The sequence below is a fragment of the Ursus americanus genome, chromosome 16, assembly GCF_024610735.1.
Source record: "Ursus americanus isolate L20-20 chromosome 16, mUrsAme1.1.p, whole genome shotgun sequence".
NCBI classification, from domain to species: Eukaryota; Metazoa; Chordata; class Mammalia; order Carnivora; family Ursidae; genus Ursus; species Ursus americanus.
In genome coordinates, this window is record NC_142142.1 from 44,306,902 (window position 1) to 44,374,486 (window position 67,585).

Consider the following 67,585-nt stretch of genomic DNA (forward strand, 5'->3'; position numbering starts at 1 on the left):
TAGGAAATACTAGACCCCAAGGTAAACCTTAGAGCCGGAGCTGGAGTCGGGTTGTGGAGCTGGAGTCGGGTTGTGGCTACAGGGTCAAGGGCAGAGAGTTTCTCTCTGCTGGTCTCCTCCCAGTTCTCCAAGGCTCGGAGGGCCAGGCAGGAAGCATGGGTTTCCTCAAAGCTGCTTCCCTCCTGGGGCAGAGTCTCGGTCACAAACAACCACCACCACCCCTCCCCGCCCCTCCTTCCCTCCGCTGTGAGCTCAGAGCAGTAGGACAAAGTGCTCGCGACAAGGACAGAGGCCCGAGAGCAGCCATGGGCTCTGGAGGAGCAGGCCTCCTTGGGGCCCCCGGGCCCCTGCCTCTCCTGCTTCTGCTCGTCACGGGTGAGTGCAGCCCTCCCCTCTCCTAGCGCCTGCTCCCTTGATCCAAGGCCTGGCCAAGGGGAGAAGAGGCCCCCCGGCTCCTTTGCTTCCCTTTTGTGGAAGGGGTACCAGGGATGATGGTGGTGATGATGACGGGATGATGATGATGACGATGTATGCGTGAGACAGAGGCAGACGGAGGGACAGATTAAGGGCTCTGCCTGGACGCCCTGTGTGCCAGCCCTCTCCTCTCCCAGCTATGTTGTTATGGGAAGTTATCTTCAGACAAGAGAAGGCAGAGAGATCTTCAGGGACTTGGGGGGTCCTGTTGGTAGTCAGACTGGGCTCTGCCCCCCTTTCCTTCCAGGAGGCATGGCCCAGGACTCCCCACCCCAGATCCTAGTCCATCCCCAGGACCAGCTGCTCCAGGGCCCAGGCCCGGCCAAAATGAGCTGCCGAGCCTCGGGCCAGCCACCTCCCACCATCCGCTGGCTGCTGAACGGGCAGCCCCTGAGCATGGTGCCCCCAGACAACCACCACCTCCTACCTGATGGAACGCTCCTGCTGATGCGGCCCCCTGCCCAGGGACGTGCCCATGACGACCAGGCCCTACCCGCAGACCTGGCTGTCTACACCTGTGAGGCCAGCAACCGGCTGGGCACAGCCGTCAGCCGAGGCGCTCGGCTATCTGTGGCTGGTAAGGCCTGGGAGGGGAGGCCCGGGGCGGGGCACGCCTGGGGCCTGATGCCCGAGGTGAGGATATTTGGGGGGCCGTCTGGGAGGGGAGGCCTGGGCTCGGAGAACAGAGGGGTGGGGCTGTGAAGAGTGAACTCAGGGCAGTGAAAAAGCAGGTAAAGCCGAAGGGGGAGAATGTAGTAGGAGGCACCGAGGCAGGGCCTCTGTGGAGGGGAGCACGGGACGCTCGCCCCTGCTGACCCTCCATCATCCCTGCAGTCCTTCGGGAGGATTTCCAGACCCAGCCTCAGGATACAGTGGCCACAGTGGGCGAGCAGGTGGTTCTGGGGTGTGGGCCGCCCTGGGGCCACCCAGAGCCCACAGTCTCCTGGTGGAAGGATGGCAAACCCCTGGCCCTACAGCCAGGGCGGCACGTGGTGAGTGTAGCCCCTTCCCCAAACTTTCTCTGGTCCTGAGCAGAACGGGGCACACCCAGAGGGAGAGACCCACCCCCCCAGCCCCATGTACCCTGCAGCATTTGAGGAAAGGAAGGCAATGAGGCCTAAGTTTCCCTCCCCAGTCAGAGCCCCTCCCCACGTGGGAGACTTCACGAAGCACCTGGCCCTGACAGGTCTCCAGGGGCTCCCTGCAGATGGCAAGAGCAGAGAAGAGCGACGCGGGGACCTACATGTGTGTGGCCACCAACAGCGCCGGACGACGGGAGAGCCGGGCAGCCAGGGTATCTGTCCAGGGTAAGGCGAGGGCGGTCAGCTCAAGTTAGGGCCTGGTTTGGGCTGGGGTTAGGGTATGTGGGGGTCAACCTGGGATCAGAATCAGAGTGATGGGGACCCCATTTAAAGGGATTCCCCCATCCTAGGGAGAAATAGCAGTGCTCTAGACTGGGAAATCTGGAAACTGTGGTTGCTCCACGTCTGGGGGCTGTTTCACTCCTCAATTGCACCATCACCCTGGCCTCTAGGCCCCAAACCAGCCTTGTGCTCCCCACAGAGCCCCAGAACTACAAGGAGCCTCTGGAGCTGCTGGCTGTGCACATTCAGCTGGAAAACGTGACCCTGCTGAACCCAGACCCCACAAAGAGCACGAGGCCCGAGCCCGCCGTGTGGCTCAGCTGGAGGGTAAGGCCTGGGACCTAGGGGTGGCGCTGGTCCAGGAAGAGCTGGTCGGAAACTCCTTGACCCCATCCTTCCTCTGGACTCCTTCCCAGGTGAGTGGCCCTGCTGCACCTGCTCAGTCCTACACAGCCCTGTTCAGGGTCCAGACGGCCCCAGGGGGCCCGGGAGCTCCATGGGCAGAGGCCCTGCTGGCTGGCTGGCAGAGCGCAGAGCTTGGAGGCCTCCTCTGGGGCCAAGACTACGAGTTCAAAGTGAGACCGTCCTCTGGCCGGGCTCAAGGCCCTGACAGCAACGTGCTGCTCCTGAGGCTGCCCGAACAAGGTCAGAGACAGATGCCGGCAGGACTCAGCAGTATCCTCTCTGGCATCTTCCTGTCTGTGGCCCCTGGACTGTCCCACTCCAGTCTGGGGGGATGGTGGGTCTTACTCCTGGACTCCCTTCTGCCGTGGCCAGCAAGCAGAACTACAAGAAGCTCCTCTTCTTGTCAGTGTGGTCTACGACCACATGCCCCTCCCAGCTCTGTGTCCTGGAGTCTCATCCTTCAGCATATCTTACAGCCTCTCTTCCTCCCCTCCAGTGCCCAGTGCCCCTCCCCAGGAGGTGACCTTAAAACCTGGCAACAGCAGTGTTCTTGTGAGCTGGTTCCCACCACCTGCTGAGAACCACAATGGCATCATCCGTGGCTACCAGGTACCCCCTTCCTGGTGGTGCCAGGACATCCCTCTTCCCTGGCACCCTGCATACCCTTGCTCTGGCACTGAGAAACAGCCCCCCTGCAGAGAAGCAAGGGAAACTCACTGTTGCTGAGCCAGGGTTTGCCAGACCCTGCCATGCGCTTTCCTACCTGGTCTCATTCTTGTCTCACTGTCCGTCCTGGGTTATTATCCCTACTTTACAGACGTGGAAAGTGAGACCAAGGTCACAGGTGCAGGAAACAGAACAGGAATCAAACCAGGCCACGTCTGACTCCCAGCTTCTAAGGCAGTGACCTCAGAATGTGGTTCTTGGACCAACAGTATCAGCAGTGCCTGACAAGGTGTTAGAAATGCAAATCCTTGGGTCCTTCCTAGGCTTCGTGAAGCAGAAATTCAGGGAGGGGCCTCGTAACCTGGATTTTTAATAAACCCTCCCAGTGACTCTAAAGCACAGTGGAGGTTGAGAACCACGGTCTAACATCTCTTTTAGCAGACTGCTTCGGCCCCGCTTCTGTCAGCCTAGAGAGAAGTCTCTCTCACTCTGTTGGAAGAAGGGAACAGGAAGTATGGCTGCACAGGGTGGAGGGAATGTCCCCAGGTGAACAGCGGAGCTGGGTGACCCCATGCCCGGAGATGAAGGGCTCAGCAGCTGGGACAGTGCAGGGGGACGAGTGCTCACCTCCGCTTGTGTCTCAGGTCTGGAGACTGGGCAACACTTCGCTGCCCCCGGCCAACTGGACTGTGGCGGGTGAGCAGACCCAGCTGGAGATCGCCACCCGAAAGCCAGGCTCCTACTGCGTGCAAGTGGCTGCAGTCACTGGGGCCGGGACTGGGCCCCCCAGTAGCCCCGTCTGCCTCCTGTTAGGTGAGGGCAGTGCCCACCAGCTGACCCATAGCCCTTGCACCCCCCTCCCCACCTTCCTCTCTCCCTTCTTCCATCTCACCCTTCCAGTTCATTGTCTGCCCCACTCTCATCGCCCCACCCACCCCTCCCGCTGAGCTCAAATCGCCCACAGAGCGGACCATGGAGCGAGCCACCCAAGAACTCAGTGACGGTCCCTGGACCCTGGAGCAGCTGAGGGCCACCCTGAGGCGGCCAGAAGTGATTGCTGGTGGGGGCGTTTTGCTCTGGCTGCTGCTGCTGGGCACTGCCGTGTGTGTCCACCGCCGGCACCGAGCGGGGGTGCACCTGGGGCCAGGTGAGAGGATGAAGTGGACTCCCGGGCAGTCGGGGCGGAACAGTACAGCAGTTTAGATCTCAAGCCAGGAGCTGGACACTCCGGATTTAGCCTTCCTTTTGCCCTCTCCCAGGTCTGTACAGATATACCAGTGAGGACGCCATCCTAAAGCACAGGTGAGAGACGAGAGGGGAGGGGCTGAGGGTGAGGCGGGGGCAGAGGGGCCAAGGGACAGTAGAGCCAGAGCAGAGAACTGGATGGAATACTCTCTCTCCTACGGCCAGGCAGTTGGGGCTCCTACTACCCAAATATCTCCTGAACTCCAAGGGAGAATTAATGTCTCTCTCATTAATGTTCCTATCACCCCACTTGACAGTTGAATAAACAGAGACTCATGACGTAAGGGACTTCGCCCAAAGCCACACAGCTAGTAGCTGGTGTGTCACACGTTTAGTCGGTGTGCTTGTCACCCACCTCTCACTAATACTTACTAGACTCTCCTGCTGCCTCGTTCTGCTCGGTGGGGAAAAACTAGCCTGGGAAGACCTGTTTAATTTCTAATTTTCTCTCTATAGCCAGTGTCTACCTAGCAGTGCCTTTGCATCTTGAGGGATCTGTCCTTCACAGTAATCACCCACAGTTCCAGCAGAGGGCGCTCTGCCCCCACGGTCTCGATGCTCACTCCTTGTTCTCAGTAACAGGGTCAGCTGGCAGGTACACCTGCTCCAAGTGTCTCTGGCTGCCAAAGCGAGCGGGTGGTTATGAGACATGATGCTAAGAAAGAAAACATCCTTTTTTGTCTTATTGGCTGAGTTTTACACTAAATAACCATTTCAACTCTCTGCCCACCTCCTCCTGCTCTTTATCTCATTGGATTTCCTCCAAAGGGCTTCATATTCCAAGCCTGTGTCTTTCAACAGAAGTTTATCAAGCCCCCCCTCTGTGCGGGACACAACCAGCCCTTGGGCTGCCGTTTTGCTGTCAGTGTCTCAGCCCAGAGCAAGGTTCCAAGCTGTCTGGGGCCGTATTCCTGTGTTATTCTGTGCTCACTGGCCTTTCTTTTCCAGCTACTTCCTGCTTTACCCTGCTTTACCCTGAACCTTCTCTGGATCCCCTGGGATTTCATCCCTTGTCTTTGAGGGGGATTCCATTCTTTTTTATTTTTTATTTTTTGAAAACTTATTTATTTATTTGAGGGAGAGAGAAAGTGAGACGGGGGAAGGGCAGAGGGAGAGAGAGTCTTAATCAGACCACACTGAGTGCAGAGCCTCATGTGGGGCTCGATCTCAGAACCCTGAGATCAGGACCTGAGTTGAAACCAGGAGTCAGACGCTTAACCAACTTGGCGACCCAGGCACCCCAGGGGGGATTCCATTCCGATTGTTTTGTTCATTCATTTCTTTAGCACAAGCTCCACCCACCAGGAACTCTCAGTGTAGGTGGAGACCGCTGTGCTAGCATATGAATGTATGAATGCAATCCAGTGTTAGCAGTGCAGAAACACGGGGGCGCCTGGGTGGCTCAGTTGGTTCTTAATTTCAGTTTGGATCATGGCCTCAAGGGGGGATCTAGCTCTGTGCTCAGCAGGGAGTCTGCTTACGGATTGTCTTTCTCCCTCTCCCTCCGCACCTCCCCCCCGCCCCGCCCCGCTCATTAGCCCATGCATGCTCTCTCTCAAATAAATAAATCTTTAAAAAGGGGGGGGGGGCAAAAACATGTACAAGATACGTGGAGGGAGCTAGGGTGGGGAAATATGGGAGGAAGATTCCACATTTACCCTGAGAGTAAGAAGGGGATGGGGAAAGGAGCGGCAAGAATTAACGTGCCATGGTCATAGGGAAGATAAGCCATTTAGGCTGGTGGGGACCTAGGACACAAGATGGGTCAGAGTAAAGGGTAAGTTTGGGGAGCTGGAAGCCAGACCAATGAGGGCTCTGTTAGCCATGCTATGCAGCTGGGCTCTATCTTGGTAAATGGGGAGCCACTGAAGGTTTTAGGCAGAGAATTACTTTGGTCTGACCTCTATTCTTCAAAGATTACTCAGTCAGCCAGCAGGACACCCAGTTCAAAGGGAACCAAACTAGACGTAGAGAAGGCAACATCCATGTGGCAAACTCTTGCTCTGCCAGCTGAGTGATCTCACATTTCCTCACTTTGACTCACAGCATCAGCCTTATATGGAAGGCTTTTTTGGTAGCCCTTTTACAGATAAAGAACCGGGGCTCCAAGAGGCTAGTAGACCTCGTTGCCCAGGGCTGCACAGTTAGGCTGCAGCAGATGGGGATTTTCACAGCGGGTTTGTCTGCCCCTGGATCTGTGTTCTCTTTGTCTCAGCATGTAGCTGTCTCTCTTCAACACCTCCTGGTTCTGGGCCACTTGGACTTCCCCTGGTCCCAGGAAAAGAAAAGACCCCTGAGTTTGGGGGGCCAGGTCAGAGATCTGAAAGAGTGTGAAGGGCTAGAATAAAGCTGCTATCACCCTCTGAGCTGGAGGTCTTGGCCAATTACATTCTCGGTTCACCCCATTTCTCCTGCCCTGCCCCCACCCTCCATTGCCACAGGATGGATCACAGCGACTCCCCTTGGCTGGCAGACACTTGGCGTTCCACCTCGGGCTCTCGGGACCTGAGCAGCAGCAGCAGCATCAGCAGCAGGCTGGGAGCGGACCCCCGGGACCCACTAGACTGTCGTCGTTCCTGTGAGCAGGCCCAGGGGGGTCGGGGGGCTCAGCAGGGGAGCAGGGATCCCAGGGCTGGGGCTGGGGGTTGTGGGCGGGACGCACTCACCATAATTCTTCCTGTCTTCTCACCACAGTGATCTCCTGGGATCCCCGAAGCCCTGGTGTGCCCCTGCTTCCGGACACCAGCACTTTCTACGGCTCCCTCATCGCTGAGCTGCCTTCCGGCCCCCCAGCCCGGCCAAGCCCCAAGACCCCAGCTGTCAGGCGTCTCCCGCTCCAGCTGGCCCGGCTCTCCAGCCCCTGGCCCAGTCCAGACAGCCTCTGCAGCCGCAGGGGCCTCGCTTCTCCGCGCCTGCCTCTGGCCCCTGCGGAGGCTTGGAAGGCCAGAAAGAAGCAGGGTAAGGACAGGGAGGATAGACACAGCCTGCTGGAGCGGGTGGCAGGAGGGAACAGGAGTGGGAATGTGGTAGGAACATGGCCTGGGGGCTCTGCAGCCGATGTGGGCTGTATCCCAGCCATGGCTTCTGGTTCCCTTGCCCTGGTAGACGCAGAGTCTCCCCACTATCACCAGAACACTCAGCGAGGGGTGTGCTGGCCTCTGCTTTTCTTGACGCTGTGCTCTGTTTCTGCTTGGCCACACCACTAGTGGGCCCACTTCTGTGTTCATTTGAATTTAGCAAACATTTCATAAGCACCACTGTAGGCCAGCCGTGGGGACACAAGAGACAGCTCTTGCCATCTAAGGCCTCTGAGTCCAAGGAGAGTGGCTGACCAGCGTATAAGTAATGTTAGAACCTGGAAGCGGGTGACCGGTGCTAGCGGGAAGGCTCATCTCCTTGTGCACGGTGCCCGGGCCTCCCCAGACACTGACTCCCAACTGACCTCGCAGAGAAGACTGAGGGATTCCTTTCTGCCCAGATTTCTCTCCTGACTTCCGCCTGCCCGCTTTGGCTTCCCAGAGACAAATAATCATGGTGTCTGTTTCTTTAGCAACTACTCTGTGTTGGGTGCCTTACATATTTGTTTTTTCATTTAATCATACCCCCAACCTCTTGGCTAGGTATTATTTCTCTAATTTTGCAGATGGGGAAAGAGGATCAGAAATGAGTACCTTGTTCAAAATCCCACCAGTCAGTAAGCTGCCGAGCTCAGATTTGAAGCCAGAATGGTCTGCTTCCAAAGGCCACACTCTGACAGCTCCCTTGAGAGATTCTATTCTACCACTGACTATTTTCTCTTCTTTCTGAACATGGGTCTGCACTCCACCTGCTGTCTGCATGAGCCTTCTGTGCTGATTAGTAAGCCTTACAAATGTCCTACAGCCAATTCTTTTTTTTTTTTTAAGTGGATACAATCCAACTTTCATGAAGACAGAGATGGATTCAGAGTAATTAAGAGCTTGTCCAATATCCAGAATTTTATGACTCTAAATATTAGCAAAGTTGGCATTCTTTCCAGCTTCGCCTGAGAACTATAGCATTAAGAATCCCCGGTGGTAATGAAATAGCAGCGGAAAAGGGGTTGAAAAAGTCCCATTTAAAAACGAGCCTTCCCACCGAGAACGACACCGACTTGGATATGATGTGTAGCCCATCCTAGAACATTAATACTACTGGGGAAAAAAGTAAGTCGCTTTCTACAGTTAATTCTCAAGACAGGTTCCAATTCTGAGACGAGGCTTTGGTCCCCACTCCACCCTGTGTCTCCTCACCCCAGCCCCACTGGCTCACCACAGTAGCTCCCCTGCACTGGTGACACTCGATGGCCCAGCTCTGGTTCCCGGGACGCCAGCAACAGCAAGACTTTGCTATGGTCTTGTCCAGAGCCATGGAGTTGGCTCTACTGCTGTCACTTAGTCCAAAAGACTGAGGAGTCTTTGTCTTCAGACACTGCAAGCTCTCTCAGTGCCCCCCTATTCCCCTCAAACTGCTTAGTCCTTTTTTCTTATTAATTGACCTTGGTTGGGTTTTTTTTTCTCCACTACGACTATACTGTCTTTTTTCATCCATTATATCAGGGTCTTAGTTCCACTCTGCCAGATACATAGAGTATCCTAATCACTTAATGAATTCAAACAAGCATTTATCGCCATTCAGGTATACCCAACGAGATTTGACCTAACCTTGATAAAATTTTTATCGTGCAGTTTGCTCAAATAACACTGAAAACTGAAATCCAAGTAATTGCAAGTGTGGTAGAAGAAGGCTTTGGGGACTAGAATCCTTTAGAGGAAATAAAATGGACTGGGACAAAGGTGGCCTTTTCTAGGACTGGCCTTTCCTCCTCCTTGTCCACACAAACCAGCCAACCAACATGTGTCCCCTTTTCTGAGCTTACTCAGGAAGCCAGAACTAGAGGACACAAAGCCGTTGATAGCAGAGTTGGAGCACCTGAGGTTGCCTCAGGACTCCCTCGGTCACACAACAAATAAAGGAAGTAAATTAAAAAACAAAGCAGCCTACGAACAAAAGGAAATTCTGGTAGAGGAAGTATAGTCATTGTGTGGGTTTTCATCCCAGTGGCTCAGAAGTTCTGACCACTGTACATGGATTCCCAGGGCCCAGATAGTCTTGGTGAATGCTGTAGCCTTGATCCCGTCCCTGCTCTGAACCTGCCCACGGTGGCCTCCAAATCTCTGAGATTGGACCGACTAGACAGCTATGCCTTGAGGTCCTGCCTGGTCTCTGGTTTGCCAAGGAAGGAACCCCTTTCCTAACTGAGCTTCTAATCGTGTGACACTAATCTGAAGGCTGCTTCTTTTTTCCTTTACTTAGTATTTTCCTGGTTCCTGGTCTTGGGGAAATCTCTTCCCTCCATTACCCCCCTGGTTCCCTTCTGATTTAAACTTAGATCCATTCGGGTTTTGGCCTGACCAAGAAGCATGCTCTTGGGTCACTGCACACAGCTGGGTCTGTTCTTTCAGTTACCTCAGCTTCTCCATTGTCAGAGTTCACTTAAGTGGCCATGTGAGCCGCCATATTGTGAATCCTCTCACCTCACGTTGACATCTACATCTCTGGTATTATCCATCCATTTGCTCATTCATTCAACAAGTATCATCAGGGGCACCTGGGTGGCACAGTGGTTAAGCGTCTGCCTTCGGCTCAGGGCATGATCCCAGCGTTATGGGATCGAGCCCCACATCAGGCTCTTCTGCTATGAGCCTGCTTCTTCCTCTCCCGCTCCCCCTGCTTGTGTTCCCTCTCTCGCTGGCTGTCTCTATCTCTGTCGAATAAATAAATAAATAAAATCTTTAAAAAAAATGAAAACAAAAACAAAAACAAAAAAAACAAGTATCATCAAATATCTATGGGCAGGGCATTGCCTCCCTGGGCAAGACATCCTCCCCTCTTCTTCTCAGCTGACTCTCTCCTGTTACACCCGGCACGGTGTGGGGTTGTCTTACCCTCTCAGCCTCAGCTCAACTTGACAGTCCAATCCTTCTTTCCAAGTGACAGATACTCAGATTTCTCAGGGCAAGGTTATCCAGAACCATGGCAGATATTTGTAATGTGAGAGATGGAAATTAACAGATTCTCTTCCAGAAAAGAAGGGGTATTTGTCTTCACAGGGCCAAAATTCATGAGAGGAGTAGCAATGTGAGGGTACAGAGATCAGGAAGATTGGAATGTGTATACAGTAATGAAAAGAAAATTGTCCAAGTATCTTTCAGGCACCAGGAACTTCACAATCTGTTTTTATAAATAAATTAAAATTGGCAAAACTATCATTTGACTGGGTGTTCCCAAAGGAACCCAAAGCTCAGAAAAGTGAATGGATTTACCTGAGGTCACACGGCAACAACGTAACTGAGCTGGGCTGTCAGTGCAGGTCTTTCCACTCCAAGCCTAGTGCCACCTTCCTCCCTTATCATAGCTTCCTGGATGAAGGTGAAGGTGCAGAGGATGGAGTGGGGTTCTTCCCTCTTTTCTCTGGGTTCAGGGACCCTAAAGCTTAACTGAATGACAGGCTGAAGATAGAGTGTGTGGTTGGGGTTGAAAGGCCCACCCTGGCTTGCCCCCCACCCGCTGACTCTTGCCTTTGCAGAGCTGCAGCAAGCCAACAGCTCCCCGCCCCTCCAGGCAAGCTGCCCTCTGGAGCTCTGGGCCTCGGAGTTGGGGAACAGAGGCTCCAAGAACCTTTCCCAAAGCCCAGGTGAGAGGAGGCCCCAAAAGGGAAGTGGGGGGAAGAGGCAGGGTGTAAGCATCCACAGCCCCTACAGGTGGCTGCTCTTGCCCCTGAGGAGGCTGGGTGAGTGGGGTGTGGAGACAGGAAGCTGGGGGCTCGGTGGGGTCTGGGGCTGATGGGAGTTCTGCCAGTCTCACCCCCAGGGTATTGTTCCCCAGGAGCTGTGCCCCAGGCTCTGGTTGCCTGGAGGGCCCTAGGACCACAGCTCCTCAGCTCCTCCAATGAGCTGGCTTCGCGCCCTCTCCCCCCAACACCCCTCGCTTCTCGTGGAGCCCCTGCTCAGAGTCAGCAGACCCAGTAAGAGGGCATGGGGTCGGGAAGCAGGGCTGGGGGCCTCGGGGTGTGAGGGATGTTCGCTGAGCTCAGACAGGGGCTGGGGGACTAGGGGTGTGAGGGGTGTTCGCTGAGCTCAGACAGGGGCTAGGGGACTAGGGTTGTGAGGGGGTTTCGCTGAGCTTGGACTGGGGTTGGGGGAGGGTGACGGGGGGGGGGCTGCACTAACCACCTGTTATCACTCTCTTACCCCAATCAGGCACTCTGTGGAGCCCCAAGCTCCCTCCTCCCTCCCACTGCCAGCAGCCCCCCTCCCCATCCTGATCCCCTCCAGCCCCCAGGCCTCTTCCTTCTCTGGTCCCAGCCCAGAGTCCAGTCGTCTGTCCAGCTCTTCACTGTCGTCCCTGGGGGAGGATCAGGACAGTGTGCTGACTCCTGAGGAGGTGGCCCTGTGCCTGGAGCTCAGTGAGGGTGAGGAGACCCCCAGGTGAGTTGCCTGAGGGACGACCACAGGACTACAGACGAGCACGCGACAGGAGCACGCTTCTCGCTCCCTGGCCCCGCACTTTCTCCATGGGAATGTTTCTGCTCTGCCAGCCTACTCACCCCAACCGTAGTCCTGTCCCCCATTTTGTCTCTTCTCTAGGAATAGTGTCTCTCCCGTGCCAAGGGCCCCTTCACCCCCTGTCACCTACGGCTACATCAGCATCCCGGCAGCCTCAGAGCTGGCAGACGTGGGCAGGGCAGGAGGAGGGGTGGGGTCCGAGGTGAGGGGCTTGCTGTGCCCACCCCGGCCCTGCCCCACCCCCACCCCCAGCGAGGGCTCCTTGGCCAACGGCTGGGGCTCCGCCTCCGAGGACAACGCCCCCAGTGCCCGAGCCAGCCTGGTCAGCTCCTCTGACGGCTCCTTCCTCGCTGATGCCCACTTTGCCCGGGCCCTGGCAATGGCCGTGGACAGCTTTGGCTTGGGTCTGGAGCCCAGGGAGGTGGACTGTGTCTTCACGGGTATGTGAGATCACCCTGCCTCTCTTCTCACCTCCACCCTGTGGAATAGCCACAGCTCCTGGAAGAACCCCTCCCCGCCGTTTCCCCAACCAGGAGAGAAGGCTTCTTAATCATTGTCTTTGTGGTTATCCTTAAAACAGCTAGCTGTCCCCAGCCCTATGATAAGTGCTTTATATGCATTCAATATTAACACCTCTATGGGGACTATTCTTTATCTTTCTTTTCCCAATGAGGAAACTATATATCAAACAGGTTTTTTAACTTGCCCAAGGTCACCCACAAGAACAAGGACAAAATGTTCAAGTCTAAAGCCCAGAGGCCGCCAATTGTATGACCCCTTGACTTCCCTCCAGGTCCCTCCTCTTAACCCAGACGCTGGTATCCAGGACAGATTGCTCCCCACCTCTTCTCTTTATTCCAACCCACTGTTTCAGATTCTCCTCACTATGGAAAGTTCTGTTTTCTCTCTTACCTCCTGCTATGCTTACCAGCCCTTCCTCTTGCCCTGTCTGTGGCTGGGGTGAGGAGAAGCTGGGCTCACCCCTCCACCTGTCGAGCAGAGTGGGACCATTATCTCCATGTCAACAAATTGTTGCTCAGGGCTCCCTGTGCCCCTTCCTCATACACTTTGTCAATCCCCTTTCCCCATCTTATGAACCCTAACTCTACCCTTTGCCCCCAAAGAAAAACAACCTGGCTTGTGGTAAATGGGAAAGCAAGGATTATTCAGGACAGAGGGAGAAGAAGGATGCCGGGGTGGGGGGTGGGGGGTGGAAGAGTGAGAGTATGGATAGAAGGCCAGAGCTGGGCTAGGAGGAAACAGTTCAAACTATTCTCTCTAAAGAAACCAATGGACTCATTCCAAAGGGCACCAGAATTGATGGACCAAGTTGGGGCTAGGTTATCTTTCAGGTTGGGTGTGTGCCTTAAGCAGGCCCTAAGCGTTCTGCCCTAACCTCGTCCCTCAGAGTGAAGGTCGACCCTCTACAAATAAATCCACCCTCCCTGACAGATGCCTCCTCCCCTCCCTCCCCGAGGGATGACCTCTTCCTGACCTCCACCCTCTCCCTGCCCCTGTGGGAGTGGAGGTCGGACTGGCTGGAGGACATGGAGAACCCCCACAGCCAGCGGCTGGGAAGGGGGCTGCCGCCCTGGCCCCCCGACTCTCGGATCTCTTCCCGAAGAAGTCAACTTGGCCGTCCTGAGCCCAAGGCTGGCAGTAAGTGTCTGTGTGCCCAGCTGATGGGGCGACCTTGCCTCAGGGATTCTGGGGAGGAGCCAGGAGGGAGCCCTGGGGTTGGGCAGGAGAGAGGAGCAGCAGGGTAACCCCACTCTCCCTCGACTTCACAGACTCCTCATGAAGTGTGCCCGAGAGACCGCCCAGAAGAGAATCAAACCACCCCTCCCGCGGAGAGTCAGTCTTGCCCTGTGCTTCTCGGGCAGCTGGGGGACCACCTTGCCCAGCCTCCAGGAGAGCTCTCCTCCTTCGGGATTGCGAACACAGACTAAAGCAAAACAAAACAAGCACAAAGCAGAGCCGGAGACCCCAGCGAGCAAAAAGTCATCCCGGCCTGACTCCTCGCCCTTGCTTTCTCCTCCTTCCATCATCCATTCCACAGCCAGGTCTTTTGGCCTGAGAAGCAGCCTAATCTTCTGATCTACCCCCCGACTTGGATCACGGAAAGTGGGGAGGCCAGAGGTCTTCCCAGAGCCTGTGGGACAGGCAGTAGGGGAAGGAGCTTTACAGAGCCACCCCTCTCTGGAGGGGACCCTTCATTCTCCAGGGGCAGGCTCACCTCTCCCCAGCCACACCCGCTGGAGGAAGGAAGGAGGACCAGCACTGAAGCAGTGAGGCCCTACCTTGGTCCCAAGGCAGAGGGGCCAGGATGGATCCAGGGAGGGAGCTAAAGGAAGGGAGGTGGGAAAATGGGGGACAAAACCCTCTCCTCATACCGTGGACTCTGTGAACTTAAGAAATTGATACCATAAAACTGTAATGACTTGAGTGTGGTGAGATCATTCCCCAGAGCCCCATTTGGGGGAGGGTTCCCGGAGATATGGGAAGAATTCTGAGTTTAAAAGGGATCCGGTGTTCATTGGCACTCAGGGAGAATCACTTAGCTCTGTTCGGTGATTAAGGGAAGAATTACACGCATCCTTTGGATTCTCTTGGTCTGCTGGTCTTCACAACTTGTCCCGGAAAGACAACTCCTGCTTTCAGTGGTCCCAGCCCCCCTCCCCAGGGACCAGTCCCAGATGGTTAAGACCAGATGGTTTCTTAAAATAGACAAAGTAGCGCAATTCCCCAAAAGGTAGAACCACCTGTAACGGTTGGCTGGTGAACAGCCTTCAGGCAAAACAACAGAACAGAGAAATGGAGCAGGACTGCCAGGGCCGGAGTCACAGAAAGTTCCAGAAGGGCAGGTGGGGCCCCATCCTTCTAACTTGGTGGGAAAGACAGGGGCAGAAAACAAATTGGAGGGGCGGGGGGAACGGTGCTTCTGAGCAAGACCAGGGCCACAGGAGGACACATTTAGGGGGGCCAATTAGGAAGCAAGCCCAGAAAGGGGGTGTAACCCCCCCACACCTAAGCCACTCTACCTGGAGGCCACTCTGAACTCACAGGCCAAGTGAGGCAGGGCCTGGGGGACACGGTACTGCCTGAACTACCTTAACCGGGCCAGTCTGGGCTGGAGGGTCTAGTCTCAGGATAAGAAATCAGTGCTCCGGATACATATCCGTTCCTCTCTATTTGCTTTTCCTTTTTTGGATTTTGTTTTTCTTTTCGCTTCCTGGTAAAATTCCTTTTGAAAACATTCCAACCCTATTTGCCAGGCCAATGGAGAAAAAGGGACTTGTACACACAGGTCACAGTGGCAGGAGAGGTCAGAAAGAGCCTGGGCTTGGGGGTGGGGGTGGGGGCCGTGGCCGTCCCCTGAGAGCCCAGGGCAGTTACTGAGCCTGGGGGTGAAGAAGTCAGAAGGAAACAAAGCTCAGAAAACCATTCAGGGTCATGGGCTGTGAGAGAAGAAGCAGTGCGCACTGTGGCATTCAGGGCCAAAGTTTCAAAAAATCCTACGCCAGCCAAACCGATCACATCCAGGCCTAGACTGGCCAAGAGATATCCCTGTTCACACACCCTTCTGTAAGGGGGTCAGGTTTTTCCTACTTGGCTGGGGTTTCCCCCATCAACCCCATTCTTTGAGTTTTATTTTGTTCATTTATTTTTAAAAATTGTTTACAGATTTTTAAAATTTATTTTAGAGAGAGAGCAGGGGGGAGCAAGGGGGAGCAGAGGGAGGGGGAGAGGGACAAGCAGACTCCCCACTGAGCGTGGAGCCCAACGAAGGGCTCCATCTCACGACCCTGAGATCTTGACCTGAGCCGAAATCAAGAATCAGATGCTTAACGGCCTGAGCCACCCAGGAGCCCTTCTTTGAGTCCTAAAAAGTTATTATTATTGTGAGGGGCATATTTCCCTACAGGAGAGTAGCTAGACCCTAGAGGAGGGCACCCAGGGAGGGTCTGGCTTGGTTGTCTGAAGGTGGGACAAGTTTCTCACTGTTGGTTACTAGTTTTAACTGGGGAGAGAGTGGGCTTCAGCTCCCTCAGGAGGCAGGACAGGCCCCTGTCCTCACCTAGTGCTTTTGATGGAAGTTCAAAAGGAAGTGGAGACTACTCTGTGTGCCTTGGTCTACACTCTCTCGCAGCCCCTTCTTCCCCATGTCCTCACAAAACCAGACAAGCAGGGTCCAGGGCTCTGATCAGACTCTTTTTATTGTCTCTTTTACAAATGAGGTTCAGGTAGAAAGAGATAGAAAGGGAAGAGCTGGCTCTCTGACTTCCGAGCATCATTGCCGGGAGGGAAGAGACCCCCCGCTCCTCTCTGCTCACCCCCATTTACCAGGAGAGGGACTGTCATCCAAGGCTTCCAGCCCGGGGACGAGCCCTTCCCTGTGGAACTCCTGATATCCTCATCAAGGGTCATCTTGATTCCTAGAGAGAGAAAAGAGGCTGGTTTGCAAGGCCCTAGGCCAGGGCAAACAGGTTATAAGAGGGGACATGCCTCTTTTCTTCCTCAGCCCTTCTCCTGAACCCACTCTCCTCTGGGGAGCCCAACCACCTCTACGTATGACCTTGACTTCACCCTTTGTCACCTGTTCTCCAGGATTCCTCCCTTCCCCCTCATTCCCTGGGTCCCCTCCTTTTGACACTTGCTCAGAAAGCCCTTCTCTACCTTCCTGTTCCCAGTCACCCCTTGGCTCACCCCTCCTAGCCTTCTACTTCCATTGCTCGCATACTCCAGTCCCCACCTCTCCACGTTTCTGCCCCGGCCTTTGGCTCTGGCTCCGGCTCCGGCTCCGGCTCCGTCCAGGGCCCCGGGAGCCTCGAGAGCTGCTGGAACCTCTCGAAGAGTTGCTTCCTGCTGTGGAACAGGTGCTGGTGCCCTGGCCCCGGGACAGGAAGCTTGGTCGGCTGTAAGGGAACCAGGCCTCTTCTGCAGCACAAGAGAGAAGGGCCACCAGGCCCAGGCAAAGAACAGAACATCACTGTTTGCCTACTGGGCCACTGTGACCTCAATCCCAGCTCTGGAAGAAGAGTTGAGGGCAGACATGGGGCTCAGGCCATCGTGGGGGCTGAGGAGCAACAGAAGGCCCAGCACATGGCCTTGACATAACGCATGCTCAGAAACCCGTCAGGAACTCCCAGACAGAAAGAGCCTTGGGAAAGGAGAGACAGAACACCCAGCCCCACTCTTCTCTCATCTGGGCTTCAGTCCTGGGAAATTACTCAGGGGATTTTTCCTGGAGAGAGCTACAGAGACAAGTATAGGTTTTGATCAAATGCATGAGCCCAAATGAAGGTGAGGGGTGTGCCGGGTTGATAATTTCAGGGTCCTTCTATGGCACCGTCTCGACTACACAATTAGCCTCCAGTCCCACCTTCTCATGTAGCAGTGACCCTCTGGCTTGCCCTGGCCCTCCTTACCGTCCAGGTGAGGACCCCGCTGGGCCCCCAGGGGCCCAGCCTGTGCCATTCTCCTCTCCCCACTGCGCTCCCGCTCCCGTTCCAAGGAGGACATGCTGCCAGCTGCTCTCAGCCCTAACGCCCAGCTCGCCTCTTCCTCTGGTGGTGGCAAGGGTGGTGGGGGCAAGTCTAGGGAGAGACCTGTTTTCAGCAGAGTCTCCCACCTCTCCTGATACCAAATCTTTCTCCCACTCCTACTCCCCCGCACCAGGAGCCTGCAAGTGAAGAGCCCAAGATTTGGGTTCACCTGCTCCCTCCTCCAGCCCCCAGAGCTCACCCTTGGTTTCCTGCCTATTCCCCCTCCTGTCACCATCTCTCATGGCCCATGGCACCCTCACCTCCAGGACTGTGCTCCCGACGGTATGGAATAGCCTTGGGTTTCCGGATTCGGGCACGGGGCCCTTGAAGTGGAGGAGTCATCTCCCCATGCACCTGCCGGGTTCTCCCTGTAGCATCAGCGGATGGGGAGAAGAGCGAGTAAGAGAGAGGATCAGGAAAGGGGCCTGAGGATGAAGAGGAAACAAGTTGTGGGGGGGGGGGGTATGGGGAGGTTGAGCATTCTGCAGACTCACCTGGGGCACTGCTGGCTGTGCTGGGGACAGGGCTGGAGCTGAGGTGATGGGAGGCTGTGGCGCCAGCACCCAGGCCAGCAGGCCTCCCTTCATGGCTACTCAGAGTTGGCTGAGATACACTGAGAGGGGAACTTGGCCCGAGGGGCACCCTCCTGCAATGACATGAGGCCTCAGCATTCGTTCACTCAAGGAACTCTAAGTGCCCACCATGTGGCAGGGACTGTGCTAGATACTCCGAGGAATAAGGCACAGGCTGTCCCCGACAAGGCTCTCAAGCTACTGAAGTATGAGGAGGGGCATATTTTTGAAATGCCCTGAGAAGCCTGCAGAGCTGCTCCAATGGAGAACCAGTCTGAAGGGAGTGAGAGACTTTGTCAGCCTCCACGTTCCTTCCCAAATCACACTCCACTCTGACATGGTCATGGGACCTCTGTACCCCAGATTCACCCACCCATCCATCCGTTCACCTATCCATCAAATCATCCACAGAGTAGATATGTACCCAGGGCCTATAATGTGCAAGGCACTATATACCCCCCTACCTGGGCATCTGGTGGAGATGGGGAATGTCAGTGGGGGGCTGGGGAGGGTCAGGAGGTGAGGGGGTAAGAGTGGCTGTGGACTGCTGTCCATAGGAAGATGCAGGAGAGGAGGCTTCCCCTTGGGATGGAGGGACCGAGCACCCTCCTCTGGAGCTGGGCTCTGCCAGATGGCTCCTCTCAGGCATTGGTGGGCACCACTCTTCTGGCTCTGAGCTGGGGCAAAGAGGAAGGGGAGTAGTGATGACTGAGTAGCTTCCATACCTTCTACTTGGCCTCCCTGTTTCCCTCCTCCCTCCTCTCCCAGCACATCTGCCCTCCCCCTGCAGGGGTCCCTCCGCTGGTCCTATCTGGTTAGGGCACCTGCATCCTTACCCGCCCTCCAGCTCCTCCTCAGGCCCCTCTAGGCGGCTCAGTTCACACGAAGGGGGAGGTGGTGGCAGGGCTTCTGGCCAGTTGAGAGAGGGCATTTGCACAGGTTTTCCCAGAAGCTTTACTTTGCCTCCCCTGACTCCTGAGAAGGGTAGGATGGGGACGCACCAAGATAAGAGGCAGATGAGAAATGTCAGAAGAAAGTGCTGGGCTGGGTCCCAGAGGGGAAGGGTAGAGGATATTCTTTGGGGATACTCTGCTCAGAGCTAAAATGGGGTGTTAGGGACTAAGTCATACCACTGTCTCCCTGGCTCCATTCTGGAGGAGCATACTGGCTCCAGGTGCCTGGATCCCCTGAGGGATTTGGGGGGAAACCCCCGTGGAAGGTCTGCAGCTCCTCCCCAGCTGGGTCAATGGTGCTGTAGACAGGACCCTCGGTAGGGGCGGCAGCGCCCCGGGCCGTCTGAGCCAGGTACAGGGAGATCCCTGCTTCTGAGGAGGAGAAAGAGGGAGGCCAGGGGGGAGGCAAGGGGCAGGGGGCAGAGACAGAGAAATAGCGGACAACAGGAGAATGGAGGGCAAAAGGAGATCCCACCGGATCAACTTCTTCCCCCACCCAAACCTTACCTCCCAAACCAGGGTAAAGGTTAGGCATAAGAGAAGCTCCCCCAACTCATATCCTCCCCAAGGACTGACCAACCTCAGGAAGACTGGCAATCCTCGGCTCCCTTCAGTTTGCCCCAGGAGGTGGAGAGGAGAGAAGGGTGTTGGGGGCCAGGTGTGCCCCTGAGGGAATTAGAACTCCTCACCATTGTAATATCTGTCGTCTGGGTCAGGATTGCTGGGGCAGCAGCTCCCCCTGGGCTCCTGGGCTGAGGGACTTCGAGATGGGTGGGGCCACGAGTCTGCTAGCCAAGGGTAGGGGGCGGGGCCAAGGCCCATGGGTGGCCTGAGGGAAAGCATGTGAACGCTGGGGACCCAGAGCCTGAACAGGCCAGCGATTTTAAGGGTAATCAGGAGTTGAAGGACAGTAATGGTGAATTTGGGGGTGGCCGGTGGGAGACAGTCGGTGGCAGTGAGGCCTGGGGAGGAAGGAGAATGGTCTCTTGATGGAGGAGGACTATCCTTGGGAGATGGAATAAGAGGATTACCTGGAACTGGCTCCAGAGAGGCCCTCTGAGTGTGGGAAGGACACTGGGAAGATGAGGGGGAGACTGAGTGAGAGAAGGGCCGGTATTTGGGGTCTGAACCCCACTGGAGCAGAGACAGCTTACCTGCAGGTGTGTAGGCAAAGGAGGCTTCCGAAAAGGAATCCATGGGAGAAAGAAGAGAGTAAATGGAGAAAGGATCAGAAATAACCACATTCTTGTCACCTTCTTGGCCACGGTCCCAATTCCACCACTCAGCCTGTACCCTAGACCAATTTCATTAGAATTTCTAGGAGTGGGACTCAAGCATCAGTATTTTTCTAAAAGTTCTCCCAAGTGATTCCCATGTGTAGCCAAGGTTGGGAACCCTGATTTAAGGGACCTCAGAATCTCTCCAGACACGCCCCTTACCAGGGAGTAGCAGAAATCTCGTAGCCTCTTTTCAGCGGGCCCCGCCTTTCCACCCAGACCCCGCCCCACAATTTAACGCCCAGGATCCTGGCCACACCCCCTGCCAGGCCCCGCCCTTCAGGAAAGAGCTCCCCGCCCCTCTCCAGAATTGCCCCTTCTATACTGAGACTGAACCACCAGTCCCTTCTGACCCCGCCCCCACTTACAGAGCGGCGAGCCCCTCCCGTCCTGCTCTCCGTCCGGCCCGCCTCCCTCCCTGAGGGGCGGGATCTCCAGGCTCCGCCCACTCCAAGGCCCTCCTTCCCGTCTCCCCATCGCCCAAGTGCTCCCCTCAGCCCGCGCCGCCCCCCAAGGCCCCGCTCACCCGTGTAGTGACTGAGCTCCTTGCGCTGCCTCCGGCGCCGGTAGAGGACGGCGCAGAGCCCGAGCAGCAGCGCCCCGCAGGCAGCGCCGCTGCCCGCGAGGAACGCAGGCTCCCGCAGGACCCTCGCCAGCCGCTCCGCCAGCCCCGGGCCCACCTCGAGCCCAGGCTCCGATTCCGGAGGGGAAGCTGTGGGGGTCAGAGAGGTGAGGGGATCAGGAGCCTGGAAACCCGGCAGGGAGGAAGAGGCCTTCCCTGACCCCGTAGGTACCCCCACCCCAGGACCCCCCCCCCCAGTTCCCCAGCCCGGCGCGCCCACCCCGCCTCCGAACTCACGCAGCTGCACTGACACCGGGACACTGGCCACGCCCACGCCAGCGCTGGTGGCCGCCGCGACCTGGGTCCGGTAAAGAAGACCGGGCAGCAGTCCCCGGACCACCGCGGAGCGTGCCCAGCCTGCCGCAGACCGGTTGAGGTGGAAGCGGCTCTCATTGCCCAGGCACCAGATCTGGGGAGGCCGAGACCCGGGTTTAGAGAGTCTGAAATGGGATCCTGGCCTCACGTGGAAACTCGAAGCTCTGAATGATAGAGGGGACTTAGCCAGCATCATTCAGCCTGGAGGGAACACTCTGAGACCTCTCTCCTCTCCCCCAACTTCATCTCCAGCCCCAAAGCCGTCCTAGGTTCCCTCCTCCCTAATCCTAGCCCCTAGATTATCCCTCCCCCTCCCCTCCCCAGTCCCCTCTTAAACCCAGTACCTGGTATTCCTTGATGACCCCATTTTGCTGGGAAGGGAGCGGAGGTTCCCAGGACACGGTGACACTGCTGTTGCCTTCACCCCCCAAGGCCACTGTCACTCCCTGGGGGGGACCACTGGGGGCTGGGCCCCGGGTGGAGCATGGTGAGAAAGATAGTCATTGCCAGCTACCTCTCCTTGCCCCAACCTTCCCCCTCCCAGGTATCACCTTGGGAACTGAGATATCAAGTATCCCTTCTTCCCACAACTCCGCTTGCTCTTCCCCTGCAAACTTCTGTCTTCCCCACTCCCTCTTTCCTGTTGTCCATTCATCGGCCCTGTGTACCACCTCCCTTACCTTCCTCAGGAATGCTCCTGGTCACAACGGGACTTTCAGCCCCCAGCCCCTCCTGGCCTTGGGCTTGCACCTTGATCTGAATTTGGGTCCCTGGTGGGAGTCCTCTTAGCACAGTACTTTGCTGGCTTGGGGATTGTAGGTCCAGCACTGTCCAGCTTCCCCCATCAGGACCTGCTACCCTCCAAGACACCCGGAAACCTTGCACCAGCTGGACCGGGCCATCTACCTGTAGGAGATGGACAAAGCATACCAGAAGGAGAGACGGGACCACACAAGTCTTCCGGGTTCTGCCCCTCCTCCACTCACCCTGCCTTCTTCAGCCACTCACCTCCCACTCTCCGGTACCCATTCTTGGAGGTCCCTATGGCCCCCAACATCATCCCTGCCCTTAATCTTGTCCCCGTGCCACACTCACAGTCCAGGACACCTGCAAGGTCCGGGGCCCAAGGACTATGGGCTCCTGCATCCGCACAGCCACTTCAGCCAGCCCCCACTGGCCTCTCCATGGGTCCTCCACTGGCCTGGATGGGTTGCTGTCTATCGACCAAAGAGCCCACTCAGCAGGGGCCACCGGGGACAGGGAGTCAGACTGAAAGTGTGCTTGTTTCCTACCTCTGTGCTGCCCCCACAGCCTGTGCTACTGAGCACCCCAGAGCACACCCCAGGATTGGGAGGGGGCAGGTCAGGGGAAGAGCTTCCAGAGGTGGGCCTGGGTGTCCAGTTAATATGAATCTACTGTCTGCACTTTAGAGACCTCAGTTTCTCATCTCTAACATGAAGATGAACCCTCCAAGGTCCCTTCCAGTCTTAATAAGCTACATTATCTGTAGGTAAAAGGCTCAAGAGTGAGGGGCTACCAAGGTGACTGAATTTCCATCTCTCCCCTCCTCTCTTGTTCCCTCCATGAGAGGAAGGCATGACCTGATCCAGGCTGGGCTACCAGGAGAGGCCTGGCGCAGCAGAAAAGAGCTGCCATGCCGCCATAGTCTGGGGGGAGGGGTGCTCTGCAGTGTTGTGTGTCATATCCACGAGCCAGGGACTCTGACCGTACTCACCCTGGGTGCGCACGGGCTCAGAGACAGGGCTGGGCTCACTGAGGCCCCAGGCTCCCACAGCGCGCACAAGGAACAGATAGATGGTGTTGGGCTGCAGACCACTGACCGTGTGTGTCTCCAGCTGCACGCCATCTGCCACTGTCCGCCATGTGTTGCCAGCTGCTTGGCTGCAACGGGAATGGGCTGACAGAGTTGTCCGAGCCAGGGACCCCCAACCTGTCTACTCCCTCTCATCCATTCTCTAGGGCCCCCTCCTATCACCTCATCTTGGGAGAGGGAATTGGCAGAACTCTCTCCACCATAGCACAGACCCTAAGGACACAAGATTCCCTTCTTTTGACTTTCCAGATTTGCGTGTCAAACTTTCTCCATACCTGAAGGCCTCTATCACATAAGAGGTGGCTGTGGCCCCCGCCTGGGGGTTGGGCTTCCAGGTCAGGGTAACGCTGTTCTTGGTGATCTCAGTGACCACTGGCCGCGAGGGAGGCCCTGGAGGGGTACTGGGTTCTGTAGGGGGCTCTGGTGATACTCCCCAATCTTCTGCAGTGAGGAGATAATCTTTAAGTCGAAGGATGGGAAAAGGTTGGTCCCCCCATGTAACCTGCCTCCTTCCCAGAGAAGCTGAGGAGCTGGGACAGCGGTGACGGTAGAGAGGGGGATGGAGTGAACTAACCCCTACTCACATCTGCCTCCCAAGGGCACCACTTCCGTCCCCCTCTTCCCCGCCACCACGGCCATGGCATCTGGAAGCTTAATCAGTGCTGGGGCTTGGGGAGGTACTGACTACTTTTGAAGCAGGTTTAGATGACGGTGCTGGCAAAGCAAGGGGACAGAGGCGAAACTCACCCCGCCTCCTAAGCCAGCTACTCCAGGTGGCCTCCCCTGTGGAACTCTTGGCCACACAGCTGTAGAAACCCATGTCCATCTCCTGTAGGAGAGGGTAGAGGACTGGCAAACTGGGGATGGAGCAAGGTAGGGTGAGGGGGTGGAGGTGGGTGTTCAGAAGGCTGGGGAAGGCGTGGTCCACTGTCGGTAGTCTCAGAGCAGAGGAGCAGAAACAGAGTTAGTCCCAGCGGATACTTACGAGAGGTGGGCACGTGGGCTGTGTGGCCATTCTCTGTTACTCGGGTCCCAGTGGAGAGACTCACCTGCACACTGGCGATGTACAGGGTACCGTTGGCCATGAGGTTGAGCTGGCGGTCATCCCCCTGCAGCCACTGCCCATCCTTCTTCCACTGGACACTAGGTTGAGGGTTCCCAGTCACTCTGCACGGCAGCCACACAGAGGAGCCAAGTGCCAGTGTCTGATTGGCTGGTCCCTGGAGGATGATGGGAGGCAGCCCATCCAAGGAGGAGGCTGAGAGAAGAAGAACTCAGGCACCTCAGGAGAGGATCCCGGGTTCAGGCCACCAGCCCCTTGTCTTCCTTCTCTGTTCCTTCTCTCCTCCTCCCCCCAGAGATTGGAGGGGCTTCGATAACCATCTGTAGTCTCTTCCTGGGACCAGTCACCTATCAGTGGCTGTTGCAGCTGATTTCCAAACTCCAAGGCCGTGTCTCAGGAACACGCCCCTCCCCTTGCAGACGTAGTATATAGAATCCAAGAAAAACAGCTATCTTTACGCCATTATTTCCTTCCAGGCCATGGGTCCAGGCCTATCTCCATGAGCACCTACCTCTTTTTACCTCCAACAGGGCCTTGGCCAGGATGCTGCCGGCCACACTAACAGCCTGACACACGTAGTAACCAGCATCCCCGCTCTGCACATCAGTAATGTTGAGCTGGCCTCTGGGAGAGACTGAGAAGCGTCCCTTGGGCTGAAGTGGCTGACTGGGGAAAAGCAGAACCTGGGGACAGAGCAAGGAACCAGGGTAGGGAATGAGCAGGCAACTGGCAGAGAGAAAGGTCCCTGTTCCCATCAACCCCAGAATTCAGAGAATTCCTAAGGTTCTAGTTCCTACTCTGTCCCCACCCAGCCAGTTATATGACCTTGGGCCAACTAGTTAGATATTCACAAAAATGTGGAGGTTTTGTTAGATGATTTTTGGGGTGCACTTCCCAGCTTTGTGACTGACAAGTTGGGAAACCGAGCAAGCTCTTAACCCTTCCTGAGCCCAAATTTCCCCAAATTTGACTCTTAAGTAATAGTTACAAGGATTAAATGAATAATCATGAAAATCTTTTAATACATTGTGTGATAAGGGTTAGATATTTTCCCCTTCTTTCTGGCTCTATGTTACATAGATACATGGCAGGTAGGGAAAGAGATTTGGGTCACAGGTAAATGGCACCTGGCTGATCCCCTGATGGATACCTACCCCCACCCTGTACTACCATCAGCATTTTTATTTATTTAAGAATCTAGTTAAAATACAGCAATCCCAGATGCTAGAGAAGATGTTGGAAAATTGTGGCTATGGATTTGGAATGAGGTAGTGGGAGAACTGGCTTTCCAGTGGGGTGGGATTAGTCAGACTTATTTTATTATACTGACCCTCTTTCCTAGTAGCAAAATTCCCACCCTTCCCCTAGCGTCGGTACTCAGGTTGTAACTTCAATCAATGTTCCTTCCAGTTGTGTATTGAGGAATTTGTATGTCCAGGTGGGTGACTGTGAGCTCCCCCTGGTGGAAGTCCCTTGTAAGTAGATGAGCGAGTCACGAGGTACCCTGAGCCCCTTTGGTACAGTACACGCTTTCCAGAGCCCCCTATTAAAGCCCAGGCCCCAGGTGTCTGGGAGAGGAGGCAGCGACTGGATCTGCTACGTCTTCAGGGCAGCCTTGCCTAAAATAGAAGGATTCTCCAGGGAATTACCATACAGGACTGTTTCCTCCCACTTAAGCATATTAACATCAATTCTTTTTAAAGTGTTCAATATGTTCCAGGCCTTTTATACTCATTATCTTATTTAAGCCTCCCAAATAACCTGCAAGGGTTTCTGGGAGGACCAAAGGTAAACCGGGACCTCAGAGAGAAGTCTGCAGAATGTAGACGGAGGGAGGCTAAGACCCAGAGGAGAAGCTTGCGGGAAGGCCCACAGAGCTGGCCACCTACTTGACTTCCCTCCTTTTGCCAGAAGATGGCTGGTGGGGGGTTTCCTTTGGTCTCGCATTGGAAAGCCACGCTCTCTCCAGGAGCTGCCATCTGGTCCTGGGGCTGGGTCACCAGCTGGGGTGGGACTGGGAAGGGGGAGGGGATAAAGGAACAGGGAGTCAGGGCACTCAGAAGGGAGACTGAGGGAACAGGAGAGAGAGAAGCCCAAGCTTCGCTTAAGAAGGAGCAGATATTCATCTCTTGTTCAAGCCTGCTCAGCCTCTCCTTTCTCTCCCTCTGAAAGTCTCAAGTGACCCACCCGTATCTCCCACTCTGTCCTTTCTCCCCCGTTCTCCTCCTCTTCACCCCATCCTCCACGTTCCTTCTTCCGGCAGTCCCAGGTGGGCCCTCACCGTGAACACTGAGAGAGCCAGATGCTTCGACACGGCCCACGCTGTTCTCGGCCACACAGGTGTAGGTCCCCTCGTCTTCGGCACTCACGTGCCCGATCCAAAGGCTGTGGTCACTCCGGATCTCATACCTGCTCCCCTCCCCACCCCCAGGCTGCGTTGGCCACAGCTACAGACCGCTCCTCTCTCCCCCAGGGCAGACACCAGAATCGGGGTACATAAAGACAAGGTAGGCCTCAACAGGGACCCATAAAAGGAGATGGGTACTAGACAGGGCAGGGGACACACGGTCCCGGAGACAGATTTCTCTGTGTCGTCAAGTAAGACGGTGTCTGCCCTCCAGTTTTCTAGGGCAGGGTATGCTCTTGAGTGGGTGGGGTCTCCTTACAGGCAGGAGGAAGGCGATTCTCACCTGCCTGTGGGCAGTTCCCCATCCTCCTTGCGCCAGCGTAGACGGGGTGGGGGATCCCCCTGCACCTCACATGGGAAACCCACGGGGGCATCGGCCAGGACCACCTGATTCACTGGTCTACGCAGGAATGAGGGTCGCTCTATGGAGCGGGAGTGAGTGAATCGTTAGGGGATCTGCATAGCTTCTTACTACCCAGGCTGCACACCCTCGTAACCCCCAAACTCCCTGTGCCTACCCAATACCACAAGTTCAGCCGCCCCACTCTCCCGTTCTCCTGCCATGTTGGAGGCCACGCACACATACATCCCTGCATCACTCTTGAGTGTATGTGACATCATCAGCTTCCCTCCACGAATCTGCAAGAAATAATGGGAACTTTGGTCTTTTGTAGCCAACAAAACATATTTATTTATTTATTTATTTATTTATTTATTTATTTATTTATTTAGTCTTCCCAGTAAGCCAATGAAGCCGAGTAAAGTTGACCCACTTATCACATAAGGAATCCTTACGTGATCTGCCCAAGGGAGGGGGGCGCTCAGGTCTATGTTCCCACAGCCCAACCTACCTCCCACGAGTTCCTGGGCCATCTTGCTACCCACCTATTTTATTCCAATTCCATCCTATCCATCCTTAACATCCAAGACATTATTCCCTGGCCCTCCAAAACCCTTAGATTCACTCCTTCCTCCTTTGAGACATGCCCAGCCCCCTACCCTATGGCCCCGCCCCTCGTGATGGCCCTGGCCCTGGCCCCTAGTCTGTTCCCCAGCCACGGTACCACGCCTCACCGTGATCCTTCCCTCCTCCTCCTTCAGTCTTGCACTGTCTTTCTTCCAGGACACGGAAGGCTCCGGGTGGCCACGGGGGGGCACGCATTCCATAACCGCTGGCTCCCCCACTGCCACCACCACGTTTCCAGGAGACTGCCGGAAATCATCACGGAGGACTGTAGACAGAGAGAGACAGGGACAGAGACAAAGAGAGAATGAGAATGAATGACCAGGGGAAAAAATGAAAACTGGGTTAGGACACAAGGAAGGTATTCTGGGGAGGGGTGTATCACCACAGACCCGCACTCTTCCCCAGTTACCAGGCCCACTTCCTCCTCCTGCCAGAGCATGGACGTTAGACACCAAAGGTCACGGTCCCAAAAGAAGATGCTGAAGGAGCTGAGATTGGGGCTGGTTCTGGATCGGATTACCTGGTGCCCTGCCGCGTCTGGTTGGAAGCAACCAGAGGACAGTGCGACTCTCACCTGCCACCTCCAGCGAGGCATTTCTACTAGCCGCTGCCCCCAGGTAGTTGCGTGCCACACAAGTGTAGACACCCTCGTCGGGGCGCGCGCGGCGCCCGTGCACGATGCGCGGGAAGAAGAGGGCGCCGCTGGGCAGCAGCAGGCGGTGCGCGCGCGGATCCTCGCGCGCGGTGGCCACTCGCGCCCCATTCTTGTACCACTCGATGTTGGGCCGGGGCCGTCCCTCCGCGCGGCAGGGCAGCGTGGCCGGCTCGCCTCGGGAGACCAGCAGATCTGGTGGCTGCTCCACGATGCGCGGCATCGCGTCCTCCGGCTCGACCCTTGACGCTGAGAGTAGGGGCGTTGGCACAGAGCGTTTCGACCAGGAAATTAGGGGAGAGGCTCCAGAGAGAAAGACAACACTGCCTGCCCACCCTATCCCCCTTCCCTCTGTAGGGTCCGTTATCTCCTCTGGGCTGGAAAGGATATGCCTACAGATAAGCAGATTAGTAGAGGAATCAGGACACAAACTCCTAGGCCCGCTTTCTAGGCTGCCAAAAACACCAGCCTTCTCTCCGGCCAAGGTTAAGTGGAGAGTGACTGGGCCTCGTCTGGGCAAGTAGACCACCCTCTAGTCCACGGGCATTCAGTCTCCCATAGGGGCTGACTTGCAGATTGTCCTCGCTCCCTGAGGTGGTGCACCAGAGCCAAAACGTGGTCCTTGGCCTCTGCATGGTGGTGGGCAAGAAAAATAGAGAAAGTGGGCCAGCCTGGAGTCTCTTAGGAAAGGTAAAATGAGAGTGATCTGATGGGAGTCTGGGACTAGGAGAGGTTCTTAACCTGGAGCCCATGAATAAACGTAGAATCCTTCTTTATCTTTTTATTTTATTTTATTTTATTTTATTTTATTTTATTTTATTTTATTTTGTTTATTAAGTAAACTCTCTATTCAACGTTGGACTTGAACTCATGACCCAGAGATCAAGAGTCAGACAGCCAGGTGCCCCTCTTACTGACTCCCCAGACAATCATGCTTGGAGGAACCTGTGAAGTCACGATAATTGAATGAAAATGGTAGTGGAATTGTGAATAAGATTCCTTTTCTAAGAGGTGCAGAGTTTTCAACAGATTCTTCTCCAGGTTGATGTAGCTGGGAACGGTCAAGAATCACTAACTAAAAAGGGGATTCCTCTCCTTCCTTTGTTTCATCGGATGGGTTCACCTGCATGTTCTGCTCCTGTCTCTCACTTGGCCTACAGACTCCTGCTGGCTCCATCTTCTCCAATTGCTTTGGGACCCCGGATCCTGGAGACCATCAGGCTCAGACACTCCCAACTTCCTCAGAAGTGGATTTGTAACTGGTGGCGGCCAGTAGGCGCCGCTGCTGCCTCGCATATTTTGGTGTCCTCAACTAACCAGGACTACCCCCACTTCTGTTCTCTACCTTACCCTCCCCCCCCCACACCCTCCCACTCTGTTCCAAAATCCACTGGGACCTTTAGCTCCTGGCCTAGGTGTGGGATTGGATTTCATTTCCCCACCCCTGCTCTTAGACGTTCCTATGGAGACAAAGCTGGAAGGGGTTGCCCCATGCTGACATTGTCCTGGGGAGTTATTTAACTGTCTAGGACAAGATCAGTTTCCCTCCCACTTAGGGAAGGGAGTAATTTTCTCGATTTCCTTCCTTCCAAATGGAAATCTCTGCTTCTCACTCGTCTCTTCTCCTGCATCCCGTCCCAGTCCCAGTTTAGGTACAACCCCCTGCTGAGCCATGGTAGACCAACTAAGAGCTCAGGGATTGTCCTGGAACCAAGTAGGGCTGGGATCTCAGATTCGACACTTCCTAGCTATATGAACTTGGGCAAATTATGGAGCTTCTCTGAGTCGCAGTTTATTTGTTTTAAATATGGGAGTGATGGGGCGCCTGGGTGGCTCAGTCATTAAGCGTCTGCCTTCGGCTCAGGGCGTGATCCTGGAGTCCTGGGATCGAGCCCCACATCAGGCTCCTCCTCTGGGAGCCTGCTTCTTCCTCTCCCACTCCCCCTGCTTGTGTTCCCTCTCTCGCTGGCTGTCTCTCTCTCTGTCAAATAAATAAATAAAATCTTTAAAAAATAATAAATAAATGAATGAATAAATATGGGAGTAGTGACAGGGTTGTCATAAGACCATATTATATGTGAAGCACTTGGGGAAAGGCTCAATAAATACGGTGATTCTCTGATTACTTAGGGTCTCTTCCTCCCTAGCCCACTGTACCATATCAGATTCTATCAGGCCCCAATATTCCTTTGTCCCCATCGCATAACCTTGGGGTGTAATGGAAATAGGTTTATTATCGCTAAGCTTTATGTTGCTTTTGTGACCACTGAAGTACTTTTCATCTTCTCTGAATTTGTTTGCTCAGTTGCAAAATGTGGCCATCAATGCCTTGCCTACAGATCTCCTTACGTTTTCAAGAGTACGTGAGACAGGGTATGGTGACAACACTGTTAGAGCGCTGAGGGTACAGAGGTGTGTCTGCGCCGTCTGTGGGAAGGGCTCTGTCCTTAACCTCCTGGGAATCCTAAGGGCGACCAGGAATTTGGAGAATCCAGCTCATTTCCCACCTTCTTCGTCCCTGCTCCCTCGTACATACCACACTCTCTGGTCGGCTCTTTCCCCCTAATTCCTGTAGACACAGCTGCAGGCGCCCTTTCCCTGGAATTTCTTCCCTGCCATTCCCGGTCTCAGGAGATGCTCGACAGCAGCTAATGAATAGCTAATGATCATGCTAATGAAGCTCTGGGACTCCTCCCCTAGCACCTGGCGTACCCCCCCCCCAAACACAGACACACTGCCCAGGTCTCCTTTTTCGTGATTTCGAGTTTCCAGGACCGTGCTGCCCCTAGATTCGAGTGGGCGGATGTCAAGGGATGGCGACTGGGGAGGAACCAGAGGGGAAATCCTGGGCAAAGGAGTCCGGGAAAGAGGGCATTCCCGACGCGGCCGGCAGGGGGCGCGATCGGGCCTCTCCCCAGACGCCAGGCGATCCACTCCCGCCGCCTCCCCGCAACGCTCGGGGAGAGCGCGCTGTCTCAGTCATTTATTAATCACCGAAATTAGCGGTAACGACCTCGCCGCCGGCACAGCCCGCCCGCCGCAGTCGTGCCGGGTGGGCCGGCTGTGAGTTCCACCTCTGAGGGGTAAACTTCTAAGTTTCCCTAAACCGGTCTCCGCTTCTGTCGCCCTCTGTAGCAAACACACCCAACATTTTAGCTTCCTCACCCAAGTCCTAGGTAAGTTCTTGGAAAACTTAGGGTCCCGAAGGAAAACCTGCCAGCGACCGCTTGCCCTCTTCTGCCCTCCCTGCTGTGGGTCCCCGCCTCTCCTAGCTCGGTACTTGCCCATCACCAGCCACGGTTCTCCTCACTTGCGGCGGCCGCGGGGGTCGGTTGGGCAGATGGAGAGCAACGGACTTAACAACCGTCTCCTCCCAAGCCCTGGATCTTCCGCCGATACCCCCACTCAGATGCTCAAAGCCCCAAATTACCCCTTGGTCCCCACCCCCACCCCCGAGGAGGCGCTTGGGAGGCCCCGCTTGGTCCCAGATCCTGAGGCAGGAGCGCTTTGGCCTCCCCCTCCACGCCGCCCTCCCACCCTACCCCATCCCTTGATCCGACGTCCCCACGGGGCAGGGTCTTACCATTGAAAGAAGGATCGCCGTGGGGCAGCAGGCTGTGGTTGAGCGGCGCCACCGAGGAGTTGAAGCCGAAGAGCAGGTCGCTGGAGTTGGAGATGTCCCCCGCCAGGGAGTCCGCGAACAAGTTCATCTGCAGCAGTGTTTTGAGCAGGTAGCGGAGCATGGCGCGACCCAACTGGGACCGGGGCGGGGGGCTCGGGGCCCAGCCCCTGGGTCTGAGACCCGCGGGCCGGGAGCCGTAAGCCCCTCCACAGCCTCTGCGCGCTGCCCCAGCCACGGTGCCGCTCTCCTGCCGGCGCGCCTGGGTACGGTGCGTGCCTTCGCGTGCCCTCCTCCTTCCCTCGTCCTTCTCTCCACCCCCCAGTGCCGGGGTCCCCCGGGAGCTGGGCGGGCGGAAAGCAGGTGCCACGCCGATCACGGCGTAATTAAGGGATTAATCCGCCTCCCTCCACCCTCCCATCCCCATCCGAATGGCCACTAGCAGGGCCAGAGACGAGAGTCGCGTAGCGCGCGAGTTGGAGTCCCCGCCCCGCGCATTGCGCGCTCCCAGGGTCGTGACTCTGGACACCGCGGGATAGTTTCCCTCTTTTCTCAAAGCAGCCAAGATGAGGGATGAGGCTCTGTCGGACTCTGCCCTTCTGACTGACTTTAAAACAGGAATCCCGAATCTCTTTTACCCGCTCTTAGGCTAAAACTAAGAACGCTTCTCTAGAGCTCAAAGCCCTGATTTCCATTTCCTCCCAAGTCCCGGGGCTTAGCTGCGAAGTGCGGGAGGCTGGGGTGCTTTGGAGCGGGAGCTGGGGGTGGGTGGGGAATAATTTCATGGCACGTCCACCCCTTTACCCCGCAGTAGCCCGTTTTGCAGCCCAGAAACCATGGGACAAAGTGGTGCGTCTTGACCCGGAGTCCTGCTCCAGACGCTCTAATCTAGTAGTACCTCCAGGAGACTCAGCAAGGATAAAACTGGAGGGGGCAGGCCCAAGGAAACCCAGGCATTTAACAACTATATGCATACCTCTGGCATCTACTGGAATACTTTTGCATTACCTTGCTCGGACATGGTTCATTAAATTGTATTACCTCCTCGAGGAGACGGAAGGCAGATAGTCCAGGACAAAGACAAAGAGAGCAATACTGTTTCTGTAAAGTCAAGTGCAAGAGAAGAGAAGGGCTTGATGAAAATTCGTGCAAATCCGTTCAAACCCAGTAAAGGTTGTCCTTCTAACGGGGAGCAGTGGGGAGAAACCACCATCCCCTCTTCTCCATCCAGCGTGCTTCTGAGTTTCCTGCAGTACTTTTTACCTGAAGATCTCCTAGTCCCCCACCACCCACCCACCCACCGGATCATTCACGCGTGTGCACACACACTCACTCGCTCACTTTCCTAGGCTGGAGATAGCGTTGGGGTGTCAAGGGGACAGGGAGACCTGGGCCTACCTATCTGGGGTAAGACCGTGTGGATGGCTGAGTGGTGGGGTTCTAGCCCCGTCATCGGGCTCTGTGTGATGAGACCACCTTCGTGGGGTGGCTGCTTCGGACCTGGGAGTGGCTAGGTAAACAGGGTGAGATCCAGAGAGGTGGATGCTGCAGGATCATAGCGCCCACAGTAAGCACATTTGGGAATTGACATATCAGGCAGACACTTGTCAAAGGGTGAGAGGTTTGTCCTAAAACTCCACCCCCCCCATCCACACACCGGCCCCTGAGGCCTCAAACTAACAAACTAACTGTTTAGGTGTCTTCCTACTGCCCCCCCCACCCCACGCATCGTGTCGGCTCTGCGCTGGACTGACTTCGCAAAGCGAGAAGCAAAATGCTAGGGGATTGGGGTGCAGACATGGCCCCTTGGGACGAAGCACCCTGGGAGCTGTTCTTTCAGCACCTCGTCTGCCCGCGCTGAATTTGGGGTCTGGTGCCCCACAGACGTCTTAAATCTGAGCCCACCTTGAGGCTGAGATGAGTTGGGGTAGACCAGAGAGGGGCTAAGGATGCGTTCTCTCTAACGCACCAGGATACTAAAAGATGGGATTTGACGCTGTCCCTTGCTGCAGGGCCAGGCTGCATTTAGGTAAGAGACTGTAAGGGATAGGAATCCCTCACCAGAAGTCAATCCGTTCAGGAATGACCCACCCAGAAATGCGTTCCAATCCCATATTTGCCAATCGAAAGACATCACCGCTCTGGACTTCAATTTCTTCCTCGGATAAGAAGAAATTGTACTACTTTCTCTGTTCTGATGCTTCAGAGTTCTGGTTCTTTGGCCCTATGCTGTCCTCCTGCTAACTGGGGTCACCCAGCTTCCATCACACCAGAGGCTAAGCCAGGACAGAAATCCGGGGTCCTGGCACCTGGCCCTGCTGCGGGGCACGGAGGGCTGCGGCAGACAGGAAACTGCGTCCCACCATGTGGCTCCTGCCCCGTCCTAATCCCCTGATTTGCTCCCTGTCGGCCTCTCAGCAAACACAGGGCCTGCCAGCGTCTAGGGGCTTGTCACCCTGTTAGCGGATTTGTTCCCGGAGATGGCGCAGTTAATTGGCCCTTTATGTGGGGATCAGGGTGTATTTGCTCAGGGTTCCCTGAGCGGAGGCTGCAATTCAGCCCATGGGCAGGGCTGCTTCCTAATCCCTGTCATCCTGGTTTGGAGGCTGGACAAATAGTGGGGCCACTCTCCCTTCTGGGACTCTCCTGGCCTGAATCTCCCGTTCCTCTTCTACACCTCGCCCCTTCTTGGTATGCTCTTTTTCCTATCCCCACCTTTCTTCTTGTTTCTCTCTGTTCTTTCCTTCTTGGTACTTCTCTGTGTCTCTAGAATACTCTCCCTTTAAACCAACTCAGACCTAATGCCACAAGAGGGTGAGTACTCAGCGGGGGTATACTGGAGAATAAACACCTCCCAAGTTCTCTTCCCCTGCCCTGGTGTTCTTAGAGCCCTGGGTCGAGGAGACGGTGGAACAGAGAGAAGGCAGAGAAGGCCCAGCAGGGGTCACACTTTCCAGTTCTTCCACAACCCTCTCTTTCCCTTCCTTTCTTTACTTAAAGTCAGAGGGGCAGCCTGGAAACTGGCCCTACACCTTTTCAAGTCCAGCTTCTCTCTGGGCTGTTCCCATAGGCCATTCTAGAAGGAGTTTGCCTCCTATTTGTCTCACTAGCTGCTCCTCCCCTCCCTCGGAATAAGAACTTTGGCTTCTCCCTCTTGCAAAGACAGAGTAAGTAACTCCTCGCATCTATGTCCACTTCCTTACCTTAGACTGTAGGTGCTCCTGCAGCACCTAAAGCACTCGGAGTGTGTGCACTGAAATTGGGGAGCCCTTGTCTGGGGGTCCATTCAACTGATATATAAGTTTCCACCTTGCACTGAAGAAAGAACCAGAGTTGAGTTCAGGGCCCCTCTCTTCTACTACTTCTTTTCCAGAGTCTTATCAATAATACAATCTGCACTTTAAAAAGGGTAAGAAAAGGGGCGCCTGCGTGGCGCAGCGGTTAAGCGTCTGCCTTCGGCTCAGGGTGTGATCCCGGCGTTATGGGATCGAGCCCCACATCAGGCTCCTCCGCTATGAGCCTGCTTCTTCCTCTCCCACTCCCCCTGCTTGTGTTCCCTCTCTCGCTGGCTGTCTCTGTCTCTGTCGAATAAATAAATAAAATCTTTAAAAAAAAGGGTAAGAAAGAGAAAAGGAGATTTGGAAGTTGGCAGAAAGAAGAGAGAGTAGCAGAGGGCAGAGAGGATGGGGAAAGTTTGTTCTGATAGGGTTATGGCATCTAGGGGGAAGAAACTCTGTGTGTGTGTGTGTGTGTGTGTGTGTGTGTGTGTGTGTGTGTGTGTGTGTTGAGGGAGAAAATAGTTACCCCAGGCCAACTTCTTTGGCCTAGTGCCAGCACATAGGCCAGAGAATGTGGCTGGGAATTTTCAGGGACCAAGCTGGGGCCTGTATGGGAGGCTTCGTGGTGGTCCCAAGCCTGTGTGCCAGCTGGTAGTGGATGAAGCTGCTGGCATGTAATTGCCCAGGAGGGCAGTCTGAGGACAAACCCCCCATCTCACACTGATTACTGCCACTGTCCGTCTCCCCAGTGCGTGTGCATGCACACACACAGCCCCCACACACCGCCCAGCCCATTTACATCCCCCTAGAGCCTGCAGCCTCCCATTACTCTCTCTGCCTGGACCCCTTCCCAGGGCCCTGGTACACATTGAGCATATGTGTGTGTTTTGGGAGTGGGGGGTCAAGGAACTAACATCTGTCCCCCGCCCCCACTAGGCTACGCCTGTGAATGGCCCAGCAGGGTTGCTGGCTTCAGAGTGATGATGCCAGGGGGCCGTGACCCAGCCTGCAGGGGCCAGAGGGCCAAACAGGAGGGGGGATCAGAGAGCAAAGAGCAGACACCCGGCTGGAGGCTGGAAAGCGGGCAGCAGGAGCGTGCCCCCGGCAGGAGCCAGGGTTTGTTGGCTCAATCCCTGTAGCTGCTGAGATAATAAGCCAGGCCCCCTGCCCAAGAGTACCCCTTGCCCCACAGGGTTCCAGTGCAGAAGCCTGCAGGGAGACACTTTGCAACACACTCCACCGTGTCTGGAAATCTGGAAGAAATATCCAGACCCCAGTACAAGGGCTGGAGGAGAAAGAGCTTTCCTGGGTCCTTTTATAAAACTTGGGACAGAGCAAGCACCCCATAAAGACTGGTTTCATGACTACATCTTATGAACTAGTTAGTCCTCACAACTGCCCCCTCAGAGCCCACTCGCTTCTCTGCCTCCCCCTTACCCTCCTTATATTCGTTCCCTAGGGCTGCTGTTACAAAGCACCACAAACTAGTTGGCCTCACACGGCAGAAATTTATTCTCTCCCAGTTCTGGAGGCTTGGAGTCTGAAGCCAGGGTGTCAGCAGGGCTGTGTGCTGCCGGAAGGTTTTAGGGGAAGTCCTTCCTTGCCTCTTCCAGCCTCTGGTGGGTGCTGGCAATCTTTGGCATTACTTGGCTTGACACATGCATCATTCCAACCCCCGCCTCAGTTTTCCGTGTGTGTGTGTGTGTGTGTGTGTGTGTGTGTGTGTGTGTGTGTGTCTTATAAGGACAGTGGTCATTGGGTGAGGGCCCACACCAACATGGTGTGATCTCTTGACTAATTCTCTCTCCAAAGATCCTATTTCCAAATAAGGTCATATTCTGAAGTTCCAGGTGGACACGAATTTGGGGGGATACAATTCAACCCAATATGCCTTCTTTTCCTGTTTGTTTTCCCTGCTTCTCCCTTCTATTATTCCTGGTGCTCTCCTAGGGGCCTTATTTTGCTAGTTTTGAAAATAGTTTTGTTATTTTAGGCATTAATACATACACAAGCAGAATAAGAGAGTATAAGACGAATAGTCAAAGTCACCACCATTCTTTTATTTTTAAGATTTTATTCATTCATTCATTCATTCATTCATTCATTCATTTAGGCAGCATGCATGAGCAGGGGGAGAGGCAGAGGGAGAGGGAGAGAGAATCTCAAGTGGACTCCATGCCAAGTGCAGAGTCCATGCTGGGCTCAATCCCACGATTCTGAGATCATGACCTGAGCCAAAATCAAGAGATGGATGCTCAACCAACCGAGCCACCCAGGTGCCCCAGAAGTCCCCACCGTTCTTAAATCCTTCATCTTGTAGACCCATTTGCCTGGGGTAGTTACTGATGGTTTCCTGCGTATCCTTCCAGACTCTCAAAAAGCATCTATCCTTCTAAAAACATGCATATGATCCTACTATGTGTACTGTTTTGCACCTTGCTTTTTAAAACTTATTGGTATTTTTAGGGCACTGTTTCATGTCAGTATCTATATCTCCATCCTTTTTACTTTAATGACTGCTTAATATTCCATCCTACGGATTTATCATATATTTGTAATCAGTCCCCTCTATATGGAAATTTTGATTCTATTTTTTTAAATAATGCTACAAATAGACATACATATATCTTTGCACACATGCATAACTACAGGATATTCTTAGAAGCGAAATTGTAGAGGCAAATAACAGCTGAGAACAGCTAATGTTTATTGAGAAGTTCTTTTTTTTTTTAAAGATTTTATTTATTTATTCGACAGAGATAGAGACAGCCAGTTAGAGAGGGAACACAAGCAGGGGGAGTGGGAGAGGAAGAAGCAGACTCATAGCGGAGGAGCCTGATATGGGGCTCGATCCTGTAACGCCGGGATCACGCCCTGAGCCGAAGGCAGACGCTTAACCACTGTGCCACCCAGGCGCCCCTTATTGAGAAGTTCTATTCATTCAACCAGCCAGCAGATGTTCCCCAGGTACGGTCTATGTGCCAGACACAGTTCTGCAGGTGCGGGCTGCCTATGTGAGAAAGACAGACAACGAATGTGGTCTGAGCACTTTGAAGACATAATCTTGTGTACTTCTCACAGGACCCCTATGACATAGGTACTATTATCTCCGGTTTTCAGATGAGACAATTGGGCCTAAGAAAGGATAGTAAATGAAGTCATTGTACTTAAGTAAATTCCCCAAAATCACACAGCAAGACTTTTGAGCAGGGGAGTGACATAATCTGATTTATTTTTAATAGGATTTCTCTGGCTGCTGTGACGGGAACAGACTGAAGATAAGGCAAGGGTAGAGAAGGGAAACAGCTGGAAAACTTTTGCAATAACACAGGCAAGTGTTGATGGTGACAGGACCAGGGTGGTAACAATACCGATGAGCGATACGGATTCTGGAGGTATTTTGAAATTAGAGCGGACATGATTTTACTAAGATGGGGAAGCTTAGAGTCAATGGATCATATTAGGAAATTAGGTTTGGGGCATGTCGGGTTTGAGATGATTGTTAGAAGCCTTGGTGGTCTCGTCACATGGGCAGTTGAATGAACTAGTCTTGAAGTTCAGAGGAGCAGTCTAGGCTAGAACTATACACTTGAGAGTCCTCATCATGTAAGTGGTATATAAAGCCCCAGGAGATAGAATAAAACGGACAGGCCCAAGGACTGGGACTTTGGGTACTCTAACATTTAGAATTTAGGAAGTTGCGGATGAAGCAAAAAGAAAACAAAGAAGCGGCCAGAAAGATAACAGGGAATCTGGGAGAGCGTGATGTCCTGGAACCCAAGTTAAGAAAGGGGAACCCAAGGTACGGAGAAGGGGTCCATGTTAAGTGGAGTAAGATCGACTAGGATGGAGACGAAGAGTAACCACTGGAGGCAGTAACGTGGATGCCACTGTTGGCCATGTGAAAAGCAGTTCTGGTGGGTTGGCGGAGGCAAAATCTGATTGGAGTGGATTCAAGAGTAAATGGAAGGAAAGGAATTAGTTTTGTCAAAATGGGAAGATTTGTAGGGAGACAGCTGAAAAAAGTTAAAATATATATATATAAATATATGTTTACATATTTATACACATATGGGAGAAACAAACTCATGTTTGTGTGCTGACTGAAATTATCTAATAGAGAAAGGAAATCTATGAGACCAAGAAAAGAAGGGGAGAGTTGCTGAAATAATGTCCTTATAGGGGAGGCACGATGCAGTCTAGTCCATAAGCAAACAGGTTCACTTAGGAACATTGTTCATCCACAGTAACAGACAGAGGGTAGGGTGTCTGGACACATAGAAATAGGTGATAAGATGTGGCGGGGAGCCAGTGAGAGTTCTCTTCCAATTGTTTCTCGATTTCCCGTGAAATTGAGCATGAAGCAAAGTTATCAGCTAAGAACGATGCTAGGGGAAGAGGTGTTGACAGTTTGAGGAGAGAGGAGAGTGTGTAACAGTCAGGTGGGAGAGCAGAAGACCTGTCACCTGAGGAAACACAATGGAACTGCTAGGCAGCGTTAGAGGACTACTTGAGGTCAGCAAACATGAATGAAAAGTGAGACAACTGTGACGCCTGGGTGGCTCAGTCGGTTAAGTGTCCCACTCTTGATTTCAGTTCAGGTCATGATCTCGGGGTTGTGAGATGGAGCCCCGCTGGGGGCTCCGTGCTGGGGATGGAGCCTGCTTGAGATTCTCTGTCTCCCTCTCCCTCTGCCCCTCCCCCATTCTCTCTTTTCTCTCTCTCTCAAAAAATAAAATAAAAGTAAAAGTAAGACAACTGTGCATGGTTTTGTATTTTTTTCCCAAGTCCATTCAGCTGCTTGGGTGCAGGTGCAGAAGAGTTAGCTGGATTTTCCCATCTTTGTGGATTAGCCAGACAAGCTTAAAGAAGTGAGAATCAGGTGGCGGAGTTGAGAATGTATGTAAGAAACTGATTCTGATGATTGAGTAAAAAGGGAAGCAGAGCCACGTGCTGATAAGTTGAAAAAAGTGACAATGAAAGGAGTTGAGATCAATGGAAAGAATTGATCAAGGAATTGTCCTGATGGGGGTCTCAAGTTTGTGGGAATTGGAATCTTAGAAGAGGCGAAAAGGAAAAAATAGGAGATGGTGATTGGAACTGAGAATGCTTGGAATTAAGATCATGAAGTAGTTCAGTTATTGGTTATGACAAGGTCTGCTGGGGCATGACCACAGGAAATAATGGCTAGGGTACAGTGGACAACAGATTGTGGCAGGAGAGGCCAAGAAACTGAGCAGCAAGGGTATTGGATGGATCATCTAAGTGGTCATTAAAACCATCAAGAATTAGAGCAGGGGAGGAGTTGGTGAGAGACAGCTAACTGGGCGCTAAAACCCATAAGGAACAAGGTGTCATGACCCAGGAGTAGGTAGTGGGTGTCCTGAGATGGTGGGTCGTAGAGTCTTATGATATGAGACTTAAAGTTGGGGGGTTTTTTAGGGAGGAGTCAAGGAGAATGGTTCAGATTCAACAATAAAGAGGAAGGAATATGCTTATCCCCCTTTAGGACCGGTGGCACAGGTTTGTGGAGGAAAACAGCTGCCTCCTTTGTAAGTCCTCTAACGATTTTAAAGTTTTCATCATGGAGATCTTGAACATGCCTTGTTTGTTGATTCCAATGTTTATTCGTGTTGTGTTGCAAATGTTCACAGGATCTTTCTTGTGGATTCCCAACTTCTCCGTATCCCCCTTAAACTCTCAGCTGAGCATGCCATTCTGGTGAGTTTCTGAGAGGTATATCCTCAGCTCTGTACCTCCTGCCCAGCCCCAGTGCCACTGCCTCGCCATCTTTCATTCTGACAATTGCAAACTGACCCCCTGCAACCAGTCTTCCACTGAGGATCCATTCTCCACACTGCTGCTTTGGGGAGTTGCCATATAGTTGTTCAACCCCCATTTAATAAGCACCTACTAAGGACTGAGCTACATGCTCAACTCCAATGCTCAAATCTGATCATGTCACTCACTCACTTAAGAATCACAATGGCCCCTCAATTCCTACAGGATACGTAGCACCCAAGCACGGCCTAGTCCGGATGCTGTCTGCCTTTCCGAGATCTCCATTACCCCATCCACTTACCCCCCGCCCCTCTGGCCACCCATATCCCACCACCAAGCTACCTTATTTCTGTCAAGGGTGGTGTTTCCCATCACGTATTCCTGAAAAGTCCTCTCCCCTCCATTCTCCACCTGCTGGATTCCTTTCATCCCCGCAAATCCAGCTTTAGTCACCTGATTAAAGAAGACTTCCGGACTCCCCCACATAGACTGCAGTGTCCTCTCAAACCACTTGGTTTATTCCACTACTGTATAACTTAACATACAATGGTTTAATTATTTGCTCACATCTACCATCCCCAAGCTCCAAGTTCCCCTTAGAGAATAGGGACTGTATCTTATTTATCTTTGTACCCCTGGTGTCTACCTTAATGGGTAGCATATAGTCAGTGCTCATCTAACGTTAAGGGAGACATGAATTACAATAGATAAGGTTTACTGTAAATTTACTGTCGCCAGGGCTGTTCTAAGTGCTTTACTCATTTAATTCTTCTAAAACTCTATGAACAGGTACTGTTATTACCCTCATTCTACAGATGGGGAGTCTTAGGCACAGACTGATGAAGTAACTTGCCCAAAGTGACTTGGTTAGTAAATTGAGGGTCCAGTATTCAAACTCAGGCTAAACCTACGCCTGTATACTTAGTCTCTCGCGTCTCTGTGAAAGATCTGCATATGAGGATAGCAGAAGGAAGACTCCCCTGTTCCTCCCCCAACATTCTACTCTTATATATAATTCCAGTAACAGAATAACTTCTACAATCACATTGTTGAGTATAATCCATTAAGACATCCAGGTCTTTTTTCCCATTCTGTTTTTAGTTCCTAAATTCCTTAGTCCCTGGTACCTACCGTTATTAAACCTGCTGCACTTTGTATCTGCTCATTTCTGTAATTCCCTTTTTTCCCAAAGATTTTATTTATTTACTTGAGAGAGAGAGAGAGGGAGAGGGAGAGGGAGAAGCAGACTCCCCACTGAGCAGAGACCCTGAGGTCATGACCTGAGCCTAAGGCATCCGGATGCTTAACTGACTGAGCCCACTGAGCCGCCCAGGAGCCCCTCGTTTCTGTAATTCCTGACACTTTTACAGTTTCAGGGAAGTCAGAAATGGACTCTGTTCTTTCTCTCTCAATCTGTACATGAGCGTCAAATTCACAAAGGAAGAGACTAATCAAGATCTCCAAATCCCCTGCACCCAACAGAGGATGGTCCAATTTTTCAATTAAAGAGAACTGTTCCCTTGCCTCTAACGATTTACATTCACAGGAAAATGCTTTTGCATTAACTATATAGGCGAACGGTTTTCCACCTTACTTTACCGAGTCTTTATTGTCCATGTTTCTTTGGTCACTGGTGTATTCATAGATGTGTCTACGTTTACCTTGAATACTAGACCGATCTCCTTTACTTGCAGGGATCTCTCTGCCCTGGAGTCCTTCCTCTACTGTTCTACACTGATCCTTGGTTTTCGATACCATAAGGGGCTCCTTGTCATGACATACCCTGCAGCTCAATTCCTTAGAGTGAAGAGAACTCCAAGATCTCTCTGGGACCTCACAAAGAAACAGCCTGACCTAGAAAAGTTCAGCCTCATCGTGGCCTCATTCCCCATCTGTATGATGAGTAGAGATTCAACTAGAGTTTAGGAGCAGCAGAGAAGTCACTACTCTGACCAGTAAAGGGAACCCTAGGCTACCTTTCCTTCCTTCCTTTCATCCGGCCCTCTCCTTTCCCATGCCTCTCTCCCCTTCCATCTTCCCTACCCCCATCCTGCTGCCTGTTTATTTTTAAGACCTTACCTCCTAGGTCCTGATTGCATAGCTCATAAATATTCAACATTTCCTAGAAGCAACCTCTGAATGATATTTCGTTATTCCTTCATCTAATCAGAAACGGGGCTAGACTTTTCTCAGGGTCACTTGCCTCCACCCCTGAGCCCTGCACTTATCAGCATGGGGGCCTTATTTTCCTCTTCCACGATCTTAATCATAAAGGGATTGCCCACTGTGACTTGGGAGCCCCTCATGGGCTCCAACCTTGATAGGCCCTGAGACTCCTATCTCTAAATGTGAGAATTCTCAAATATTCCATGAGAAGTTTTGCCTGTTCCAGGGCAATAGAGGAGGAGAACGGATCTGGAGTTATGACCTGGGTAGAAAAATTATAAGCACTGTGCTTGACACATAGAAGACATTCAGCAAATATTTTCATTGTGTTGAATGATTTCCTACATGCATATAAAAATGGAAAGAAAAATAAGCCAAACTATAAATAATGTTTGGTTGGGTGTGAGGGAATATATATAATTTTTCTATCTTTTCTCCATTTAAAAATATTTTATTCATTAATAGTGGAAAATATAAAATTATCATTTCCAAGGTGCTAAGTGGAGGAAGGAGGCAGGCAGATTATGGGTCCAGGACTGTCCTCAGGACAAAAAGCTCCCACTTCAGAGGGCACGAGGGAGCAGCCCAAGCCCAAGGCAGCAGCCAGTCTCACCTTTCTTACACTGGTTTGGAAAAAGGATCAGCAAAGCCACCACTCTGCATTGGGGGGAAGGAAGGAACAGAGATGTGGGAAATAGGAAATAAATGCAGGGAATCAAAGAATGGTAGGTCCCTTTGCAAATATCCTCTCCCAAGCCTCCCTCTAGGACATCTTAAGCAGATCTCATCCAGTCTTGGCTTGAGTCCTTCCAGAGACAGGGGGCTCAAACCTGGTGGGGCAGCCGCGTCCAGGAGGAAGCAGCTCCAACAAGGAGACGAGATCTTGCCTGTAGGTATCTGCCACAGTTCTAAATAATTGGTTGGGAAGTGGTTCGGAAGACAAATAGGATCAAGAAACAGAGATGGGATCCAAGAAGCAAGAAAAAGAAATCTCTTGGTAAGGTTCTGATACCAGTTGAGACATTGGAGACTCAGGGCCAAGCTCACCTTTTAATAATACTCTGCCCAAAACCCACAGGAGGACCTAGGTTGGCAGAGATTGGGGTTAGTGCAGACAGCAATGGCTTGGGCCAGTGTCCAAAGATGCAGCTTCATGGCCCCCATTTAGGTCTTATTCTGGCACAGCTTAGTTTGGAGAAGGGAGTGGGAAATATTCTTCGGGGCTATTTCAAAAGGCTAGGGCTGCTGTCAAAGGAAGCTGTAAAAGTGTGTGTGTGCGAGGGGGGAGGGTCGGTGTGGGGACAGGGCCCATGTGTTTTGGGCTCTATTAACTAACTCCCTCCCATCCATCACAGCCTCCCCCCGGGGCCGCTGCAGCCCTGGCAGCTGGGTCACCCCGGGGAGGCTGGACTGGGGGTCCCTAAAGGGAGCCAGGCTTCAGGCAGAGCAGCGGAGACACATGTGTGCCTGGCTGGGTTGGGGCTGGCGCCTCATTGAGAAGGGGGCTCTCCAAGCTGGGCTTCATTAGGGCAGTGGCACTAATAGGGGAGGGGGTGCAGGGGGCCGGGCTGACAGCCAATTACTTGCTCGTCTGCATTATGGATTAACCCATCTGGGCCTGGGAGATTGGCTCTGAAAGGGGCACAAAAGGGGGGGCGTGACCACAATCACACACTGAATTATCCCGTCTGAGCGCAATTGTCCACCAACAAACGGGGCCTCAGGATGGGTGACCCCCTTGGGTTCTCTCCATCCCCCACCCCTCGCCCCACAAGAAGAGCCAGAGATAAACTGCTCCCTGGTTAAAAGGCAGGGTCTGGGACCAGGAGAATAGGGGTGCCATTCCAGAAAGGCTGGGAATTTAGGGGAGGAGGCTGGGTTAGAGATTAAATCAGAGAAGCCAGGAGCCAAGCAAAAGTTCCCCCAACAGACTTTTCTACTTCATTCCTCCATCTCAGAGGGAAAGCCTGACAGAAGAAACTCGCCTATCTGAAATACAGAGCAGAATCAGAGAGTGGAGAGTCTCAGCAGAGGCTAGGGGGCAGGAATGAAGGGGAGGACCCTAGAGTCAGGTGTCTCACATCTCACCCGTCACCCCTTCTAAGGCTAATTGATTCCAGACAAGAATAAGGGGTCCTCAGATGGGGTCTTGGAGGACCCCTGCCCTGCTCTGGCATCTCTGATGCTCTCCCGGTGGGAGTGCCCTCCCCCTTCCCCACACCTCCTTCCTCCAGGAATAAGCCCACGTGCTGGGTGATGGAGAGAAGAATGGGAGGGGGCGGCAGGCAGGGGGGCTCTCTCTGGCTAATCCCCTCATTACCATCTCATAATCAGAATCACGCTTTCAATGTAAATGGGGATGTTAAATATTGGTTTCTCTAGACACAGGCTCCTTTGGAGAAAATTACTGCTACTCCCCCTTTTGCCAGTGCTGGCCAGCTCCCACAGTCGGGGGTGGTATGGAGCATTAGTGAAGGCTGCGGACTTTAGAGTCCAGGGTTGGTGGGGAAGGTGGAGGGGTCTGACAAGAGGGGGCAGGCTGATTTGTTTTTAGTTGGCCTGGGCAGCCTCGATTTCCCCGATTCCGCAGACGAAACTCATCCAGAAGAAACTGGTTCGTTTCAAACTCACCGAGACTTTGTTGGAGCTGACTGGCCTCTGGTCTCAAATCACTCTTGACTGGAGATCAGTACGGAGTTGTAGAGCCCAGTCAGATTGCTGGGGTAAGGGAGGTGTATTCCTTAGAGAGCTCAGGTGCTGTTGCCCATTGGTAGAAACCCCTGGCATACCCCGGGGGAAGTGATCCGACTCGCCTTCCAACCATTTCCAGATACAGAGCACATCAAGTTACAAAGGGTCTTCAAGGCAAAGCTTCATGCCTGTCGTTTCCCACGACCCCCAAGAAATAGGTATGGCAGTTATCATTCCCAGCTGCAGGCTCCGAGTCCTCAAGCAACCCACCCAGGTTCCCACGGCTGGTCAATGGCAAATTCTTGTTGGAACATGGTTCTTCCGAGTCCAGCCTCAACCCTTTGGGCCATGCTCCTTGGAAACTGAGGCTACTACTCGTATGCCACATGTGGGGACACGGGGAACACTGGGTGTGTCAGCAATCTGACCATAGAAGGGTGTGCATGGAAAGTAGGTATGGGGGGATCAGGCAGAGGTCATTTCCTGCTCTTCTCTACCGGCATAGGTGGGGTCACAAGGCCACAGACTATTGGGGAGGCCGTCATACCGCCTGTTTTCTCTCTGTGTTCAGGGGCTCCATCCCTCACTGCCTCCTCTCCACCCTGGGAATGAAAAAATTCATATCAGTATTGATGACAGTGGTTTCCTCTCTGTTTTACTTAGCATTTTACAGTTTACAACGTCCTTCCCGTGTGTTTTATGATTAGATCCTTACACACACCCCCTGTGAACTTGCACCATCCCTTCCCGCTTAAGGACAGAAGTTCCTGAGTCACTCAGTAGATTTACTTGCCAGCCCCACTGCTTAGTAGGGGGGTCACCTCGGGTAGGTGGTGTCACATTTCCTGCCTCAGTGTCCTTATCTGTGGAACACAGATGATTATAACAGAGCCCACTTCCTAGAGTTGCTGGGACCAATAAACGGGATGATACACACCAAACGCTTAGACCAGTGTCTAGCATATACCAAGCTCTCCATCAATGTTAGCCATTTTGAGGGCGGGGAAGGAGTCTGACCCAACTGGACAGATGCAAAACTGAGGCCCAAATGACTAGGAATTCGGCGAAGGTCACTGGACTGGTAAAGACAGAGCGATTCTTCATGCCGAGTGGGAATGAAATCTGCAGGTGGTCTGGGGCTTCTCCCCGACGTTCCTCAAGGTGAAAAGAACAGGGCGATCTTTCGAGGCCCTTTGTTGTGTTGTAGACGGCAAGAGCAGGTCCTTTTTCTCTTCAGCCAGGTTCGGCACACGCGGAGGAAGGAGAGTTCCCCACTGCGGCTAGCACGCGGCGGCGACCCCTCCTCTCCCCGGGCCCGGGGCGGTGACGGGAGCCCGGGCACCATGTGGCTTGCGCTAAGCCTCTCCTAAAAAGAGAGGGCGGGAGATGCCTTCGGAGGGCCCCTCCAGGGCCTCGGAGACGGCTTCCGCTGCTCAGCTCTCTCCGTTTAGCTTCCTCCTCATTAACTCCCCGGCCTCATTAATCAGCCCCGATGAAATGCGCCCCCGGGAACACTGCCCGCCAGCTCCACCGTTTGGCGCTTTAATTATCCTCCCAGCGGGAGGAGGCGGGGTGGGCGACAGGCGCGCGGGGGCACACGCGCACACGCGCACACACAGGCCCGGGGCGCGCGCGCACACACACACACACACACACACACACCAGCCCGCGGACGGCCAAACCCAAGCGGGCCCTGGGTCGTGACCCAGCCGGGGCAGCAGACACCGGGCTCGGTCCCCAGGATGCTACATCAGCCCCAGGTAGCGCTAGCGTCTACTCGGCTTCTGTCGAATGAGTCTACGACGCAGTTGTCGTTTGCATGAAGTCCCCTCCCTACGAGGGAAAGGGGAACGTCAGTCCCAAAAAAGTCCACAGACCTTCATCTCTTTAGTCTAATTTCATGTACTCATCAGATCCTCGCTGAGCCGCCCGCTGTGTGCTGTGGTTTTAGGTGTTGGAGACATAGATACGGTGGCTTCAGGGAGTCCCCACACCATCCAGGAGGGAGACAAATGGAAGAAAAAAAAAAAAACCCCAAAACCCCAACTTTAAAAAGCAACATCAAAAACCCACCATGGCGAGGGGAGGTTCTTAAAGAAATCACAGGAAGCTGTAAAGGAGCAGAGGCGGGGCGGGGAGGGGGGTGGGGAGAGGGAGTTGCAGCCAGGGCCTGCCAAAAAAGGTTTTCGGAAGAGGATCAAAGCTTGCAGTGGGACTTAAACTCGAAGTGGGAGTTAGCTGGTGAAGGAGTGGTCCCTAAAGAAGCAAACCGCAAATACAGAGGACAAAATCTAGACCGCACTGTGTGTGCAGAGCCCTGTGGGTAATGTGATCTGGCTGGAGGTCGGGGTCCTGACCAGGGGACAGCAGGAGGGAAGGAGGCAGATGTGGTAAGACCCAGGTGAAGAGGGGCCTTGTAGGTGATGCAGAGGTAGACTGATGTTTTGGAAAACCTCTTTTTCAGCAAGGAAGATGATTGGGGGGAGACTAGAATGGAGCCAGGGAGGCCAATCAGCAAGCTAGGTGACTGACTGGGTGTGGGAGGAGAAATGGGGGGGAGGGCTTCAAATATTCCCAAGTTTCCTCTGCAAATGATGGTTTTGGGAATTAGGAGGAAGATGATATTGAGGTATTCCAAGGTGTCTGACTCATCTCAAATTGGAGGCAAGGCAGAGTCCAGCTACTTCTCCCCTCATGGGAGGCTTATCTGCTAGTCCCAGGTAAATAATTTACTTCATCAGTTCTCTCAACTGTAAGATGAAACATGGGTTGGATCGGGCTCACAAACTTATATCTGTGGGATCCAGGAAGATTAAAAAAAGAAAAGATCTAAGCAGACCAGGGCTAGAACAAATGCCCACTGAAGAGGGCAGTGCCCTTCAACCACAGACTCCTCCAGCCACACTGGAAAGGGGCTCAGGATTGCCAGATCATCTACAGGAGAAGCCAGAGCTCAGTGTTTTTTTTGTTTTGTTTTGTTTTGTTTTTGACAGAGAGAGAGTACAAGTGGGGGAGTGGCAGGCAGAAGGAGAAGCAGGCTGCCCACTAGAAGGTAGCCCAACGCAGGACTCAATCCCAGGACCCTGATCTGAGCTGAAGGCAGCTGCTTAACCACCTGAGCCACCCAGGTGGCCCGGAGCTCAGTATTTTTAATATGGTATCTCCTAATTTAAAAATACCCATGCAATCATGTATTGAAATCCATGAGATTATAATGATACGTATATTTTTACATCATGGTTCACCTTTAGAAGATGCTAAATAATCAATTTTCTTTAGAGAAGTATTCCAGCTAATAAATGAAGATGGAATCACAGAATCAGAACGTCACAATTTGGCAATCCTTAATGAAATAATGGGTTTGGGCAATGATCATTGCTGGATGTTAATATAACAACAACAACAACAAAACAGACAAGCAGCTGTTACTCTGGGGACAAACAATATCGCCTATGAAGTATTCGTGCAAAAAAAAAATCACGCATTAATTGATCTAGCTTCTATATCTAGCAACCAATTTACAGAAAATATAGGGGCAGAAGAACATGTTAAATGACACCATGGGGATACATTCAACAAAATCCAGACTGTGGAAAATTCTACAGAACAAACGACCCAGTTTTTCAACCAATAAATTGCAAGGTGGTGAAAAAAAAAGAGATTAAACAGAGAACCTCAGGTCAAAAGAGTCATTGCACTGTACAGATTCATTTGAATTCTAACTTGAACAACAATACCAGTGAAGAAAAATAATTGAGACAATGGGGGAAGTTTGAATATTGACTATATATAATGATATATTGTAGTTTGATAATGGTATTATTACATTATTTAACGAGTCCTTCCTTTTTAGAACAACATTGAAATATGAAATATGATTTCCAAAATGTGCTCCCATATCATGAGTGGAGAGTAGGGGTATAGATGATGGGAGATTGCCTTTGAATAAGTTCTCTCAGGCTGGGTGATGGGTACACAGGGCTTCATTCTATTATTCTCTTTGATTTTGGATATGTTTACTACACACAATATAGTACTACACACTATATATATATATATATATATATATATATATATATATATATATATATATATATATATATATAATGGACTGTTTTAAAAATATTTTCTGGGCCAAAATATGTCTGTTTGCCTCCATTGGGTTCATGGGCAGCCAGGTTGTGGTTCCATTCACCTCTAAATTGCCCACGAACCAAACCATCAGTGGTGAGAACCTTTGTGACTAGACCTCATTTTCCCAACCCTTCTTCTGGTCCCTTTCCAGCTCCTTTCTCAGAGGTGCCCCTCTCCCAGGGGGAACACGAGATGGTGTGCAGAGAAGAGCATTGAAGAAAGCCATAAACACCAGGACGAGTTCCCTGGGAGAGAAGACGCACGGGGCTAGGGTGTGTGGAGCTGGAAGTTAGGAGCTGCCACAACCTAGCAGCCTTCCCTGAAATCCCCGTCTGCGCCCCTCCATCCTTCCCGCTTCTCACTCTTTCACCTCAACCTTAACGGTACATACAACATCTGGCCGGACCTCCAGCCTTTTACCTCTCCGTTCCAGAGCCCAGACAAAGGCATCCACTGCCCCGGAAAAAATAAAATAATATAAAAGGCGGGAATCTCCCCGGAGCAGTTCGGGTTAGAGAAGAGGGTTGTCAATGTGGGGAGACCGAGAATTGGGGGTGGGGTGGGGAGCGAGTGAAAGACCCCTTATGCGCTGGCATTCGTGCGGGACAGTGTTGGAGCCAGGCTTCGTGTCTTTTTTGGTGCAGTCTCTTCTGGTTGCATCGCCTCCTGCCTCCACCCCTACTTCTCCCTCCGCAGTGGACGACCCTTCCCCCGGCACGTGTCTGCAGCGCTAACTGCTCATTTAGAGCCGAAGAGGCGGGCTGGGAGAATGAATTACGCGAGCAGAGAGCCCCGGGAGGCGGCTGCGCACGGGAGGCGGGGCGCCAGGCGGGCGCAGAGGGGAGACGGACAATAGGCAATCAGCGGACCCCGGGGCTGCGGGCGGCTGGGGGAAGAAGCCCACCGGGAGCGCGCTCCCTGGAAGAGTCCGGGGTCCTCCTCAGCCCACAGGCCTCTCATTGTTCCTGGGCTCCTCCTCCCGCCCGACCCTGGGGGCCCAGCTTGGCACCGGCCACAGGCGATCGGCGAGGTCACTCCCGACCCGCCGTTGGACCTGTGTCCTCGGTGCAAGCCTCGCCCCTCCGCCCTCGCGCGCTTCTGCCCAGGGGTCTGCGCGCAGTGGTCGGGCGGCCCGCCCTCCCTTGCTCCCACCTCTTTCATCAGCAGCTCCCCGGCGGGTCCCGGTAATGAGCTCCTGGCCCCCCGCGCCATTGTGTGCACGTTAGGGTGAGGCCGGGTCTCCGCGGTGCGACGGAGGGTGACCGCGCGCGCGGCTGCGACCCCCGCTTCACACCTGCTCCCCGCCCCCAGCCCAGGGCCGGCGCTGGTGTGTCCTCTCCCTCCCCGCGGGAGGGGCCTCAGCTGGGGCTGCACTTGGTAAAGAGGCCGTGGAGAGGACGGCGGCGGCCGCAGGAGCAGCTATAAATTTGGAGCAGATGCGGCCTGACAGTCACCCAGCCCGGGGATGGGGGGGGGGGCTCCGTGCCCCTCCCAGGCCCCATCTTCGAGTCTGCAGCTGAGTTAGACGCGCCCGGGCCGAGGTGACCGGGACTGCGGACCTACGGAGCCTGTCCCCGCGCTTCTGCTCTTTGTGTTCCCACGTGTGGGGAGGAGGAATGGAGGTCGGGAGATGCCCGTATAAGCTTATTACTTTTCCCCTTTTAAAAGAGTGTTTTGTTTTTGGTTTTGATTTTTTTTTTTTTTTTTCAGAAGAGACAGCCAAAGTCTACGCCCCTGGCTCTGAGCTGGCACTTTCGGGCAGCAGCTAGAGGAAAAGATGGAAAAATAGCAGAACCATGCTTCCGTTGTTCTCATTCTTTTTTATCAAGTGCCCACTTTGTGCTAGAAAGGCCAGGTCGGGAGGCACAGGCAAACAGGATGGGGGGCGGGGGGAGGAAAGTGGGAAAGGATAGCATCTCTCTCTCTCTCTCTCTCTCTCTCTCTCTCTCTCTCTCTCTCTCTCACACACACACACACACACACACACACACACACACTCACACACACAATTAAGGGCTAATGCCTGCCCTGAGTACTACATACACAGCATTACTATACATTTAAATAGCATTTCCTTTAGCAGGTAGTATTCTCTCCACTCAACAGAAGGAGTAGCCTGCAGAGTGCCACCAGGGGTGTGGCGGGGTTAGTATTCAATCCAGTTATCCCGAACACGTGTGTGTGTGTGTGTGTGTGTGTGTGTGTGTGTGTGTGTTGGGGGGAGGGGCGGTTTGCTGGAGGGGGCCTACCACTACACCACACTGCCAGGGAGCTACAGTGGACCTTCCACGGATCTGGGAGAGAGTGGAGAGAGTTGGAGCTGAGCATGGGTACAGGTGGGCACAGCCCTGGTTTAGCCTACCTGGCCTGGACACCGTAGGACTCCCTTTCTAGAGTAGCATCAATTGAAGGCTGAGTCCCTGTTTCTAGTATGAAGATCATGGTACCATAACCAATCTGACCCAGAGTAAATTTGGGGGTTAGTGTCCACAACACAGAGGCCAACCTGAGTTGGCAGAAACCTCTGCAATGACTCTGTGGTGCCTCCTTGGAGCTGCCCCTCAGCCTCCTCTAACACTGTGGGGCTCAGTCTGTGTGGCTTGGAGGGTCCATCGCTCCTTCCCTTTCCTTCCACTCTCACCATCTCCCTGGTCCACACCCACGTGGTTTACTAGACCGGTGGTTCTCAGTCTTTAACTTGCATCAAAATTCCCAGAGGGCTTGTTAAAACACTCCCATCTTCTGATTCAGTGGGTCTGTCGTAGGGTATGAGGATTTGCATTTCTAGAAGTTTCCCAAGTGATGACAATGTGGATGCTTGGGACCATAGTTTGAGACCAGCAAAGATGGAAAGCAAAAGTAGGGACTGAAATACTGAAGTATGTATGTGAGGTACTGTAAATGGTTATTGGCAGTTCAACTCCCAAGCTCCCAAGCTCCCTAACCCTCTGTGAGGGAGAGATAGGCTAAGTCCCCAAGGAATTGTGGGCATGGTGCGGAATTAGCCCAGTGCCTGTGACTTTCCTGGAGACTTAGCACTCCCCCTAATGGACTGTAATGATTCTGCACTTTCCTCCCCCTCAAATGGAAGCAAGAATGACCCTAATTTATTTTCCCAACCCTGATGTGGTCATCCGTTCATCTCTTTGTCACTAAAGGAGCAGCGGTGTTGCCATATATGTTTCTGTTTGCAAACTGATTAGCATAGGTTTTTGGTACTCAGTAGTGAATCAATGAATGTGTTGAATAAATCAATTATGCTTTTTTTTTTTCTCTTTAAGAGAACCCTAACACTTAAAAGTCCTTTCTTCTTCACTCTTTGCTCCTCCCAGCTGTTCTAAACAATTTAAAGGTGATTGAAGATGGTCGAATTCCACATAGTTGCCAAAAAGTTCTCTTTGGGATGTCAGTATCTTTATCGTCAATTAGATGATTTGCCACCTTTGGCAGGTGGCAAGCAAGCCTTAAGTCAGAAACTGAGGATGGATTTGCAAAAATTGAATTGAGAGAGGGAAGGAAAGAGGGAGAGAGGGAAGGAGGGAAGGAGAGAGGAGAGGAGCAAGGGAGGGACGGAAGGAAGGAGAGAGGGAAGAAGAGAAGGAAAGAGGGAGGGTGGGAGATTGGCTGAAAAAAGCAAGTGGCATTTCATTTCTAACCACCAGGTGGCAGACCTTTCCTCAGGAATGTGAAGAACCCTACATTTGAAGCCTGGCCTAAAGGCAACTTTTTTCAAATCAGAGCCAGGACAAAAGGGCTGTTTCTCTACTTGGAAGACTTGGGCATTGAGTCCGGGAGAGCAGTTGCTTGTAAATACCTCTGTAACTGCTGCCTAGATACTCGAGTGATTCCCTGAGCTTCCTCATCAGTCAGAAAGGGATCAACGAGACGTTCTAGTTTGTCCTTCTGGAAAAGAGGTACCCCTTTTGCAGATGTAAGAAAATGGGTTACTTAACTAAGAAAAAGACAAAGAATGTAACTTCAAACCAGAGGTTTCTGGTGCCATAAAGTCATGTGGCAGCCCGAAACCACTTTATAGGCACATAGTTTGGCTTCTTTCTCCCGGCCATTGTCTGGGAGGCACCCTTCTATTTCCTACCGTCCAAGAGTTCTTTGTTCTGTTGCTCATGTTGAACTTTTTACAAACAAACAAACAAAAAACCCGAAAGCTTTATTTTAACCCTAGAATCTGCTCAGGGACCTTCTTATGAAATTTCAGCTTGCAATCTAACGGACACTTGGGTGGGCTCTGTTATACCCCAAAGGATCGCAATCCTCACACGATACTCCACAGTCAACAAAATCTAAATCCTACAGGAACTAAAGCAAGAGTTACACAGGTACAAGAATATATGTACGTGGGGCGCCTGGGCGGCTCAGTTGGTTACGCATCTGCCTTCAGCTCAGATTATGATCCGGGGGTCCTGGGATTGAGCCCCACATTGGGCTCCCTCCTCAGCAGGGAACCAGCTTCTCCCTCTCCCTCTGCCCTTTCCCCTGCTTGTGCTTGCTCTCTTAAATAAATAAATAAATAAATAAATAAATAAATAAATAAATAAAATCTTTAAAAATATATATGTATGTATCTCTTACAGGAGAGCTCAGTGAAAGTTTTAGGAGAAAGGAAGGTGAAGATTTCTGTTTTCTACCCTTTCTCATCTTGTAGGTACACCAGGTACTGAGAACATAGTGGTATCCACCCCAATGCCAGGGTCAGAGCAGATCTACTCCTTACATAGAAAACAGGAAATTGTATAAACCAGTGTCGGGTTCTCTAACACAGCTGGGATATTATCCTGTTAGCCTGCGAGGGTCCTTACTTCTCTCAGTTGATCAACATTAGGCCTTCTCCCTCACTTGGGAGTGGGCAGATCCCAGACGCACACAGACAATCTCAAACGAAGCAAAGCTCCCCCATCCAGAGTCCTTCACTGGTCAGTTCTCTGCCACTGTGTCAGCTCCTTTGTTCACCTTCGATGTTTATGGATATCCGTGGTAAAGACAGAAACTATGAAAAAACAGTATTATTTAAATAGTACGCATTTGTTGTGTGTGTGTGTTTTTCTATGTGGGTTAACAGAGTCACTCAAAACATATTTATGGAATGCCTTCAGGGCACACCGCATGGTACTTCACCCTTCATTGAAAATCCATTAAAACAATTACGAGGTCATGCTTGGAAACTTTTTTTCACAAAGGAATTTGCTTTAGTTGCTCGGTAAGCAGGAACTAATTTGAGATGCAAATTTAACAACCCTGGTTGTACTAGGAGGCCCTTATGTAAACCATCGCACAGTGGAGTAATATCTGTGAATTTATTCACACCCCTATCTAAGGGTATGGACTTCAAAGCTACAAACCTAAAGGGATCGTGTTCATATGAGTGAAGCTTAACTTTAGAAGTTAGCAAATCATCTTCTACTAATGCTCCAAAGTTAAATGTTTACCTGGAAGGTTATACCCTGATTATAGGACATTTAAGGCCACCAATAAATGAAAGTGTGTTCACATCTATAACACTTACGGAATGTCCTATCTTCTTGACTCTCATACCAGGAAACTAGGCTCAAGAAAACACAAAAAGCACAAAAACAAACAAACAACAAAAAAAACCTAAACCACCAAAACCCTACTTTTAGTGAGATATTTGATCAAGGCAAATACCCAGACTCATTCAAACCAACATTTGGTCTTTGAAATTCATTCGTGATTGTTTTTTCCCACTGCTACATTTAACAGCCTTTATTAGCATGTATATGTATACCAAGTTGGTTCTGTCTTCTTTCAATTACTCATTTAAAGGAGTTTTCATTGCCTACATAAGGTACTGAAATGGAGCTTTCCCCCACATCTTGAAAAGCCCAAGTTGTCTAGCAGAGAGATGAAGTTCGAAGGAGTTGTGGGGTCTTGTTAACGGTTCCCAGTTGCAGCAGGACCCCCTACCATTCTATTCCTGTCCCTTGTTTCTAGTCCCAAATCTTCTCTGCAACCAGGGTCTAATCCAGAACACTCTACCGTATCCCCTACCTTCTAAAGGCAGGAGGAGAGACAGAGTAGAGGTGGGCAGAGGGTCTTACTCGGCCTTAAAAGGATATGCTTTCTAGCAAATGGCAGAACTGACATCAGGCCACTGATGTAAGAAATAGTACAGATTCAGAGAGTAAGCTGGCATCAGACAGTCTCGGGTTCAAAGTTGAGATTCACAACTTACCAGTGATAAGATTTGGGGCAAGAAACTTAACCTCTCTGCGCTTAGCCTCACTTCACTGTAAATCGAGGCTTAAATAAGATAATGCATAGGATATGCTGCAGATTGTGTCTACTAGAAAGCGTCAGTGAATGAAAGCTCTTCGTGTCCCCCAGACCTGAAGCTCTGTGACCATAGAAACCAGTGGCTTCAGTTGGTTTCTGGCAAACCTTCACCAGTGGTGGAGAGATGTGAATGGACCAGCTGTGCAGCTGAAAGCCCATTGAACTGTCTGTAAACCAGGGTCCTGCATCATAGGAACTTTCTATTCTGGAAAAAAACTCTGTTTTGAGTAGGAATCAAAGATGTTCTAATTGTTGGTAGGTTAGGCGGGGTCCTTCCAGAGGTAGGCACTGAGATAAAGATTAGAGAGCCAGGAGTTTACCTGGGGTGGGGGGAGGATTACCAGTAGGAAAATAGAAGTGTGGGAGAGAAAGGCAAGAAGCCAGTAGAGGGTGGGTTGTGGGTAACTGGGGTGTAATCCCATCGGGGAACTCTGGCAGATGGCACAGGACACATCTCAGAGTTACACCATGTGAGGAGCAAGGAAATCGGGATATTTATTTACCAATTCCCCATCCAGCATTGGCTAAGATCTGCTTCTGGGAACATTAAAAAGAATGGGTGTGCAGCAGAATCCGTAAGGGTCTATATGGCCCCTTTCCTAACGGAGCTTGGCAGGGACTGCGGGGGCAGACACACCCATGACAAGCAAACTAGCACCCTGGAATCTACTAGTCTGATGACCCAAGCAGCAAGGCCACTTAGACCACAGCCAGAACCTGCTGCAGAGTCTATTCTCGCTCCGGGCCCCCCTCAAAACTTGTTATTCTCTACACAGATCGGAGCAGTGTTCCTAAATGCAGTATGTGGTGTCACCAAAGTCCGAAGAGGCCTACCAGTACCGTATCTCTGGGTGGTAGGAGAAGCAAGGTACTTGTCCCCACACTTGATGTGGATGTCTTGGCATTCTTCAGACAACTGGTCTCCTAAAAACCTCACTGGTATAGTAGACACCCTCCCCCCTCCCCCCGAATCATTTTAGGATTTATTTGTCCCCCTCTGGTATTCAAGTGATCCAACTAACAGAATGCCATCAAAATAGGGGACTTCATGGTGTTCTGTGTTATATATATGGTCTTTGGGCAACAATTTGAGGCTGCTATGGGAAAATATCCTTAAGATTCTCAGAAGCTGTAGCTGAAACAGTCCTTTAATCATTCAGGGATCTGAACAAGGGTCCTTACAGCCATACCCTTGATTTGATTTTTGGCCTTGAGAAATTTCTACCAGCTGGGAGAACTGGGGTAAGGGCTACATTTTCCAAACCAGCAAATCCTTGGACTTCTAGATATCCTCTAGATTGTTTTTCTTTCTTTTTTTTTTTTTAAGATTTTATTTATTTATTTGACAGAAAGAGCAAGAGAGCACAAGCAGGGGGAACAGCAGAGAAAGAGGGAGAAGCAGGCTCCCCGCCTAGCAGGGAGCCCAATGAGGGGCTCGATCCCAGGACCCTAGGATCATGACCTGAGCTGAAGGCAGACGCTTAACCATCTGAGCCACCCAGGTGCCCCTAGATTCTTCTTCTAAGTTTCATATTTCTTCCTTTTGCTCATCTCTCTCTTCCTATCCATTGTCATGCCGTTAGAAGAAGCCAAAATGGCACTTTCGACATTCCGTCTGGAAATCTCCTTAGTCATATTTTTTAAAAGGCTATGAGGTACATTTTCTAGCTTTCAAGTTTTCACAGGCGACGGTTTGCCAATTATTGCATCACTACATAACACGAGTCGCCCTCGCTTCAGCCTCTGATAACGATTTTCTCACTGCATTCCCAGCCTCCAGCAACTGTTTGTCCACCATTCCTCCAGTCTTTGCTAACAGCCTCTTTGGGGTTTTTCCAGCCTCTAACCACCAACTGGTCCAAGGGCAGAATTCCAGGAGCATGAGAGTGGAAGTTACCAGCCTCTTGAGGTTAGGCCCTGGAACAGCATCGCTTCTGCTACATTTTATTGTAGCAAGCCTCGGGGCCATCCCAGCTGTCAGGAGGCCCAGGAAAGACTCATCTCTTAATGGAAAGAGTTGTGAAATATTGTGACAATGTTTTTCAATCTACGGCAGACATCTTCACATCTAACACATGGATACATCTTTAGAATAAATTCCTAAAAGTGAACTTGCTGAGTCAAATGCAAATACATATCCGTGAAATATGGCCGAGTCACCCTTCCCAGAGGTGATACAAATTTTGAATCTCACCAGCAACGTATGATTTCAGATGAGGGTTCTCCAGATCACACAACATAATGTGTTTTCCAGATTATTTTCTCTGGCAACCTGACGGGTGAAAATGACATCTTCTTGTAGTTTTAATTTGTATTTTGCATAGGATGAGTGAGATTGGGCGTATTTCACTGAAAGCCAATTGTATTTTCTTCTCTTGAAAGCAGCTAGTCATATGTTTGCCATTTTCCATTTGGTTTGTTGGCATGACTTATCATCTTTCAAAGCCCTTGAGAACTTGCACATGTTTCTAGTCGGATACTTGGATACCAACTCCGGGACTGGTTCTCTTGAGTCTCTGAGCTAAAAGATTCCTTACATACCCAATTTTGGTCTTGCTGAGGGTAACAAATTTTCTCTCTTGGGAAGGGCCATTAGTATGAGGAGACCGTAATGAGCTCTAAGGAAATATGTAGTTGTCTAACTGGAGAAGACCCAGGCTTCTAGAACTTTCCCCTAAATCTCACTGCCCCCAAAGGAGAAAATCACATAAGTGGAAGAGAATCCTGAGTCCTAAGTCTAGAGGGACCCAGTTGCCTTCCGTTTCCTACAAAGTGTTAAAGGAGAACTGATCATAAAGATACCACCCCTCCCGCTCATATGTTGTAACCGACTCCTGTAGTTTGTGGGCTCTGGTGTGAAGAGCTCTGCATTAGAGCACCTGTGTTTGAGTCTAATGACTTTGGACAAGTGTCTTCCCCTTCACTTCAGTTTCTTCACCTTTAAAAGGAGGGTGATATTACCTGTTTTGAAGCTCAAATATGAAAGCAATTTGCGAAGGTAAGACATAAAAATATATGGTGTTATGATGTTTACCTAGAGGTTCTAGAGGCCATCAGGATCTAATACAGGATGTGGAAACTCAGTGATCTAAACCATCGTTGCCTGTAGGACACCACTATCTTCCTCAAGCCAAGATACTAGATACTCTTGCCTAACCTCTTCTAATACTACCATGAGTAGCCAACCTTGAGGTTAAGGGCTCAGTCCTCCAGGATGCCAAGTGTGTCCGAGACTCCAGGCACCTGCTGCAAACCTGGGGACCCCTAGGTCCACACTTACTTTAGATTGGCTGGCTACAAATTGGGGGGCTCTCACAACCACCATCAGGTCCAATAATTTGCTAGAATGACTTACAGAACTCAGGACTTACGATTATAGTTTTATAATGGAAGGATACAAATTAGAACCAGCCAGAGGAAGAGACACATATGGCAGAATCTAGAAGTGAGCGGGTTCCAAACACAACCTTTTGTGTCTTCAAGAATGTGTTTCCCCCCTGGCATTAATGTGTGGTGATAGGCAGGGTATTGCCAATCCAAGACACTCATCCACATCCTTTGTAGAGTCAAGAAACAGCAAGGAAGCCAGTGTGACTGGAGCTTGGAGGCAGCAATAAGACATGAGGTCAGAGGGGTAACTCAATGGAAGCAGGAAGACCACTCAAGCGAAATCATCTAGGCACGAGACACTAGTGACTCGGAACGGCGGTGGAAGATGTAAGAAGTCATAGTTTGAATAATTTTGAAGGTAGGCCTAAGAAGACTGGCTGATAGCTTGGACACAGAGTGAGAAAGAGTCAATGACAGTACCATGGTTTTTGGCCTGAGCCACTGGGATGATGAGGAAGACTGGAAGGAACAGGTTTGGAGGAGGAGATCAGGAGCTGTTTCGTACATATAGCTTGAGAAGCCCATTAGGTGACCATGTGGAAGCGTCAAGTAGGCGATGTATTACACAAGCGTGCAGGTTGGAAGAGAGGCATGGCCTGGAGATGTTACGTTTGAAAGCCATCAGCGCATGGATAATTATTGAAAACCGAGAGACCGAAGGAGATCACGAAGGAAATGAGCACAGATAAAAAGGACAAGAGCTCTGAGGACTGGTTGTGAGGTACTAGCCAAGGAGACTGAGGAGAAACGATGAAGGTGGTGGGAGGCAAACCAGGAAGCAGGAGAGCGTAGTGTTCTGAATGCAAAGTGATGAAAACATTTGAAGGAGGGAGGTGAGATCGATTGTGTCAAACACTATTGCCAGGTCAAGTAGGATAAAAATGAGACTCTGCCTACGGGACTTAGCAACAAGGAAGGCATCAGTGGCCTCGACAAGAGCAGTTTTCGTTGAGTTTGTGCGGGATCAGAGCCTGCTTGGAGTTGGTTCAAGAAAGAGGTTTACAGGGGGCAGGAGGAAGGAGACAGGAATTGAACATGAAGTACTGACAACACTTTCGAGAAGCTTTGCGTAAGAGGGAAAGAGAGAGAGGATGGCTTCTGGAATGATAGTGTGAGGAGCTCTGTGGATCCTCTCTCCCGTGAAACAGCCATAAGTGGTGAAAATTATTTCTTAAAAAATAATTTTTCAGTCTCTGGAAATTGTCCTAAGGGCATATAGCAACTGAAGAAAGATTTATTCAAGAAAAATGTATTAGATCTGTTTGAACAGAGAGAGTCTGTGGCACCTCAGCCACCCCTCACTGCCTCTCTTGACCACTCTCCCGTCTCAGCTTGATAGAAACTCAGCATGGCAGCAGTGGCCTTGGAGACAGGGCTTCCTTTCCCCCAGCTCCCAGTCACAGACGGTGTTATCTCCCTGTGCAGGACGGTCACCAGCATCTTCCATACCTCCAAACTCTGCGCTGCAGACATTAAATGCCAGGGAAGTGTTGCCGAGAGGCTGGAGTGTCTCTTCCCTCACTGAGCCCCCATTCGTAGGTCAGAGGCCTACCCAGGCAAGACAGGCCTAGAATACTGGGACCCCAATCTCTCTCAGCCCCCAATTCACTCATAGAACAGAGGCTCCACGTGGCCAGAGGCCAGCCAAGAAGACCAGATGGTTACGACCCCGACCCTGTGCCCTGCAGAGGCAGGTCACTCTGAGACACTTGGACCACTGTCCCTGCCACCAGCTCTAAAGGGGAAGTGCGAAGATTTTGCCCCAGGAGGGGGGAGGTAGGCCGTGAGAACACAGAGTGCCAAGGCCTTCACCAAGGGAACTGACTTTATCTGGGACAGAGTGTAGGGAGCTCAAGCCTAAAGGCGCTCTCGAAAACAATGGAGGGTTTGGTGGGAAGCAATTAAAAAGCTGGTAGATCCATGAGGACACTAAGCTAAACTATAGGCCAATAAGTTTACCAGAGAGAACTGGGGGAAGAGTCAGCTAAGACCAGCACTCCTGGGGTCAAGACAAACCTCAAAAGCTTACCTCAGAAACCACCCCTGCAGGGGTGCCTGGCTGTAGAAGCACATGGATGTAGAGATTACTCAATAAAATCTTAAAAAAAAAAACCCAAAAAACAGCTACTCCTGCAAAGAGGACCAGACTTAACTGGTTCCCACTGTGGGGCAGTTTGTGCCCCACGTCATGATAGAAAACAGTGGAGAGCAATCCCCTGGCAATTAGTGAAGCCTGTCAAGTGTGACTATAAAAGTAAAAATCCTAAAAAAAAAAAATTATAAACTAAATCCAGCAACATACAGAAGGAATTACAATTCATAACCAAGTAGGATTTATCCCCCAAATGCAAAGCTGTTCAAACATCTGAACGTTGATTAATATAATTCACTATATCAATAAAGACAAAAATCACATACACGATCATCTCAATAGAGGCTGAAAAAGTACTTTGACAATATTCAACACTCCGATATCCTTTCATGATAAAAATACTCAACAAACTAGGACTGGTACAGAATGTCCTTAACTTGATAAAGGACATCTACGAAAAACTCACAGCTAACATCATTATTAATGGTGAAAGACCGAATGCTTTTCCCCATATGATCACAAATCAGACAAGGATACCCACTCTTGCCCCTTAAGCACTGGAGATTCTAGCCATGGTAATTTGGTGAGAAAATGAAGTAAAAGACATTCAGACTGGAAAGGAAGAAGTAAAAAAAACTCCATTTTATTTTTAGATTTTTAAAGAATGTTTAAGTAATCTCCACATCCAACATGGGGCTCGAACTCACAATCTCGAGATCAAAAGTCGCATGCTCCACTGACCGAGCCAGCCAGGTGCCCCAAAATATCTCTATTTTTAGATAACATGGTCTTGTATATGGACAACCATAAAGAATTCACTAAAAAGTTACCAGAATAAATAAATTCAACAAGATTGCAGCCTACAAGATTACAGACATCAATAGAATTTCTAGACACTAGCAATGAATGACCTGAAAATGAAATTAAGAAAACAATACCATTCGGAGTAGCATCAAAAAGAATAAACTACCAGGGATATGTTTAACCAAAAAAATGTGTAAAACTTACACTCCGAAAACCACAAAAATTGTTGAAAGGAATTAAAGAAGACTTCAATAAATGGAAAGATATTCTCTGTTCATTTATTGAAAGATTTAATATTGTTAAGATGGCAAATTGATGTACAGAATGCAATCCCTATCAAATCTTTGCTGGTTTTCTTGGGGGTGGGGTGGGGAGGGAGCACAAATTAACGAGTTGATGCTAAAATTCGTATGGACATTCAAGGGACCCAGAATAGCCAAAATAGTCTTGAATGAGAATAAAATTGGAGGACTCACTCTTCATGACTTCAAAACTTACTATAAAGCTACAGTAATGAAGATAGAGTGATTATGTCAAAGTCATAGACATATAGATTAATGGAATAGAATTGAGAGTCTAGAAATAAATCTCACATTTACAGTGAATTGATATTCGACAGGAGGTGGGCAAGACAAATCATTTGGGAAGCAATAGCCTTTCCCACAAACAGCACTGAGACAACTGGATATCCAGATGCAAAAGAAAAGGGGGGGAGGGAGTTGGATCCCTTCTTCACAAATATTTAATATGAGACAAACAAAGGCATTGAATAATCTAGTCATATAGGAGAGTGAGAGAATGAATGAGAGAAATGAAATGATTGCTCACCCATATCAAGGGGCCACTTGAGGTCAGCAATCAGCATTTGATTGAAAGGCAAACCAGTCAGCCTGATGGGTGTATTTCTCCAGCCACCAGGAGTTGCATGATACAGCATGCATAGGCAGACAGTTAGATTTAAACAGGATTGTGATTGTGCCAATGAGTGCTATAAAGCCAGAAAGGAACAAGTGAATGAAAGGGAACAGCCTCCGTTCACGAGGGCTGAAGGGGGAAGCTGGGGAGAGCCAAGGTTGGTAAGAGGAAGAAGGTATAGGGAAGGGTCAGAGAAGAAACTGAGGACATAGGGAGATTTTCTTAGCGCTGATGGCAAACGCCAAAGGACACAGGAGTTTGAAGGGGTGGGTAACGGAATCAGAAAAGAGAATTTAGAGAGTTCAGGGTTATAAAGTTTGAATGCATTTAAGATATCCTTGTATTCCCGGGCTTCCTATGGGGAGTGACTTAAACAGGGAAAAGGGCATGATGAGATGAGTCCTTATAGTCCCAAGTCAGATAGAGATGGCCAGGCTGTCACTGTTGGGTTGGGTCAGGGCTTAGGGTGGGAGATCTTCCTTAGCAGCTATCTTTTATTAAGGGCACTTCATCATTACCTTATCTATGCTTCACACTTTCCTAAGAGGTAGGCATTAGGTCCCCCTTTGGCAACAAATCGACACAGTCCACATTCAGTGTTACAGTGTCCCACAGCTGCCACAGCAGTGCTAGAGAGGGAAAATACTTGCATTACTTCTTCCAACACTTCTTTTTAAAATAACTGGGTCTTAAAAAGCAGAATCAGACCTGTAAACACAAAGAACAGACTGATCGTTGCCAGAGGGGAGGTGGGGTGGAAGGATGGGCAAAATGAGGGCAGGGGACAGGGAGATACAGGTTCCCAGGTATGGAATGAGTAAGTCATGGGAATAAAAGGCACAGCATAAGGAATACAGTCAATCATACTGTAACGGTGATGTATGGCAACAGATGGGAGCTATACTTGTGAACAGAGCATAATGTCTAAGCTTGTTGCGGCACTACCTTGCACATCTGAAGCTAATGTAACACTGCACGCCAACCACACTCAAATAAAAATTTCAAAAATAATAAAATTACTGAATTTTTTTTGTTTTCTCGAATACCACAGAACCATCATTTCTTTGTGAGAAAACAAAGATCAATAACAAAATGAAAACCAGAATTGGATACAACCAGTATTAAAACCCGTCACATGTTATTTCAACCCTTTTAAAAGTTAATGAATTGCAATGGAAGCCTATTTTTCAATAAATTATTAAGAAACATTTTTTTCTTAGAGCAGCTTCAGGTTCATAGAAAAATTGAACAGGAAGTATGGAGAGTCCTTCCCACCCTGCAGCTTCCCCTATTACTAACATCTTGCTTTCTGGTGGTATATTTGTTACAACTGATGAACTGCTATTGATACTTTTTTTTTTTTAAGATTTTATTTATTTGGGAGTGGGGGAGAACCCAGAGGGAGAGGGAGAAGCAGACTCCCCGCTGAGCAGGAAGCCTGACTTGGGGCTCCATCCCAGGACCTGAGCTGAAGGCAGAGGCTGAACCAACTGAGCCACCCAGGCGCCCTTGATACATTATTAATTAAAAGCCAGAGTTCACATTAGCATCTGCTCTTTATGTTGCAGAGTTGTATGGGTTTTGACAAATGTGTAAGGTCAGTATCCATGTGTATGTCAGTATCATACAGAGTATTTTCATGGCTCTAAAAATCCTGTGCTCCACCTATCCCCCCTCCCCTCCCCCCTTCCCTCCCCCCCTGCTTGCCAACTTCAGGCAACCATCGTTCTTTTGTAGTGTCTCCATAGCTTTGCCTTTTCCCAAACATCACGTAGTTGGAATCATGCAGCTTTTCAGACTGGCTTCTCTTCACTTAGCAATACACTGTCCTCTGTGTCTTTTCATGGCTCGATAGCTCATTTCCTTTCTGCGCTGTGTGGATGTACCACAGCTTGTTTTTCCATTCGCCTGTTGAAGGACTTCTGGGTTGCTCCTTGCTTTGGGCAATGATGAATAAAGCTGTTATAAACATTCATAGACAGGTTTTTGTGGGCACATAGGCACCACAGCTGGATTGCACTGTAAGACTACGTTTAGATTTGTAAGTGGTTGGACCATTGTCTTGAAATCCATTGTTTCATATATTTTGTCTAGTTTTCTAGTTATTTAAGATAGGAGAGTATTAGTCCCTGTTACTCCATCGTCGTTGATAATGAAAGCCTGCCTGGCACCGTTCTAAGTGCTGGGTCTGTTAGAAACGAATCAAATGGACAATCCTTGGATTCAAACAGCTTTCATTCGGGGGTGGGGGGAGAGGGCAGACAATAAATACATGAAAGAAAAATCTGCATAAATAATGGTTTTTGGAAAATGAGTGCTGATAAAACAAGATGGTAACATGATAGAGAGGCAGTAATGGCTTCTCCTGGGAGGTGACATCAGAGGACATGGATTATAAGAAGGAGGCTGTCACTTGAAGAGTTAAAATTGTTCTAAGACGAGGATCTATGATAACTCCAAAGGCCCCAAAATAGAAATAAGGTTGACTCGTTTGACAGGATATATACAAGGCCGTATATCTGAGGTGGGAGGTGAAGTTGGTTCCGTAGGTAAGTTGAGCTTAGAGTAAAAAGGGCCTTGAAAACCATTGTCCTAATTACCTATTACTACCTAACAAAACCCCCAAGAGTTCAGTGGCACAGAACAAAAACAATCATGAATTTTGCCCATGAACCTGGGGGTGTTGGGGCCAACCAGGCAGCCCTCGCTCAGGCTTTCTCATGGGGGTGCAGTCAGGTGGTGGGTGAGGCTAGGGTTATTTCAAAGCTTCTTCATTCACATGTCTGGCTAGATGGACGATCAACTGGAGGCTGGAACATTTCTGGCTCCTTGGCTTTGTCTCTATATATACATGGTCTCTCTACCTGGATGGAGGGTAGCCAATTTCTTACATGGTGGCTAAAGGTTTTCAGAGCAAGTATATTCAGAGAAACTGGCGGAAGAAGCTTCAGAGTATTTGGAAACCTAGCCTTGAAAAAATCTCACAGGGTCACTTCCACCACATTTGGTTCACTGAGGTAGTCACAAAGATTCACCCAGGTCCAAGGGGAGGGAACACAGACTCAACTTCTTGTTGGAAGAGTGTCACATAATGTGTGAATATGTTTTAAAATCACCATAGGGGCGCCTGGGTGGCTCAGTTGTTAAGCGTCTGCCTTCGGCTCAGTGCGTGATCCTGGCGTTATGGGATCGAGCCCCACATCAGGCTCCTCTGCTGTGAGCCTGCTTCTTCCTCTCCCACTCCCCCTGCTTGTGTTCCCTCTCTCGCTGGCTCTCCTCTCTCTGTCAAATAAATAAATAAAATCTTTAAAAAAATAAGTAAATAAAATCACCATGGTCATTGCAACGAATTTGGATTATATTTTTACAATAAGAAGCCACCAGTGGGTTTTTAGCAAAGGAATGATGTGCAATCACTTACAGTTTTAAAAGACTGTTCTTAAACATGCAAGAATCAGTTGTATTTTTTATATCAGCAACATCAATTAGAAAATAAAATTTATGAGATGATACCATTTACAAGAGTGATAAAAAAATATACCAACTATCTACGGATAAGTCCAACAAAATGTGTCCGGCCTTTGTGTAGAAAACCATAAAACCTTATTGAGAGAAACTAAAGACCAACAAAGGGATATCATTCCAAGGATATATTCCGAGAGATATCATTTTCAAGGACTGTAAGACCGATTATTATAAAGATGTCAGTTTTTCTCATAGTGGCCCTTAGATTCAGTGCAATACCAGTCAAAATACCCACAGCTTTTTCTGTGGAACTTGACAAGCTAATTCTAAAATGTATATGGAAATATTAAGGATCAAGAATAGCAAGTCACTCTTGAAAAAGAAGGAGGAGGAAAAGGAAGAGGAGGAGGAAGGACTTTCTCTACTTGACATAAGACTTATTATAAAGCCAGTGTGACTCATTATTATGGCAGTGTGATGTTGCTGCAAGGGACACAGAAAAATAGACAAATAGACCCATGTAACTTAAAGAGCCCAGAAACAGACCCATGCACATATGGACACTTGCTTTATGTCAAAGATAGCATTGCAAGGGAAGGAGGGAAAGGATGGTCTTTTCAGAAAACGGAGTTGGAATAATTGGGTATCCACATGGAAAGAAGGAAGACAAGAAGGGAAGGAGGGAGGGAGGGAGAGAGAGAGAGGAAAGCATATACTCTTGCACATATGCGCTGGGAGACATGTACAGGAATGTTTGTAGCAGCATTATTCATAATGTCCTAAATTAGAGACAGCCCAAAAATTCAACAGTAGGATGGATAAATAAAATGTGACACAGTCATAAAATAGGAGTATTTTACAGCAACAAAAATGAATAAACTGTAGCTTCATATGGAATAGATGAATCTTAATTAAAAACATAATATTGAATGAAAGAAGGGAGATACAGAATACATGTGATTTCACTTACCAAAAAAAAAAAATCAAAACCAG

At 51.1% G+C, this 67,585-nt stretch overlaps 2 protein-coding genes across 2 annotated transcripts; one reads left to right on the forward strand and one right to left on the reverse strand.

Moving 5' to 3' along the window:
* The first annotated feature begins 219 nt into the window (after positions 1–219).
* Positions 220–14,185, forward strand: ROBO4 (roundabout guidance receptor 4). The gene is made up of 18 exons (XM_045798045.2): positions 220–375; positions 722–1,051; positions 1,309–1,466; positions 1,661–1,781; positions 2,038–2,165; positions 2,255–2,483; positions 2,740–2,852; positions 3,554–3,722; positions 3,874–4,056; positions 4,169–4,211; positions 6,596–6,732; positions 6,849–7,112; positions 10,762–10,869; positions 11,061–11,199; positions 11,435–11,662; positions 11,822–12,180; positions 13,193–13,399; positions 13,531–14,185. The coding sequence occupies exons 1-18, from the start codon at positions 306–308 to the stop codon at positions 13,539–13,541; spliced, it is 2,997 nt and encodes a 998-aa protein (XP_045654001.1). The 5' UTR covers positions 220–305; the 3' UTR covers positions 13,542–14,185.
* A 1,785-nt stretch (positions 14,186–15,970) lies between these two features.
* ROBO3 (roundabout guidance receptor 3) lies at positions 15,971–31,691 on the reverse strand. The gene is made up of 28 exons (XM_045797589.2): positions 31,532–31,691; positions 27,871–28,197; positions 27,404–27,561; positions 26,848–26,968; positions 26,613–26,751; positions 26,204–26,331; positions 25,812–25,936; positions 24,434–24,605; positions 23,909–24,117; positions 23,607–23,688; positions 23,135–23,300; positions 22,761–22,927; positions 22,121–22,242; positions 21,706–21,931; positions 21,370–21,491; positions 20,948–21,119; positions 20,615–20,800; positions 19,966–19,989; positions 19,843–19,885; positions 19,501–19,640; positions 18,989–19,183; positions 18,695–18,833; positions 18,323–18,535; positions 17,781–17,932; positions 17,547–17,654; positions 17,170–17,337; positions 16,494–16,678; positions 15,971–16,176 (listed from the first exon to the last, which is right to left on the reverse strand). The coding sequence occupies exons 1-28, from the start codon at positions 31,689–31,691 to the stop codon at positions 16,165–16,167; spliced, it is 4,161 nt and encodes a 1,386-aa protein (XP_045653545.2). The 3' UTR covers positions 15,971–16,164.
* Between the last annotated feature and the right edge of the window lie 35,894 nt (positions 31,692–67,585).

Coding starts and splice junctions, on each gene's coding strand:
- ROBO4 (XM_045798045.2), top strand. CDS start 306: ATGGGCTCTGGAGGAGCAGGCCTCCTTGGGGCCCCCGGGCCCCTGCCT. Junction 1,052..1,308: donor CGCTCGGCTATCTGTGGCTG/GTAAGGCCTGGG, acceptor TCATCCCTGCAG/TCCTTCGGGAGGATTTCCAG. Junction 12,181..13,192: donor GGTGGACTGTGTCTTCACGG/GTATGTGAGATC, acceptor CCTCCCTGACAG/ATGCCTCCTCCCCTCCCTCC.
- ROBO3 (XM_045797589.2), bottom strand. CDS start 31,691: ATGCTCCGCTACCTGCTCAAAACACTGCTGCAGATGAACTTGTTCGCG. Junction 22,243..22,760: donor TGAGCCCGTGCGCACCCAGG/GTGAGTACGGTC, acceptor TTTGGTCGATAG/ACAGCAACCCATCCAGGCCA. Junction 18,536..18,694: donor GAGGAGGAGCTGGAGGGCGG/GTAAGGATGCAG, acceptor TCTTTGCCCCAG/CTCAGAGCCAGAAGAGTGGT.